The sequence below is a fragment of the Castor canadensis genome, chromosome 1 (genome assembly GCF_047511655.1).
Source record: "Castor canadensis chromosome 1, mCasCan1.hap1v2, whole genome shotgun sequence".
NCBI classification, from domain to species: Eukaryota; Metazoa; Chordata; class Mammalia; order Rodentia; family Castoridae; genus Castor; species Castor canadensis.
In genome coordinates, this window is record NC_133386.1 from 105,705,173 (window position 1) to 105,777,261 (window position 72,089).

Genomic DNA, 72,089 nt, shown 5'->3' on the forward strand with positions numbered 1-72,089 from the left:
TGACAATATTCAATGCTTAATTTTTGTTGTTGCTAATTGCAAGTCTATTTTAATTGGCCTGGTGAATCTTTCAATCTGCATAATATAGGAACATGCAAATTAATTTTCAAATATTTGATATTTGTCTTGCTATTGTTTTCTGTTTCTTTCTGGTTTATTCCCCTGTGACCAGGGGACTTGTTTTATTGAATTTCAAAACATTTAAGTTTATTAAAACTTTTTTCATGGCCAGGCATACAGTCTATACCAGTGAGTATGGTGCTTGCACCTAAGAAGAACACATGTATCAGAGTTCTTTATCATCAGTTCCCTAACTATCATTAGGTCATAGAACTTCACCTTGACCATAGTTGATTATCTGTTTTGTTTGGTGATTTGGGGGGAGGGTCCTAGTTAACATGATTCACCAGGAGGGATTATTCCTCCCTGATCTGCTTAAGTCAAAGCTGAGCACTAGACACTCTCTGGCACTCAAGCAAATTAAACTGACAGCTGTTCAACCAGGGCAGCACAATGAACTAGGAAGCCAGGACTCAGATGACAGCCTGACCAGGAAAGACCTCCCTCAGTTTTTAGTAGATCTACCTGAATTCAGGCCAACTCAGTTTCCAGGTTTTTCTTTCATTAAAAGAGTTTTAGATGTTCTTGTAAGGTACAATTTTATGTTTTGGGGGGTTCTTGCTGTTTTGGTGGTACTGGGATTTGAACTCTGTGCCTCACACTTGCTGACTAGGCACCTTACCATTTGAGGTACACCCTTTTTGCTTTAGGTTATTTTTCAAATGGGGTCTCCAATTTTTACCTGGGGCAGTCTCAGACTTCCTTGGTCCTCCTGCCTAGCAGGAATTATAATGTGAACCACCACAACTGGTTTGTTGACATGGGGTCTCAATAACTTTTTGCCTAGACTGGCTGCAAACTTTGATGCCCACTTTCTACACCTCTCAAATAGCTGACATTATAGGTGTGATCTACCATGCCCAGTCTAGCTTTGTTTGGAAATTTGTGAATGTTCTCTGTGAGGTGGCCTTGTCTCTAGGATATTCAAGGTTTTTGGAAACCTTTGTCATAGAGAACCAGTAATAACAAAGCCATGACTGGATATCCTAGAGCAGACCGTCTCATCTATGTCTATTTATATTTTCTAGTTTATGTCAACTGACAAATAGTAATTCTTAAAATTTTTATCACAATTTTCCTTTTAAATATTTTTGTTTTGTTTTCATTATGTCAAAGTTTGAGGCTCATTTAGTTGGCACACATTTCTGCTTATTTCTCCTTGATGAATTTGACATTTTATTATTTTTCAGTGTTCATTTTTACCTTTATGAATACATTTTATTTGAAATCCACTTTATATCATATTAATATCATCACTTGGGCCAGCTTAAAATTCTGTCTGTCTGGTACACTAGTACATTCCCCTTGTGTTTTAGGGTTACATTTCAAGACACACAGGTAGATTACTGAACATGGAACAGCATCAAACCCTATGTTCACTATAGGTTATTAATACCTATAAGAAAGATTACTTTACAACAATTTTTTCTAATTTAAAGCAAATTAGATGCAGTGAAACTGTTGTGACCAATTCAGGATGGAGCCCTTTTTTGCCTGTCCTTGCTGCTTTACTGCAGCCATATTGGTCTCCTTCCAGTAATCAACAACCCACAACTGCTTTGCCTCAGATCCTTTGCCTTTGTGGTTTCTAGGCATTCATGAAAGTCATGTCCTCACACAGTCAGGTCTTTAACATAGCTTTGCACAGGCTTCCTTGACCACTGTTACAATGCAGACACCACCAACCCCAGTATTGTCTTTCTCCAATTATTTTATAAAATTCATTTTTTCAGATCCTCTTCTTTACATGAAATTTTACTACACGTAATTAATTCCTTTCTGTCTCCAAATCTGTACTCAAAAAGACTTTGTTAATTCTACTTCCAAGTCTAGAACTCTGGTTGACATGTTGTCAGTATTGAAAAGGAAAAGTTTTTTTTATAATAACCGACATTCAGTATGTGTACAAGGGAACAAGCTGGATTAGAAAGTCCTCAGTATAAACCCATTTCCTATCTCTTCACAATACTGCAATTGTGCCTTGAGGTAGAGCAGATTCAGAACCAAGATGATAGTCTTAGTTACTTATTTTTATGGAACTGAATTGCAATATCTGAACTTTGCCTGATATATTCACTATATTCTCAGAATCCAGCTAACATTGATGGAATAGAAAGGCCAAACAGTTGTGGAGTGCTCACTTGGGAAAAACATCCTACATCCATCCCACCAGTCAGTCTTTTCTCAGGAATCCACTTTCAATCAGGAGAGCATTTAAAAATCTGTTTATAATTACATATCCCATGCAATAAAGCATAACTTATCCATAAGGAATCAATGGAACTTTCCAAATTAATATTTTAAATAGCTCTGTAAGGGTGAATGCATATGCAAGAGCTTTCCTTGCTTGTCTATAATGAATGGGTGGTCTAGATGAGGAAATAGAAGTGTTGGAAAACATGCTTGCTTATTTCCACTCGGAGTGGGAGTGCACTCAACTCCAGGTGTCTTTGAATTGTCAACAATTTAGCCCAAGTGAATAAAATTAAAGACACAGGGATATTTGTGGGACAAATTTCATGGGGGAAAAGTTACCAGGAAGCAAAAAATGTTAAGGTGTTTGTGATCACAGCTTGGCTATAATCTCAGGAAGGTAGGATCTGAACATGACTATAACTAAGAAAGTCAAGATTTACCAATCCTATGACATCCTGCCTTTCTGTCAGAGTTTAGCAAGGGCCTGCAGCAGATGGAAGGAAGGAAAGAAGGAAGGAAGGTGGGAAAGAAGGAAGAGAAGAAGGAAGACAGGGAAGAAGGAAAGAAGGGAAGGAGGGAGGGAAAGAGGGAAGGAAAGAGGGAACGAGGGAAGGAGGCAGGAATTATAAACAAATTAGAAAAATGACTTAGCATTTGGAGGGAAACAATGTGACTTCAAATAACTCATTTTCCTAATTCCTTTAAACTAGTAAGTAATTATTTAGATGAAGTCAGCACTGGGTGTGCAATACTACCATGGGGAGTTATGCAAATACCTTATTCAAAGGGTAAAGTTTCAGTTCTCAACTTATTTTCCAAGGATGCCTCTTCTCTGTACAGGGAAAAATGACAAGAAACTTGGACCTGAGGAATGCCTTGTCCAAGATTTCCTCTTTGTAATACACAGCAGGTCTCTTAGTGGCTTGGGCTTCCTGTACATTATTACTTCAATATCCTGTACTATCTATTTGTCCACAGGTAAGCAACTGCAATTTCTGTTCATTAATGGTCTATTTGAGATGCAGTCATTACACTGGCTAATACTCTGGGTCACAGGATTGAAGTGGTTTAAGAAGCATAAAGGAAAAAATATTTTCATACCGGAAGCTCATCAATGTGTCTAGTGTTTTAGAAACACAGAAAAACCTGGTCTCAAATATTATGGAGGCAAAAAGAACTCCCCATATATACCTCAGTCCAGCATTTCAGACTGTTTCTTCTTCAAAAATAAGCATACTGAAATCTGTAATTTTACTCTAAGAGGTTTTCAGAACTGTAAGTCAAAATGCCAAGTATCTAGGAAATTATTGTGTGAAGTTCCGTTCTTTAACTGTGAGTTATTTTCTGATTTCTCCCCGTACTTCCCTCAGTTTTCAAAATAAGGAAAAGGAAACCTGCAAAGCTAAAGTGTGAATTCACACTTGTATTGTACTTGGAAATACAATACAAATATTTGTCCTGGTTGACAACTTTTGTCATTGAAGGGGTGGGAATGACAGACTTTTATGAGTACGAGGAAGTATAAATAGTGTAGTGCAATCATTGGTTGGAGTAGAGAGAGCCTGATGGTATTTAGAGTTTAACAAAAGGCATGAACTGGAAGAAATAATTTTATCCAAAACATTTAGGAAAATACTGTAGAAAAGAGTCACATATTCCCCAGTCATCTCATTTTTTAGCCTTTATATGATATGCTGCATTCTTACTGACTTATCGTTGGCCAAGAAGTGCTAATCTGGCCAGGTCATATTGGATATCTGACATGTGTGTGATGAGGACACACTTTGAAGAGCATGGTGTGAGCAAGTTTCATTGTTGGGACTTCCCAGCATGCATGTTAAGGCCAAACCTTGATAGTGTAGGCCACCCACTTGGTATGCCTCTTATTGCAATCAAGACAGGCCATAATATGAGCTGTTTTTTAGGATATCCAGCAGATTGTTTTACAATAACCTCTTTTCCAAAAAGTAGAATGAGTGAACTATCAAATTGCAATAAAAATACAACATAAGGAAAAAACACACCAGTAGCATAATCGCTTATTATTGCTTACACCAGCACCATCAACAACGCATAAGTAATGTGTTATGCTGTGACATAACTATGGATACGTCAGTGGACAGCAGGAAATTTTCAGTTCCATTATAATCTAATGGGACCTCTGTCACATAAGTGGACAGTCATCAACTGAAATTTCACTAAGTGGTTCATGGACCTAATTTGCTTCTTCTTGCAACTCTATCCAGATACTGAAAAACTGGCTGCCTTTGCTTTTGCATTCAATCTGCCACCCATGATCTGTGCTTTGCTATATATTCGAATGATTGATTCTCAATCTACAGTTCTGAGATTCTAACTCCCAATCTTGAGACAAAACTTCATAAAGACCTTTGAACCAGAAACTTCAAAGCATTCCTTACCTGCAAGATGCTGACAATGTAACTGGTTAAAGAGAAATCTGTGTCAGATCTCCCAATCCTTGCCCAGGAGACTTCTCTCAATTGATGAAACATGCTTTTCTTGACTCAATATCCATGAAACAACAGTGGAGCTGAATCTCCAAAGAAAATTATTTTTTATTACAAGAGTTAAAGTTTCTGCCTACATAGTGAGGCAAACAGTCTAACAAACAATAGACCTAATTACAGCTTTCCTAGGCACGACAAAATGTAGCTGCAGTATGACCACATCTATAATGGTTGCCAAGTTGCTTTAAATAAACTAACAGTAAGTACACTAAGATGTTTTATTGTTAAGCATGTCTTAGATAACTTTAAGAGATAAAAACAATCTAACATGTGTTCTGCTGTCACTTATTTAAAAGGCTTAAATATTTGGTAACAAAATGTACACAGGATAGAGACATAAACAGTGAGATGCCACAAAGAGTCAGCAAGTGTGGAAACTGAGCCTCAAGACACGAACTGCAGGGGCCACCTTCACTCAGTGCTTGAAGTCCTGAAATATCTGCATGTCTCAATTTCCTATTCTGGAAATCATAAGAGTAATATCTAACTTTCCTCAAACCAGAGGTTTTGTTTGAATTACTGGTTAAAATGATGCATGAAAAAGCAATTTATAAAATGCTAATTCAGTATAAACATGCATGTTATTTTTCAAAACTGCGAACTGCCTAAAAATGGTTTTAAAGCTAACTTGAAGCAATGTACTTTTCTGATCACATTATATAGTTATTTAAAGGCATATTTTTCGGATTGGGCTTGGAAATGGAAACTTCTGATTCTTTTCTTTGTCAGAGAAAAAAATGTGGGGCTGACCGTATCCCGATGTTCCCTGCAGACACTCACAGGCATAGTTAGTACACTGCAGTCTCCATCTCCATGACCGCCTGACTTTGATACTCCTGTTTCTGCTTCTTAAATTCCTCTCCCAGTGAGAGAAGGGTAAATTCTTCCAGAAGCTGCAGCAATGGAAGCTGAGAGGGAATGCACCAGGAGTCTAAGGGGCATCCATGGACACCCAAGGAAAGGGGTCACCTTTCAGTTTGTCATGCAGGAGTCCTGAGACCCTAGTTTCCTAGTCTCCCTCATCACTGACTTCTTGGGGAGATGTGGTCATTTTGTTACTTAGATAGAATTCACCTGCTTAACTCTGTCTCCATTGCCTGCATTTTGGCCCTTATCTCCTCTCCTGGATTACTCACTCCATGCTTTGTCTCTCAAACCATTCTTCCCATGCTCCCAGCTTGATCTAAAACATCAAGCTAGTAAACTCACTCTCTCATTTAAAATCTGTGAATTTTATTCATTCAGTTTTTCTCAGAAGAATATCTACAGCAATTACTACAGAGTAGGAGTCCTGTGCTGGTCTGTCCCCTGCTTCCTGTGTCCCCAAATGTGCTTCCTCCACAGCTCAGTGACTCCACTGCTAAGCAGTCCTCCCCTCATTTACAGGAAGGTCTCTCCTCATCATTTTATTAACATATACATAGTAATTCACAGAAATATGATTCCTATGCCAGAAAAACTATTTAAATTATGTAAGTCAATGGGTCTTGATATTTTATCCAAGTGGTGCAGCTGGCAGCCCAGTCAATTATTGAATGTCTCCATCATAACAAAAGAATCCCTGCATCCTCAACTTCCATCCTTCTCTCATCTCACCATCCCCCCAAGCCTTAACCAACCATTCATTTATTTGCTATCCCTATAGATTTTCTTGTTTTGGAAACTTCATGTAAATAGAATCATATGGACATTTTATTACTTGACTTATTTAATATTGTCTTACTATCAGTGATAGAGTAATAGAGTAAAAACAGTATTATCTTCCTTTATAAGGCTGAATAATGTTCAATTGTACAAACAGGTCACGTTTTGTTCATCAGCCATTTATCAGGAGGCAGAAATCAGGTTGTCTCCACCTTTTGGCTATATAGGTAATGCTGCCATGAGCATTCATGCTCAAGAATTTGGGTAAACATATTTTTTCCTTGCTCTTATTTATATACCAAGGAGTGGAATTTCTGGATTCTATGGTAACTCCATGTGCAGTCACTTGAGAAATTGTAAAGCTGTTCTGCAAAATGGAGTTCTAATTTCTCCATATCCTGCCCAGTTATTATTAATATCTTATTTGAGGTTGGCCATCCTTGTTGGCTTGATGTAGAACCTAATTATAATTTTGATTTTATTTAGCTAATTACTAGTGATGTTAAGTATATTTTCATACAATTATCAGCATTTTAAAAATTTTTTCATTTTTGATTTATTATTTATTTATTCCTTTTTGTGTTTTGTCATAAGGTCTCACTATGCAGCCCAGGCTGGCTTTGAACTTTCTATCCTCCTGCCTTTGTCTTCCAAGGTACTGGAATTACAGCCTTGCACCAACAATGGAAAATATCTTTCTTGAAGAAAGGTTTGTTTGCTATCTTTGCCATTTTTCATTTGTATTATGTGTCCTGTCATTTAGCTGTGAGAAATACTGATTGATTTTCTACATAGAAATCCTTCACCAGATATATGATTTGAAAGTATTTTTACCTTACTTATTAATTGTAACTTTTGAAGCATAAAAATGCTTAATTTTGATGAACCTCAGGGTACTTATTTTTTCTTTTATTTCTCTTGCATTTGATGTTCAATTGAACATTTCAACAAACTTATCACAAAAATTTAATCCTTTGTTTTTTCTAAGAGTTATAATTTTAAATTCATTTTCAGTTATTTTTGTATATCGTGTAAAGTAAGAAGACAATTTCTTTCATTCAAATGTTTACATCCAATTGTCCCAGTACTATTTGTTTAAAAACTATTCCTTTCCAGATGAATAGTCTTGGCATCCTTGCAATCAATCAGTTGACCTCATAATTTTATTTTTGGAATCTCCATTGTAACCCAGTGAATTATAAGCCTATCCTTATGTTAATGTCTTAATTATGGTTGTTCCATAGTAAGATATACCAAATACGGGACTGTAAAATAGGTACAGTGTGTGTGAGGTACTTGTGGGAGGAAGGAACTCACTTAATCTCACCAAAGGAGAGTTAGGTGAGGGAATATGATCGATGCACTTCATATACTTATATAAAATAGAACAAAGAAATATCTTGCAGTTGCTTTAAGTGGGGCAGGAAGAGGATCATTGGGGAGAGATGTTGGGGGGTGATCTAACCAATGTATAATACAAGCATATTTTGGAATTCTCATAATGAAACTAGGCACTATGTACAATGAATGTAATAAAAATTTATAAAAGAGAAAATGTTGAACTAGGATTAAAAATTATTCACAGTCATATATGGATTCTTAGGCTGAAGAGGGCCTCTAAGGCACAATGCAATGGCTTCTTAAAAATTAGAGATTCAAAAGCAAAATCACTGTCCCCTTGTTCTCAAAAAAAAAAAAAGAGAATTGTACATCTTCTTACTTTGTTATTATTTTTCAAGGTTCTAAGAAATTTGATTAGTTTATTTCACTAACATGTAGTAACTGGATATATTAATGGGATTCACTGTGATATTTCCATACATGAATCAGTATGAACTGATCATACCCATTCATACTTCTCCCACTCCTTTTTCCAGGCACTCTTCCCATTCCCCAGTAATCACTCCTCAAGATTGTTTTCAATCAAAATTATTGAGTAATCTTATTGCATATTTTTTCATTTCATATAACTTTAAAAAAGAATTTTCAATTTCTACAAAAGTCAGCTAGAATTCTGACAAGGAGTAAATCAAATCTGAATATCATTTTAAGAGGTACTTGGGGTTGGCAGAGTGGCTCAAGTGATACAACTACCTGCTTAGAAAGCAAGAGGAATTCAGTTCAAACCTCAATGCCACCACCAAAATAAAAAAAAAGAAGTACTGATATCTTCACACTATGCAATCTTCTCCCATCCAGGTACTAACTAGGCCTGACCCTGCTTAGCTTATATGATCAGATGAGATTGGGCGTGTTCAAAGTGGTATGGCCGTAGACCCATGCAATCTTCTGATCCATGAGTATGTGATGGCTTTCACTTATGCATGTCTTTCATATTTTTCTCCAGTGATTTATAGTTTTGAATATGAAGGTTTGAATCTCCTGGGTTACATTTGTTTCTAAATATTTTATTCATTTTCAAGCTGCTGTAAGTGAATCTGTGTTTTTAATTTTATTTTAAGGTTTATTATTGCAGTATACAGAAGTATAGATGGTGTTTAGGTTGATGTTATGTAGACTTACAACACTTGTTTCTTCATTGTAATTATATTTTTCTGGACACTATGTATAAAGCCATGTCATCTGCAAATATAGTTAGTTTTACTCCTTTCCAATACAAGAAATTTTTAATTCTTTTCCTTGCCCAATGTTTTAGATAAAAACTATGACAAAATGCTGAATAGATTTGGCTAGAGTGGACATCTGTGTCTTTGTCTTGAACTTGAAAGAAACTATCCAGTTTTTAACAGTAAGTATTTAGGTATTAAGTATTTTTCACAGATAACCTCTACAAAGTTGAAAAGTTTTCTTTCTTTCTACTTTGTTCATTTTTTAAAAATTCATGAAATTGTGTTGGATTTTGTCAGATGATTTTCCTGCACTTATGGAGATCATGTTGTTTCTGTTTTTGTTCTACTGATGTGGTATATGATCTTGATTGATTTTCAGATGCCAAACTAACTTTTCATTCCTTTGATGGATAGTACTTGGTCATTGTGTATAGTTCTTTTCATGTTTCTGAATTGAATTTGATAGTGCTCCATTGTGGTTTTTTTGCATCTATATTCATAAAAGTTATAAAAGGATAAAGTGTATTATCCTTTTTTTCTTGATTTTTGTTTTGTGATACTGGGGATCAAGCCCAGGCTTCACTCATGCTAAGCAATCACTCTAAAGTTAACATAAAATGTTTGGACGCAGGTATAGGCCAAATTTCCCAGAAATATTGATTTCTCTCTAAGCACAGCCAAGAAAGAATCCTAAAGTTTTTGATATGTTTTGACATATTGTCTCTTCATTTTCATTTATCTCAAAATATTTTCTAATTTCCTTGAACACATTGGTTGTTTAGAGTATTTGCTTAAGTTATACATATTTAATTGACTTTTCCAATTTCTTTCTGAGATTTACTTTTGAAATTTATTTTCTTGGTGACAATATGATTTATTCTGAAGTATTTTCCATGTGCACAGGAGGAATGTTTATTGTGAGATTATTTGATTAAGTGTTCTATAGATGGCTATTAGGTTTAGAATGTTTATACAATACAAATCTTCAATTTCCTTATTGATTATCTTTCTAGTCATTCAATGAATTATTTAAAGTGAGATATTGAATTCCCCAGCTTTTATTGTTTGTGTATTTCTCTAATTTCTGTCAGTTTTGCTTCCTGCATTTTGGTCTTCTGTTATAAGGAACATGTATCATCACAGTTGTATTTCCTGATGGATTGTCACTTTCCTGGCTGATACAGTACAGGGTAAACCAATTCAATACATTCTTGTGGTACAGACATGACTAAAACGAGGTGAAGTGTGTGTGTTTACACAACTCTGAATACACATTCAGCACTAACATCTTTATAGGTATTCAGCCTACTAGAAAATGCGCTCTTTGAAAATAGGGGCACGTGTGTCTTCTTTATTTGTCTACTAAGTGCCTTAGATCATGGCATTTTAGATTAAGTGAATGCTAACTGAATAAATAGTTGGGTTTTGAAAATGTCAATTTCAACTTACAGAATGTGACAAATATATGGCAATTGTAATTCAGTCTTTGGTAGTTAACCGTGTGCCAGGAATACACTGACCTTCCTGTTCAGGCAAACAACTATTTCAGTAGGATGCTGATATTAACCCAGAACTAGTTAGCATACCACTTCTCTGGCATGGCTTACATGAGGAAATCCCTGAACTTTGTGGAACCTCAATTTATTAATTAATTAATGTTCTTATGTCCTAAGGTGTATTTGTAAAATAAGGGAGATAAGGAATAGTAAAATATCATAGGACATGTAAGTGTAAGGTGAAAGGTCTATTAAAAGACAGAATAAAATGAACTTTTGTCTTTGCAACTTGCAAGCTCCAAGGCATCGATCAAGTTACCTTGTGTTCAGCTTCTCCCTCTGTAAAACAGGACATTTATGTTAAACTTTACAAATTGTTTTATATAGAGTGTACAATGCATTTTGCACAGTACCTGACTTATAAAGGGAAACTCTTAATTGGGAGGTATTGTTATTATGAAAGTTACTATGAATATATGATATTTCTTAGAGGTCCTGAAATTCTAAGACAGTGAAGGACATAATTGTCACAAAGAGAAAAATCCAACAAAGGATTAAGCTTTAAAAAAGTGACATAAAATATCATTTTTACAAAAAGCAAAACACGAGAACTGTCATTACATCCTTTTTCCCAAATGAAAATGCTATGCTCATAAGTACAAGAAAACATTACAAATAAGGAGTATAGAATAATTTTTAGCTGGGCTCCAATGGCTCATACCTGTAATCCTAGATAATTGACAGGCTGACATCAAGAGGATTGTGGCTCCAGGACAACCTTGGTAAGTAGTTCAAGAAACTCCATCTCCAAAATAACCAGAGAAATACTGGCAGTAGGTGTGGCTCAAGTGGGAGAGTGCCTGTGTTGCCAGCACAAAACCCTGAGTTCAAAACCTAGTCTCACAAAAAAAAATTAAAGACATTACAAATATATGTTTGGAAAAGCAGTGAAGTATATTCAAAGAAATGTCAGCAATTCTAACATTAGCTAAAAATAGAGTACTTCTCTTATCAAGTAAGCACAGGCAAACTAACAGTCATTACTTTGGACAATCCAGGAAGGTATTGTAAAGATGAAATAACTAGCATTTTGCTAATCCAGTAGCATGAAAATATTAAGAATATGTAGGCCCCTGAAAGTTTCTGCACAAATGCTTCAGAATAGCCATTGTTCCCTCCACTTTGACCCCCAAGTCTTCTTATACGAGAACTGGACTGAGTCTTATAGTTCAAATGAAGAGAAGGATGGCCTGCCCTCTGGAATTGAATAGTATACAGATGTATTTGGTGTGACACAGATTTAAACAGAGAAATATTCAGTTTCATCCCAAGTACCTCACAATAAGGAATTATGTGACTAATAAGAACCAATGCTCCTGAAATTATTTTAGGTTAGAATGTACTTTTTCAGGAATGTTGTTGCCATTTCAAAATTGGGTGTTTTCATATGTCATCACAAGGTGGTGTCAGGGGCACAGAGACAAACACTGAACTTGGTGTGAATGCCAGCAGTTATGGTGAGAACAAAAGAATTTTTGTTCTTTTGTAGGATCCTAGAGTTCTTTTGCCTAGTAGTTTAATAACAATTCCTGCTTCACAAAGTTGTGAACATTTAACAAGCCAATGCATGGGAAGTGCATAGATTATTGCCAGATACCATAAGTGTTATATAATTGTTCAATAATGTAAGTAAAAAAACGTACAGGTAGTTATTATGAAACAAAGAATATTATTTTCAAAATAAATGCAACACAGCTATAAGTTTAATGACTTTTTAAATAACTCAACCACTATGAATTGAATATCATCAATCATATTAACATAAATAGTATTAACCTTAAATATATTTGTGATCACTTTTAAAAAGGATACATGGAATCCATCTGCAGGGAATTTAGAACCAAAGTTTGACTGTACCCTATGGAAGTGTCATAATTAAAACTGTAAAGTTGCATGTGACTGATCTACCAATGATGACCTGTAAAGATCACTCTATAATTGTCCTTTAGTCAAAGAGGGAAAGAATTTGTATTCCTTTGAGCCACATATTTTCATTTCCATAGAAAATGTGATTTTGATAATGTACTTCAGTACTTTACTTGCATTTGTCACTTAATGTATTTTTCCTATATGAATTTTTCCTGCCAATGTGGAAAAGAGAGCATATATATGTCACTATATCATACATATATATATATATATATACATATATATCATATATCATACATATATATACATATATATCATATATCATGCATATGTATATACATATATGTATATCATATATCATACACACATATATGTGACATTACTAAATATGACTAAATAATATGACTCATATATTATATGTAGCCTTGTATTTTCATGTGTCCATATGAAAAATCCATACTCTGAAAGTTATTTTCTACCAGCAGAATATTCATCATACTGGCTTAAGCTCCAGTGATAGCCCACCAAGCATGCACATGTCTGTTTTCTGTCATCTATGAAGAACTCTTAAGTGTCTTCACTTCCTGAGCAAATACAAGAAATACACCATTACTAGGACTGCTTAATATGTAAAAGAGCCTTGGGTAGTGCACATCTAGGGACTTATGTACATAAATGCAGCCATGCTTGTAAATGTATTCCTCTTTTCCAATACTGCAGTTCACATCCATTGATTCCTTTTATTTGTTATCGTTATGATGGGGGTAAATTGTAACATTTACAAAATTTCTTACAATATATCATAGTTGAATTCATCCCCTCCATCTTTCTCATTTATACCCCACCCCCAATCCTGGAACACATTCAACAAGTTCTCCTTTACATAAATGTGTACACAATATTGGTACCATATTCACCCTCCTACACCCTCTCTCACATCTTTCCCTCCCACTGGTACCAATCTCCCAGGCAGACCTATTCTGCAAAATAAAAGTCAAAGATCTTGTAGAAGTCTGAGGGTACACCAGACTTCATGGTCAGCATAGGCAGTTGTTTGTCTTATATACACAGGTGGCATAAACATGTAAGCAGAACTTAAATCACAGTCAGTAGCACACCCACACCCCTACACACAATTTGCAAGTGACAACTTATTCCAGCAGTAAGGACAGATGTAAGACAATAATAACTCATAGTTACTAATCAACTATGAGTCAGACACTGAGCTAAGTGACCCATTGTGTGTATATCAGTCACTAACACAACCATATAAACATTTTTTTCTATTATTCATACAGACGTTAAGATTCTGAGGGCTTAAAAACACTTCAAAGTCTGTTGGTAAACAAGCAGGTTATTGACAAACTCTGGTCCTGTTGAAACCATGGCTTGCTCTGAAATAATATTAACTCCTCAGCATAAAGTGGACCATAAATCCACAGGAGGTATCTGCTCCCACCATGGTCTTTAATTTTGCATATGCTTTGTGAAGCATGACCTGTATTTCGAATGTCTTGTCATTCATCAGCTATATGTTCTCATGCCTATTCTAATGCACTGCATACTTCTGAGTTTATATAATGCTCATACACACAAATCAAATTAGTGACTGCAGGGATATTAGAAATGAAATCTACAAAACTCAGACCTAAAAGGCCATGAGAAATAGGAAAGGGAAGGAATAAGGAATAATGTTGCTAAATAGGAAACAATTGTATTTATGACAGGCGCAACACATCAAAAGTTGCTTTTGTTAAACATAGCATTTTGTAGGCAATAAATCAATAGGAAATGCTCTAAAACACATATTTTGAGAAAATATTTATGTGCTCAATCTCTAACCAATCCTGACAGAATTATTCTTTTGCTTCCTGTTTTATGAGACTTCACTGTCCTCAGATAGTGATGGGGAGAAATGAAAGCAGTGTATTCTCATGCTTTTCCAATTGGAATGCTTTTTGAGTGACACTGAAAATTCAGATTTTCATCTTTTCTCTCTAAATCTTCATTTTACTCCCTTTTGACAGTGCCCTTTACTAAGTTATACTTCAAAATTTTCCTTTCCTAGGATTCCTCTTGTGGGTTGTGAGAACACTCACCGTTTTTCAGGTGAGAGAAGTCTATGAAACCACCACAATGGTCACCAAATCATCAGGATGAAATTAGCAAGGGGAGCTGCAAGATGACATGTCAGCAAGTGCAGCTGATGTTCTGCAGTCCCTCTGCCAACCCACTTCATCCTCTAAAAGACATCAAAAAATAACTATTGCCTATTCAAAAATATCTCTTGTTCCAACTCCTACTTATTCTGACAAGGGTGACCACTCTCCCCGCTCCTATTCAACACAGTCCTGGAATTCTTAGCCAGAGCAAAAAGACAAGAAGAAGGCATACAAATAGATAAACTGTCAAAATATCCCTATTTACAGATGACAGGATCCTATACCTCAAAGTCCCAAAAATCTTTACCCCAAAACTCCTAGACACCATAAATGCTTCAACAATATGGCAGGATACAAAATCAACTTACAAAAACGATTAACTTTTCTACACACAAACAAGGAAAAAATTGAGAAAGATTATATGGAAACAATTCCATTTACAGTAGCCTGAATACCTAGGAGTAAACTTAGCAAATGATGTGAATGACCTCGTCAAGGAGAATTACAAAACCCAGAAGAAAGAGATCTAGGAAAACTAGAGAAGGAAGAAAGATCTCCCATGGTCATGGATTGGTAGAATCAACACAGCAAAAATGGCTACACTACCAAAGGCAATGCAATGCAATTTCCATCAAAATCCCAATGACATTCATCACAGAGATTGAAAAATCTACTCTTAAATTTATATGGAAACAAAAGAGGCCATGAATAGCCAAGGCAATACTCAGTAAAAAGAGTAATGCTGGAGGTATCACAATACCCGACTTCACTATATTACAAAGCAATAGCAATTAAAACAGTTATGTCACTGTCACAAAAACAGGTATGAAGACCAGTGGAAAGGAATAGAGTATGCAGATATGAATCATCACTGCTACGCCCACCTTGTTTTTGACAAGGCACCAAAAACATACGCTAGAGAAAAGACAGTCTCTTCAACAAATGTTGCTGGGACAAGTGGTTATCTGCCTACAGAAAACTGAAGCTAGATCCATGTCTATCACCCCGTGCTAGTATCAACTCAAAGTGGATCAAGGACCTTAACATCAGACCTGAAACTTTGAAATTTGTACAGAAAACAGCAGGGAAGACTCTGGAAGCAATAGGTATAGGCAAGGGCTTCCTCAATAGAACTCCAGCAGCTCAGCAACTAAGAGAAAGGATGGACAAATGGGACTTCATAAAATTGAAAAGCTTCTGCACAACAAAAGAAATGGTCTGTAAACTGAAGAGACCACCCACAGAGTGGGAGAAAATATTTGCTAGCTATACATCAGACAAAGGACTGATAACTAGAATATACAGGGAGCTCAAAAAACTAAAGTGCAACCAATATCAATGAACCAATAAAGAAATGAGTAACTGAACTAACCAGAACTTTTTCAATAGAAGAAATTCAAATGGCCAAAAAACACATGAAAAAATGCTCACCATCTCTGGCCATAAACGAAATGCAAATCAAAACCACACTAAGATTCCATCTCATCCCTGTTAGAATAGCTATCATCAAAAACACTACCAATATCAAATGTTGGCAGGGATATGGGGAAAAAGGAACACTCATACACTGCTGGTGGGAATGCAAGGTAGTGCAACCACTCTGGAAATCAATATAGAGGCTTTTTAAAAATCTAAGCATAGAACTGCCATATGATCCAGCAATCCCACTCCTGGGGATATACCCAAAGGAATGAGACTTAGGTTACTCCAGAGGCACCTGCACACCCATGTTTATTGCAGCACTATTCACAATAGCCAAGTTATGGAAACAGCCATGATGCCCCACTACTGACAAATGGATTAAGAAAATGTGGTATGTATACATAATGGAATTTTACTTAGTCATGAAGAAGAATGAAATCTTATCTTTTGGAAGTAAATGGATGAAACTGGAGAACATCACCTTAAGCCAAGTTAGCCAGGCTCTGAAAGCCAAAAATCATATGGACTTCCTCATATGTGGACTTTAGATCTGAAACAAATGCAGCAATATTATTAGACATGGGTCACACGCTAAGGGGAGAACACATCCAGGAGGAATAAGGAAAAGTAGGAATCCCAAAACTTGAAAATGTTTGATGTGCTCACTTCTGAGGAACTAATACAGTAACCTTAAAAAGACAGAAGTCAATATGGGAAGGTGAATGGGAAGTAATGAAGAGATCAGGTGGAGATGAATCAGTTTGGGTTGTAATACACTTGTACATGGAGCAATGCTAGGAATTTCTCAGTATAGCTTCCTTATGCCAACTAGTAAAAATGCTTTGTCATTCATATTATTGCTTATGTTTACTCTTCAACAAAATTGGAGCAAAGGGCAGAACAGGTTCTGCCTGGAAGCCAAGGGGTTGGGGAGAGAAGGAGGGGGTGGGGAGCAGGGGGGGAGTAACAGCCAAAATAATGTATACATATATTAATAAATGAATAAAGAAGAAAAAGAAATTTCAAAGAAAGTATTTTACATGCTTAGAACATAACTCTAGAATAAAATAATGAATTTTATAAATTAATGACAGAGAATATGTATAAATGTAAATGTTGACTTAGAAATCAATAATTGCAATATTTATGAGATTTAAGATTATATGAAATTATCTTTTCTCTTTTATTCTCATTAACTGTAAATAACTGTATTCATGGTGTACAATTTGATGTTTTAAAATATGTGTACATATGAAATGTTTGAAGGGAGCTAAACCAAACTATGGATTACTTCACAGATTTAACATCTTTTATTACTCAAAATCTAGATTCTTAGCAATTTTCAAGTTTACAACATATTGGTATTAACTATAGTCACCTTGTTGTGTAGAATATCTTTTGAAATTATTCCTCATGTCTAGATAACATTTTATTACCTTAACTAGCATCTCCCCAATTATCCCTCCTCATCCCACCTTTATACTCCCTTCCTCTGTGAATTCAAATTTTTTTGCACTCCATACATAAGTGAGATGGGTATGTTATTTGGGTATTTTTGTGCCTGTCTCATTTCACTTAACAGAAAGCCCTCTAGGTTCATCTAGGTTGTTAAGAATGACAGATTTCCTTATTTTTTGAAGGCTAACTAATATTCTATTTTTTATATGTTTGTTTTTATATGTATGTTTTCTTTAACCACAGATTTTTTTGTTGGAGACCTAGATTGCCTCCATAGCTTCACTTTTGTGAATAATGCTGCAGTGACCACAGGAGTGCAGTTCTCTCTCTGTCATACCCATCCCTCTCTGTTTGCATATATATCCAGAAGTGAGGTTGTTGATTATACACTTGTCCTTTTTTAATTTTGTGAGGAACCTCCATACTCTTTTACATAATGGTTGGACTGATTTTATTCAATGGCTCCTTTTGCCTCTGCATCCTTCTCAACACTTGTCATCTCTGAAATTTTTAATAGTAGCCATTTCAACAGCTATAAGGTGACAATGACTCATTATGGTTTAATCTGCATTTTCGTTATGTGGAATAGTGTTAACTATTTTTCCTATATCTGTTGCCTATTTGTATTTCCTCTATTAAGATCTCTATATTCTTTTCTGTATTTTTTTAAAATGAGACTATTTGTTTTCTTGCTATTGAGTTGCTTCTTAAATATTTTGGAAAATACCTCTAAGTGGAAATATGGCTTGCAAATATTTTCTCCTCTTGTGTAGGCTCCTCTTTGGAGCTTATTTCCTTTGCCATGCCAATGGTTCTGAGCTTAAATCTATTTGGTGTTTTTGCTTTTGTTTTCTGTGTTTTGGGGGTCAAAATGATAAGAAATCACTCCCTAGACAAATGGAAAGTTTTTCTACTATGTTTACTTCTAATAGTTCAGAGTTTCTGGTGTTCCATTTAAGTCCTTAATCCATTTAGAGTTGATTTTTGTATATGGTGTGAAAAAAAACTAGGTAAAATCATTCATGATATCAATTAAATAAAAGTTGGAAGAAAATGAGTGACATGCCATATTACAAAGTACTGGAATTATTCCAGAAGAAATTAAATAAATTTCTTTATATATTAATATATTAGGATTATATGTTATAGTCTTACTTCCAATAGTAACTACAAATAGATGAGGCAAAGAAAATATGGCAAGGGAATACAAAGAGAAAATGAAATAAAATATCTGATTTATCCAAAACAGAAGTTCCTCTAATATTTAATTAGATGTTCCTCTAACATTGTTCTAATTAGATGTTCCTCTAATGGCCAAATCTCTAATCTTCTACCCTTGCATGTGTTTGCCAAGAGGCATCCTTTGGAACAGCATCTCACATTGTCTGTGTGCCCTCAAGAATGATCTTGCAAACACTTCACTCTCTGGAGAGAGAAAATTATATCAGATGTGTGTGTTCCTTGAGGTCTTCCAGATTAAACTAAAGTTACCAAGAGTGGTAACTCTCAGTTCAGTACCTAATTGCCTAGCAGTGGTGCATGGATCATCTCTGAAAAAAAACATGTGTATCAAATCTTGCCTCATGGTCTGCTGAGGAAGCCCAACTATGCCATAGCATAAAAGCATAAAATATAAATCTAACTCCATGAATCATGTGAAATAGAATTTAAATAAAAGGAAAAAGATGAAAATGAAATAATGGAAAGTAGAATAACTATCCTAGTACAATATAAAGTGTACTGTAAAGTCATAAGGAGTTATGGAGATATATTAGGACCTTTCTCAATCATAAGGGTTTCAATTCACTAAAAAAATCTATATTATTCTAAATATGTATAACACAGATCTTTTGAAAGATAGGAATGCTAAATCTAAATTTGTATAAAATAATTTCAAAATAAGTAAGAGAGAAGTTTAGAGATGTCACAGGACCAGAGATATTTCTACAATCATTGTGTGAGAATTTATTCTGTTTCAAAATAATTGAGACAATCAATGAACAGGAAATTTGTCTTTACTGATAAAGAAAATTATCACAATTATGAAACTGAGTGACACATTAAGAGATTGTATAAGCTAGCTATGAGCACATAGTTCAGAGACTTCATATCATTTATATACATAGGGTACAGCATTTAATAATGAAAAAATTTATAGTCATTTGAAGCACACATTAAATTTTTTAAATGACCATATGTTGCATCATAAGGAGAGTCTCAATAATTCCAAAGGATTTATTATATTAAAATATGTCCTCTGCCTAAAGGAAAATAAGCCAGAAATTAATAACAAAAATAAAACTGTGAAAATTCTAAACTTGTTAAATATTAAATACCATGTTTCTAAATCATTTATAAATTTCCACAATAATTTATAAAACAAAATGAAAATTTGAAATATTTTAAACCAAATTAAAGTAAGAACACAGCATACCAAAACTTATTGAATGCAATGAAATAATACTTTAGGGAGAAATTTGTACTGCTAAATGTACATAGAAACAGAAAAGCCTAAAAACAGATAAAATAAGTCTCCAAATTAAAAAGTTAGAAAAAAGAAAAGTATATCTAATGCACAGTACAAAGTTAACAGTAAAGGTAAGAAGTTTATGAAATAGAAAACAAATATGCCTCAGAGAAAAATATCAATAAGCCAACAATTGATTATATGAAATAATAACATTTATGGGATTGATAAAAATGAGACAGGAAGCTATTTAGAAATGTAAGCACTGAGAAAGCAGAAATCACTGCAGACTTACAGAGAGTGAGAGAGGTAACAAGATGATATCGTGAGAATCTCCAGGCCAATAACTGGAAAGTGAGATGCAATGACAAAACCATAATTTACCAAAACTGACAGAAAGGAGAAAAGTGAAATCTGAATACCCCTGCTGCAAATCATCTTAAAAACCCTTCTTCACAAAGAACAGTAGGCCTGAGTGTTTTTACCAGTGAATTCTTTCTAAAATTAAAGTAACAGCATTCATCTTTCACAACCACCATTTAGTAGCAGTAAAAAGGAAACATCTGAACACTCCTTTTGAGGTCAACATATCAATGGAAAGGACAGAAAAAGAAAAATTACAAATCAATCTCTGTTAAAAAGCAAATCTCCCAAATATTAGCAAATTCTAGGTTATATAATGAAATAAAACAATAAAACTCATCACATGAACAGAAAAAGGGGAAATGTCACATTCTTTTTTTTTTTTTTCATTTTTCTTTTATTATTCATATGTGCATACAAGGCTTGGTTTATTTCTCCCCCCTGCCCCCACCCCCTCCCTTACCACCCACTCCATTCTTATGATAAAATTTAATATCCAATCATAAAAAACATTAAAATCTAGAAATAGAGAGGATCATTTTAAATTCATGAAGGCTATAACAACATGAGGATGTATTTTACTCTTAGATTAAAATATAAGATTTTTTATTACATAGAAATCTGTGTTGCTTTGAGGTTTATGTACAACTTATGTTGAGATGTACTTTATTTTTATTTTTTTCCAATTTTGTCATTTGCCTATAATAGCTGTACAGAGAGGATACATTGTGACATTTTATATATGTGCTTATAACTTATTTAATTAGATTCACTCAATCCATCATTCTTCCTCTTCCTACACTCCAGCCTTTTTAGAGCAATTTCAACGGGTTTCATTTTAAAACTTTCATACATGATACAAAGTATATCAGCCATATTCGCCCTTCTTTACCTTCTCTGTTTACCTCCCCCCTTCCCATGATATCCATCCCCTCACAAGACAAGATTTAGCTCCTTTACCTTCATTTCTATAAGGAGGTTTTACCACAATATTTCATACATGTATAATTCCTGCTTAAATCAGAATAACTTCCCTCTGTTACTTTCTTTTCCTCTATCGTCCTGCTCCCCTATTATTCATTAGTGTTACATTATATTGTCTTCATACACAGATGCATTGTGTTTTAATATTATTCCTTCTCTCTCATTCTTTTCCTCTCCTGCCTCCCTATAGTACCCAGAGACAGACCCAGACCCACTAATACAGCCATGTTCTCTCTATGTGCAGGTAAGATTATATGTGTATTTCTGTGTATATTTATCTTATAGGTCTAGTTTCCACATTTAAGAGAAAATGTATGACCTTTGCTCTTCTGATCCTGGCTCATTTCACTTAACATAATGATCTTCAGTTCCATCTATTTACCTATGAATAACATCATTTAATTCTTCTTTTTTGTGGAATAATACTCCATGATGTATATATACCATATTTTCTTAATCCACTTATCACTTGTTGGGTATGTGGGCTATTTCCTAACTTGGCTATTGTGAATAGTGCTGCAATAACCATGAGTGTGCAAGTGGCGCTCTTGCATCCTGGATTACATTCCTTCAGTTGTATGTCCAGGAGTGGTATTACTGGATCATATATTAGGTCTATTTTTTTGTTTTCTGAGAAACCGCTACTCTGCTTTCCATAGTGGTTTCACTAATTTATATTCCTACCAACAGGGTGTAAGAGTTCCTCCCCCAAGTACCCACATCCTTGTAAGCATTTGTTGTTGACTGTGTTTTTGATGACACTCATTCTAACTGTAGTGTGGTGAAATCATAATGTAATTTTGATTTGCATTTCCTTTATGGCCAAGGATGTTGAACATTTCTTCATGTATTTATTGGCCATTTGTAATTCTTCTTTTGAGAATTGTCTGTTCAGTTCATTTGCCCATTTATTGGATGAGTTGTCAATTCTTTGTAGGGTTCGTTTTTTGAGTTCCCTGTAGAGTCTGGCTAAAAAATGCTTTGTCAGATGTTTGGCTAGCAAAGATTTTCTCCCATTCTGTAGGCTGTTTCTTAAGTCTTGTGATTGTTTCCTTTACTGTGAAGAAGCTTCTTAGTTACATGCTCTCTTAATTGCTGAGCTATTGGAGATGTATTCATGAATGTTATAACCTAAACCTATATGTTCCAGTGCATTTCTTATCCTTTCCTATGGTAGATTCACCATTTCCAATCTTACATTAAGACCCTTTACCAACTTTGAATTGATACTAGCATAGGGTGAGAGACAAGGATCTAGTTTCAATCTAGAGTTTAATATCTTTGTGAAGAATCTCATTGGAATTTTGATGGGGACTACATTGAACATATGAATTGTTTTTAGTAGTACAACCATTTTCATAAAATTGATTCTTCAATCTGTTAGCATGTCTTTCCACCTTCTAGTGTTTTCATTGAATTCTTTCTTCGGTGATTTATAGTTTTATTGTATAGGTTTTTCATTTACTTCAGCAAATTTATTTCTAGGCATTTGAATGTTTGGGTGCTATTGTGAGTGGTATTGTTTTCCTAATTTATTTCAGGATCTGTTTTTCAGAACTATTCATTGTTTGTGTATACAAATGTTAAGTGATTTTTGTACATTGAATTTGTACTCTGCTACTTTGTGGAAAGTGTTTATAAGATCAGAAGGTTTTTAGTGGAGTTTTTAGGGCTTTTTACTTATGAGATCATAACATCTGCATGTAACGATAATTTGACTTCTTCTTTCCCTATTTGATTCCCTTTGATTTCTTTTTCTTGTCTTATCACTCTGGCTAGGATCTGTTACTATATTGAATAAGAGTGGCAAGAGAGGAAACCTTTGCCTAATTCTTGATTTAAGAGGAAATGACTTCAGTTTTTCTACATTTAGTATTGTGCTGGCTATAGATTTGTTACATATAGCCTTTATAATGTTGTGGAATGTGCTTTGTTTTCTTAAGTTTTTTCAGAGCTCTTATCATGAAAGGATGTGGAATTTAGTCAGAGTTTGTCTGAATTTGTGGAACTGATGATGTGGTTTTTGTCTTTGATTCTGCTTATGTGTTGTATTACATTTACTGATTTGAGTATGTTGTACCATCCTTGTATCCCTGGGATGACACCTACTTAATCACAATATGTGATCTTTTTAATGTGTTGTTGGATTTTGTTGTAAAGTATTTTATTGAGGATTTTTGCATTTATATTCACCAGGGACATTGGCCTATAATTTTTCTTTTTGATGCATCTTTACCTGTTTATGGTAATAAGGTAATACTGATTTGTAGAATGAGCTTGGTAATATTCCTTTTTGTATTTCATGGAATAATTTGAAGCATTGGTGGTGTTAGTTTTTCTTTAAAGTTCTGATAGAACATTAGCAATGAATCTACAAAGACCTGGGCTTTTCTTTTTGGGGGAGTTTCTTTATAACTGTCCTAATCTCATTACTTGTTATAGTTTTGTTCAAATTTTCAATGTCCTCTGGGTTCAATGTTGATGGGTCATATGTGTCTAGAAATATATCTATTTTTTCTTAATTTCCCAGTTTGCTGGAGTATGTGTTTTCAAAATATTACTATATGAACTTCTGAATTTAATTGGGGTCTGTTTTAATATCCCCTTTTTTCACCTCCCATTTTATTAATTTGGGTAATTTCCTTTCTTCTTTCGATTAACTTGGGTAAAGATTTGTTGATCTTGTTTTCTTTTTCAAGTAACCAACTTTTTGCTTCATTGTATTGTTCTGTGGGTCTTCAGTTCATTGACTTTTGCCCTACTTTTTATAATTTCTTTACTTCTAGTACATTTGGGATTAGTTTGTTCTTACTTTTCTAAGATTTTGAAGTGAATTACCATATTATTTCAGATCTAATTTTCCAGTGTGATTGTTCATGGCTATAAACTTCCCTCCTAAGACTGCCTTTACTGTGTTCCACAGGTTCTGCTAAGTTGTGTCCTAATTTTCATTTGAATCTAGGAATTTTTAAATTTCTTCTTGAATTTCTTCAATGATCTATTGATTATTCAAAGTATGTTTCTCAATCTCCTTGATTTGAATGGTTTTTATTCTTTTTCCTTGGCATTGATTTCTAAATTTATTCCACTACAGTTTGTTAGGATTCAGATGATTATTTTAAGTTTTTTCTTATTTCTTGTGATTTATCTTATGACTTAGGAACTGATCTATTTTAGAGAAAGTACAATGGACTGCTGAGAAAAATGTGTAATTTGTTGCTGTAGGATGAAACACTCTATATGCCTATTAAGTCCATTTTTCCCATTGTATCATTTAGTTCTAGTGTATCTTTATTAATTTTTCTCTGCATGTTCTGTCTGTTGATGAGAGTGGGGTGTTGAATTCCCCACTATCATTGTATCTGGATCTATCTGTTCCTTCATGCTTACAAGTATTTCTATTATGAATTTTTGGAAGCACTGGTGTTCAGTTGCCTCGAAATAGGATTATATCTTCTTGGTGGATTGTTCCCTTTATTATATGTAGTGACCTTTTTTATCTCTTCTTACTGCTTTTTGCATATAAAACCTGTTTTGTCTGATATGACATTAAGTACAACTGCTTGCCATTGATCTCCACATGACTTGTATATCTTTTCCCAACTTTTCATATTTACTTTATGTGTGTATTTGGTTGTGACATATTTTTCTTGTAGAAAACAATTTTTTGGAACTTCTTTTGACACCTTCAGACAATCGGTGTCTTTTGATTGAAGAGTTAATTCTGTTTACATTTAGGGTTATGATTGTGAGGTATTTACTGATTCCTGTGTTTCTTTTACTTTTTTTTCAGGTTGAATCTCATGTTGATTGTTCTTTACTTTTGTCACTGTTCATCTTTTTTGCTGGTTTACTGAGTTGATCATGCTTGACATTTTCCCCACACTCCTGGGTTCACCAATTTACCTTTTGAGTTTTATTATTTCTTGACCTCTCATGTTTGTGACTCTTTCTTCCTCTTCTATGTGCATGAGTCCCTTGAGTGATTTTTATAATGTAGGATTTGTAGACATGAACCTTTTAAGCTAATCCTTGACTTGGAAGGTGAAGAAAGAAAGAAAGAAAGAAAGAAAGAAAGAAAGAAAGAAAGAAAGAAAGAAAGAAAGAAAGAAAGAAAGAAAGAAAGAAAGGAAGGAAGGAAGGAAGGAAGGAAGGAAGGAAGGAAGGAAGGAAGGAAGGAAGGAAGGAAGAAAGAAAAAGAGAGGAAGATACAGCCAAAGGAAAATGAATTGGATGAAGAGAAAAGAGAAAAAATGGAAAAGGAAAAAATATTTCATATCTTGCAAGTGAATATGTTGATCTTCTCTGTTTTTGTCCAAGTTAGTCCCTCTTGTCTTAATTGTTGTGGGATCAGCTTCAGAAGAGAGGAGCTGCACCTCTAGCTTAGAGTGCAAGTAGCGACCTCAAGGGGTGGGCAGTGCAGACTGTGTGGTGACAAACTCCAAGGCTATTCTCCAAACAATGTGCTTTGCTGGCTGAGTTGTTTTGTGTCTGCATGGGCTCGGCAGATAGGGAGATTGAGACTTCCTATCGAAATTTTGAAGTGTAAGTGATATGAGCAGGTGGAAACACTCCTTCTATGAGTAGGGCACAGAAAGCTGGAAGGGGCAGAGCAGCCAACCTTTGAGGCTTTTGCTGACTTTCATATTGCCCCAGCCAAAGACACTCCCTCTCTCCATCTGGCTTTAATGGCAGTCTCCCATGCAGAGTAATGTTGAGACATGGAACGCCACAAGCTGCCCTTGTTTAAATCTCCAGAGTTGCCTGACTGTAGTTTGCAGGCATTCAGCTTCTCTAACTTGAGTGTTCAGTTTCTTTAGTGAGAAATTGTGAAAACTAGCAATATTGATTTTTAAAAATCAGATTACTTTATTTATGAAAACATTATCAAAATATATAGGGCAAAATTCTTTTCACAAATTTTTCCTGAGACACTTACAAATGCTTAGTTTTCAATATATCTGTTTCCCTATAAATTATTGTCATATAACTACATAATTAAATTACTGGTGTCTAATAGTTTGTTTCTTTTTTCATTCAAACTGGTGTTATTATCCTGACTTTTAAAATATATCATTTATTATAAAATAATTATTTAGAAATACTCAGACTATGCAGGGTGAATTCCAAGCTCTGACCTCACTCTTTGCTACATTGGATAAATCATTCAGCCTTTCATAACCTCCACTTTCCTATATGCAAAATAAAAACTAACGTAATTTCTTGCAAAACTAATAAAAGTGCTAGAAATAAAAAAATTTAAATACTTGCACATAGCATGGAATATGGAGTAAGTTTGCAGATTATGGGTGTCCTTAGTAGAAGCAGTTGCATCAATAACTAATTCTTTTTATCCCATAATGAAGCTGATGTGATTGTTTCTTTGCAATTTTAGCCACACTTTCCTAAGGAAGATTCTTGCTCTATCACCAATATAAATTGCACAGCACGTTCTAATTTTGAAATAATAATCCCATGTAAGTTATGTTCCTCATTAATTTTACTTTGCAAAATGAGCAAATCTGAAGCTTGTTGGAGAAAAACTGTTATAAAACTTATCAATAACATACCCTTCCATGAACTTTGTTTTGGAGAAAATTCATCAAATGTTATATATTTATTGTATTGTAAAAATCTGCACGTGTAAAACAATGAAATCTATATCTCTTTATATTTAAATTTTAAAGTTTCAAACAACTTGGGAATACATCACAATGTCCTTCTTACATTTCCTACCCCTATATGTGAGCCAGTGACACTATATTCTCTAGGACCACAATGTTGTTACTTGCACAAATTTTAGATAGCTCCTTTCAGCTTTATTTCTTGTGACTGAAAGAAATTACTGCTGGTTGGTAATTCAGTTCCCACTCATGTAGCCTATTCATACTTTAGAGGGGAACTGATAAAACAAATATTACCTTGAGACAAAGAGTTGAGGGATCACCACCTTCTGGGAGCATCAGTATGGCCCCAGTTAACCTCCTGCAGGATCTTACTTTGACACAAAGACCCAAAACTCAAAGGGAAGAACATCAGTCATGCTTTATACCAGGGCAATACAAAAAAGTTCTCAGTCATATTTTATCTCACCGCATCTCCAAAATTAAACAGGACCAGCTACTTTTTTCAGCATTATGCTTATATCTTTGCAACACATCTACATGATCAACTATTTCAAGGGTGGTATATATGTTTATTTACTAACTGATATTATTAAACACTTTGTAAATTTAATTTATTTGCTATTCTAATTTTTATTGTTCAGGTGTCTATTTGCTGGAAACCAGGTAAAGACAGAGAAACAGTGATTACAGGGATGATGATGAGTAACAATGACACAAATATCTATGCCACTGGTATCACTGACAACATAAAACCATCTAATTTTCTTATTATTTTTTAGTTAATGCCTCTGAGTGTCTTTCCAGTCCAGTGTTTGCATTCCAGAGTAGAAGAAACTTATTTTGGGTAGAATATCATAGTATTGCAAAGAATACCAGCTCATGAAGAAAATAAAGGATCTTCAGTTTGGGGAATTCCTCTAGAAAGTGTTTAGTATGGCTTGCCAGTCCTTGCACCATTAACTGTCTCTTCTTCAGCCCATAAGAAAGTTATGCTTGTAATCACCGCACCTGGCCCTATTGGGTAAACTATAGTCCTTTCCCTGAGAATTTGAAGCTATAACTAACAGAGTCACAATTCACTTTCATCTGGCATCTTGACTTTCTTATTTCAAACTGGGTTTTCTTATTTGCATTTAGAAGTATAAGTATTGTAAGAGTAATAATGGGGCATAAAAAAGCAGAGGAAGGAAAAAGTATGGGTGATTACTGTGATAGGTAAATCACGTGAGCTGGGGACAGAATGAGAGAAGAGAAGAAGGCAGGGGGGAAGAGAGGAATGTCCCTTTTAAAACCTTGCACAAATTACACATAAATTTCACATTAATACCTTGCTTTTCCCTCAATACTTATAATTGAAATCTATCTCTATAACTTAGCTCTAGGCAAATTGAACATATTTAAGAATTATTTTGGAAATGCACATTGAGAGATTGATTTTAAAAAACATAAATCTAACATTATGTTTCCAAGCAATAATAAGGTCTCCACTTTTTTTCTTTTTGCTTTCATTATACTTAATATGCTCTTTTTCTTCTCATTTCCTAAGAAAGAAATTATGGTCACGTACTTTAAATCTATGAAAAAATATTTCCAAATTTATCTCTAAGCACTGGCTTTGTTATCTCTAAGCACTGGCTTTGTTTGAAAATTGTAAGTCTTGTTTTAATTTTTGTTAAGTTCCTAACATATTTCAAATATTTCTTTAGACTTTTATTTGATCTGTGAAGGCTTTTTTCTTAGAAGATTTATGTTTATTTCCAAATACTTGATGATTTTCCCAGTTATCTTTTCTTATTATTTTCTAATTGAATACTTTATGGTCTTAAAATGTAACTTGTGGAGTTCTTTTCTTTTTATTTTTTGGTGACACTTATGTTTGAACTCAGGGCTTTACACTTATAGGTGCTGTATCACTCAAGCCATGACCAAGTCCTATGGATTTCCATTCTTTTAGAGTGAAAGAAATTTTTTAATTTAATATGTAATTTTTATATTGAATCCTAAAAGTTTATGCATAATATATGGCTAAAAAGGCAGCAGGGGAAAAGAATAATTGTATGAACAGCAGTAAAAATAAATATTTTATTAATCCAATGTAAATCAAGAAGAAAGAAAAGTAAAAGAAAGATAGCATTAATGGAACACCAACCAGACTTTAAATATAAACAAAATTTATTGAATTTTATGAACTCAATACTAAATTTAAATATGTCAAAATAAATAAAAATAAAATCAAAATGAAAACAACATCAAAGGTAGCCCTATATTTGCTTTCTAAAAATATACTATAAATATTAGAATAAATAGAAATAATAGACTAAAATAAGAAGTACTTTGAAAAATTAATTGTAACTATGCTAATATCAGACAAAATATACTTTAAAGGCAAACATATTTCAACATGATAAAATCCATATAAGAAAATCTATATTATTCTAAATTTCAACATCTATTATAATGTCACCTCAAAAATCTAAAGCAAAACCTAACAGTGTAAATAGAGAGATATATAAATCTTCAGCATGCTGTCCTCAAAAGTTAAAAGAAATAGAAAAAATCAAAATAAGTATAGAGGATTTTAACAATATGATTGATGTAATTGAAAGAATGTGTTAATTTGTGAAGATCTATTATATGTGCACTGATCTGTAATTTGAACATGCAGTTAAACATTAGTTATTCATTGCATGGATGAGAATCAGTGATCTTGGTAGAGATGGAGCATGATGGCATCTGTAGTGAGACATGGTCAGGTGTTATTTGGCCACAGATGGTGACAGGAGGCAAGTTAAGCAATGAGAACAAAATGAAAAGATTAAGTGAGATTCCAAGGGCTTCACAGTGATTGATAACGTATTTGTCATGAGAAGGTGAAAGGAAGACCATTAGTGTAATTTCATAGGAGTTTGGGTGTAGAGGTGAGAGTTAGAAAGGACTCATCCACAACTCTCCTGTTATTGGCTGGGGTAGGTGGATAAATACAGAACAGAAGAGGAACCTTATTTGTTTGTATGTCTCTCCTCTTACTTGACATGGAATTCTGCTACCACAAGATAGATGTTTCCTGTCTGTCTTCCTGGTTTGATTGTCAGACTCTGAATCAGAGTATGTGGTAAATGTAGAGTTGTTCAATGATTTTTGATTTGCACACCTTCCTGGATTTTTGGCCTCCGTGGAATAAAGGCAACTAAACCTCAGCAGCTCATCTTATGGGTCTTCTCTCCTCAGAATCTTGAGCTAGAATGAAAGTGCCAAGTGGGCTCATTTTTTAAGAGACCTCAGTTGAGTCTCATGCTTAAGCTAGTCAAAGCTTATGGGTGCTCCCCTTACACAATTCTGTTAATGACAACTGTGTCACAAAAGTGGAAAATCTAAATTTATTATACAGGAGGTCTCATAATTTAATGTCCCAGTATGCAATCACTGCCAAATTTAAAAGAAGAAAACATATCCATGAATCACTTCATATTCAAAATCCTGTAGGTCCCAGCACTTGCGATTAAAAACTTAAGGTAACCATCACATCAGATTTTACCTTTGGAATTATTTAAATAACATTTTTTCTTGTAATTAAGTTCCATACTCAAAGGATGCTTAGCTTTCATTTCTTATTTCAATTTCTCACTAAGCTTGCCTAATCACTGTCTCATTCTTCATGTCACTTCAACTTGATTGTACTAAAAATCAACATCTAGTTTTAAAATTGGTAATATGCCATTTTGAAAACTGTCCTGTAATGTAACATTTGTTATGCCATATTAATATTGCATCAAAATATACACCATACTAAGAAACTAAAACATGAAATAGACATTGTCTAGGTCTTGACAAATTGAAATTATTGTGTAGTAATTGTTTTTTGTAGAACTACTCTTACACAATGTTTGTAATAGAAATGTATCTGAAAAATTGCTAGAAATATGGCAAATTTTTCTGTTTACTTTTTTTTAAGAAATTGATTTAAGGGCCCAGATCATATATGCATACATATGCATGTATATATATGTGGTTTTGAATATATATATATATATATATTTATTTATAATGGGTGATTTTGGTATGTCTTAACATTAAGAACCGTGTTTATAATTACAAAGCCAAAAATTAAGTAATGCAATTTATATAGATGAAGTATCTTTAACAAAAGCAACATAAGGAGATCCATAATAATCAAATTTTCAATAATTGATACTTAACAAATTATGAATTGGTGCTCCATGAAATATATAAATTAATATTATTATGTCCCTAGAATGAGAAGCAGAGGGGCTTGTTCACCTTGTGTGTTGGGCCTCATTATGGCTGGCTGAGTCTGTGGCACATCTGTAAGTCATTCAATGTGTGACTGAGATGGGTGTTCTTTCCAAGCCCTCCCATGCTCCCTTCTGCTTGATGAATTTAGATGCACAGCAAGCTGCACAGTGAAGGCTTCATGAAGGTGAGGCAGTGGAACTGTCTTTTATGAAGTCTGCCTTGTATACATGTATGAAAATAAAATTATGAAACCTATTAAAGTAATAGAGGGGGTGAATTTGATCAAAGTACCTTATAATCATGCATGTAAATATCTCAATAAAATCCTTTTGTACAATTAATATAAACTAAGAATTGGTTTTCAAAAAAATTGAGTTTAATTCTTTTTGTTCCCTCCAAAGTACAACACAGCAGATATTTATTTGACAGAGAATATGTTTTCAGAAGTGTGAGGCCAGTTTGGGAGGGAGGAAGAGTTTAATTTGAATTACTAATAAATTCACTTTAAGCAGAATCAATGATTGCTGGAAAAGTATAGTGATGTGCTGCTTAAGGATGGCGATACACCTAGAGAGCCATCCTTGTGTGGCTGAACACATTTGTTGTTATGGGAACATTGTAGAGTACAATGATAAACATCCAGTGTATAAGTCTATCACGTGACATGGCCTCTTTTGGTTTTATGGTGGTACTGGGCTTTGAACTCAGGGTCTAATGCTTGGACACTCTGTCACTTGAGCCACTCCATCATCTCTATTTTGTGCTGGGCATTTTTGAGATAAGGTCTTGATTTTTGCCCAGGCTGGCATTGAACCTTTATGCTCCTGATCTCTGCCTCATGAGTACATAGGATTACAGGCATAAGCCATTGGTGCCCAGCAACATAATTTCCTAATACAATCAAGAGATCAGGTAAAGGAGGTATCTGAGGCATAACATGGCATTTTCTTTTATGGTAAACAATTTTAACTCTTTAAGCACATTATAAAATACAATAAATTGCACATATATTCAGTTTACATACCTGCAACATAATTGTTATCATTTTGGTGTATGAAGAATTATGCGTAATTGTGTTCACTGTCTTTTTTATTTGACTGGCAGTGCAATTGACTTGCTTATAATTGTGTCATCACGTATGAGTAAGGCACTGTACTGTGACATTAATATGCTTCTGATGTCACTAGTTCCATTGCAGTCTTGTGTGCTCAATCTGCTCTCAGCCAAACGTCATTAGGCAGTGCATGACTGCACTCCATGTTGAACTGGGGAACGTGACTAAGGAGATTAACTGCTGAAAATTGTTTGGTTTATAAAAGAAATTGATTCAGTTCAGCAATAGAAGATAACTTTATCCTTTGTTACTTTACTGTGTTTTCATAAGTTTCCTTTTTCTGACCTCTCCTTAACCATACATACCCTTCAGGACCCAGCCTAAAGGCTGTCTCACAACAAAACCATCAATGAAGTGGAGAAGGACTTTTTTTCTATACCTGCTGTGAGATGTTGTGGTTTTAACACCTTCATGTGTTCTAGATATTGAAATAAATCAGTGTGTTTTATAGGACAGCAGCATCTCTTCCTGCCTAGTTTTTTAGAATTCCTCCCAGAATCCAACCAACATGTCCTCAATCATAAGTGATTGCGAGTCAGATAAAAGTGTACCCTGATGGTCTGTCATCAGAAGATGCAGCTTAATTTAACATCTGTAGGAAGACACATGTTATTTGGAGAATCTACTTGACTGCAAGTGGCCAAGTATGAGTACCAGGAGAAGGGGGAGAGAGAGGGAAAGAAGAGGGAAAAAGAAACTACCTGAGCACTGACTAAGTTTCAAGGGTTGCACAGGCTAAGCATTTAGTTTTGTTCTCTTCATGCCCTTACCTGACAAAAACTAGTCATTCCATTTTACAAAGCTGGAAGTCTCAGTTAGAACTGCAAAGGAGCTTAGTTGTAGTCACCTAGAGGGTAAACCAGAGTCCAGGGAAATTATTTAAAATGTGCACTGTTTCCACTAAACCCTTCTCCTTATTAGGATCCAAATAACCTAAAATTCTGTCATTTAACCACCACTAGCAGTAGGTTTTCTCAAGAAGAAACATTAGTTTGCATTTATATTAACATTGTACCTGTATAATGCCTATGGTTCTGGGAAGGATGCTGAACAGTATGAAAACAGTAATTTCAAATCAAACTTCCCTTCTCAGAGTGTGTTATTTCTGTACACTGGAAAGAAGAATGTGCCTAAAACTGTATGGCTAGGAGTTCCAGGATCCTATCACTCAGAAACCTATCTCTGTGAAAATGTTACTTTTAGGTTCCTCAGATGTTCATGTTGCACAGTATTTAAATTTGCAATATTCTGAGTTTCAGAACCAGGACTTAATTACCACTGTGGCATCATGCACAGTTCGAATTCTTCAAGTCTCAGTTTGTTTCCCAGCAAAATTAGCACCCTTGTGTTAGTCTGAAATGCACAGAGAGATAGACAAAGAGATGGCTTAATACCAGCACAGATTTATGCAGAAGAAACCTTCAGAAGGGGTCTCCAGCAAGAGAGCTAGAGACCCTTAGCTCTACATTCTACATTCTACAGTCTGTATGTACCACTACATACAGACTGGGGTTTTTGTAGAAGAGGAAGGGCCTGGTAAAGGGAAAAGGGAATTTTTCCATTGTGGTTTGTCCACTGACCATTGCTGGAGGTAGTCAAGAAACTGGGTCTTGTGCCCTGGTACAGGTGTAAGGAAAAGGGTCACTTCAGTCATGGACCAGTAAAATGGCAAGAACAGGATGCTGCTGGGGGTAGTGAAGGAGCTAGGTCTTGTGTTCCCCCGTACAGGTGCTGGAAAACAAGGTATTCCCCTTGAAGAGACCATTATTACTGGAGACAAATAATTCTACAGTCAAGCAGAGTTTAAGATGTTATAAGTTATGTCAAGTTGAGACCTAACAGTAAGCTTTCCTGAGTTCATATAGGCATTTGTAAAATGCTAAAGGGAAAAACTAGCACATGGTAAATGGCTGACACACAGCCATGTGACAGAATATTTACTAACTCAGTAGTGCACTGTTTCCTGCTGACATGGACATATGAGGAACTGTGAAAGCTCTGTGACCCTTATCCTCTTCTCTGTTAAATACCTTTACATGCCCTGGATCCTTAAGATATCAGGCCTTTAAGATGTAGACCTGGGAGCTTTCCTTCTTTGTTGCCCATCACAGTTAAACACTTTATTTGCTTGTTTGTTTTATCTTTCTATTTAGCCATGTCTGGCCTCAAAGCAATAATCCTCCTGCCTCAGCTTTCTGAATGCTGAGATTACAGCCTAGTTAAACACTTTTATTTTCAGAAATATCTGAATTATATAGGCAAAAATATTAGAATTAGAGTATTGAAGAGAGAGAAGGGAAATATACCTAATTTGAGGAAATTTCTCCTCCTACTGGGATGGTAACAGAAGCCAATTTTTTTAAACATACAGTTGACCTGCCCACATTTTTGAATTCACTAGGAGTTGTGAGGACTCATATGGGAATTGCTGTTGAATAATTTAGGATTGCCCATCTCTAGGGTCTGGGCACTGACCTGGGATAAAGTCATTTTTCTCAAAGTTGGCCCAAGAGCACAAAAGCTAAGAACTGCATGAGTCTTACATCAGTGATGACCAACCTTTGATGAAGCTCTTGGCATTGTAATACACACAGGTCTTAGGGTTCTTCAGATAAACACTGGGAATGGAGCAAGGAGAAGACAGTCAGATGAGTTAATTTGTAATGTAGAATTTCCTACCAGATCAGTAAGATGGAAGTCACTGAGTACATAGCGTGTGGAAATAAAAAATGAAAGACATTGTTCATTCTTATAACATGAAACAAAACTCATGCAATCATGAATATTTTTTTTGAATATTTTATTTTATTTATTTTTATTATTTTATTATTCATATGTGCATACAAGGCTTGGGTCATTTCTCCCTCCTGCCCCTACCCCCTCCCTTACCACCCACACCACCCCTTCCCTCTCCTCCCCACCCCCTCAATACCCAACAGAAACTATTTTGCCCTTGTGTCTAATTTTGTTGAAGAGAGAGTATAAGCAATAATAGGAAGGAACAAGTATTTTTGCTGGCTGAGAAAATGGGACCTCATAAAACTAAAAAGCTTCTGTTCATCAAAAGAAATGGTCTCTAAACTGAAGAGAACACCCACAGAGTGGGAGAAAATATTTGCCAGCTACACATCAGACAAAGGACTGATAACCAGAATATATAGGGAACTTAAAAAACTAAATTCTCCCAAAACTAATGAACCAATAAAGAAATGGGCAAGTGAACTAAACAGAACTTTCTCAAAAGAAGAAATTCAAATGGCCAAAAATCACATGAAAAAATGCTCACCATCTCTAGCAATAAAGGAAATGAATATTTCTTTAATTACTTCCTACTCCTCACCTTAATGCACTCTGGAATTTCAGAAAAAAATGCATTCCTGTTAAGAGATATGCAACTTTTCAAGAAACTATTCTGTTTCTTTTGTGAGTTGTGTTTTCTTTCCTTTAAAAATAGAACTTTATTATGTGTCAGCTGTAAAGGAATCACATGCAACTCAAACCTGCTCTCTATTGTTAATGAAGTATGTAGCAGTCCAGGTGAGGGCATGTCCCCATGTAACACAACCTTTGGGATACTGGATACAAGGTGCCTTGCCCTGGCCTGTGGGTAGTGACCTGGTGCTTGCTTTGAAACTAGGGTTTTCCATCTCTTCCTCATCCTGGTGAATTCCACACCTGTCACTTCTAACTTAGGTTTGAGAGACAGACTTATATTTCTGCCAGGCACTCAAAGTCATTTTAGGTCAGGTCTTAGGGTTCTGTGCTTGTGTCCTCAAAATCAGCTTGCATAACTGTTTTTAAGTTAGGGAAAGTTCCTGTTGCAAGGCCTGATTTCACCATCTTTTAGTTCAATTGGCAGTGGAGCCAGTTTTTTTTTTTTTTAAAGATGAAAACGATACGCACCACAAGCTTCAACTCTGGGTAGCTACACTCAGGCAAAAATTTTTAGTATATTCATCATTTCTACCTGTGAAATGTTGCTTTAATACATTTCCACATTGGTTTTCAGGCATGTATGCTCTCTCCTTCTGCAATTCTCCCCACCAAAAAGAAATTTTTACCTTTCTTAGAGTAATTTTAGTGAGAGAAAAAACAATATTAAATTGTCTGAAGTACTTTGCTTTTCTGAAGAATTTTATTATTATTTCCATAATTCTCTTGGTTTTCTCCCATCCTTTACCCAGATCACTAAGTACATGGCTGTCTCCAAGACTATATCAGACAAACTCCATGGGAACTCACACAGCCTAACACAAGCTCATAGGCCTCTGACCAGTTTTTTTTTAACCCTGATTTTCTCTAAGTGATCCTATCTTATGTGAAAGTTTCACAATGTTTCTACCCCTGGTGAAAGAAAATGATTTTACTTAGGACTTCAAGAATATATGAATGACATTGTTTTAACTTTCTCTACCATCCAGAAACATTTCAATTTTATTTTCAGCCCTATCATTTTTCTGTTCAATTTCTCTTTCCAATTTGGGCCACACCCATCTTCTATATATACCAATTGTCCCTTCCAATAAGCAAAGACCTGCCAGACCTATACCTGCTGTTTACCAAGAAAGTCCACTTATGTGTTCCTTGTGTCTCTCATAACATCCTGATTACAGTAAATGACTATAGAATTGTAGAATCCTTGAAATAAAATTAGCTATTTCTTAGTGCCATTCTTTGAAATCCCTGTTTATTACTGTGTATTGAAATGAAGTACTGAATACTGCTCTAACTGAACTAAAATCCTCTGCACCAAAGTATTTCCCTTTTCCCCTCCATCCACATCTCCCATGAAGACCTGGTGCCCTCTGAAGAAACTACTAAAACCCTAGACGCAAAAAACAGATAGAAACTCATAAGCTCAGGAGCTTACTTCCCATTGCAACACCCCTGTCTCTGAGGCGGCAATGGCCTTGTGTGTACACTTTTAAAGCTTTATGTTGACTTAACGTAGTCTGCCATATGGCTCTATAGCTATTTTTGCGTACACTGATAACTTTCTAATAATGCTTAGCAAATGAAGATGTGTTTTTATATTCATCCTTAGGCATGAACTGCAGAACATATCTCTTTGTAATGATGTGTAGGACACCTACTGCATTGTTGAGAATCTTATAAACATTTCACAGATATCAACAGATAATATTCAAATCAAGGTAACATATTTTATTATCCTCTCACCTCAGCACACTGATTAAATATACTATGTTCTGATAAAATATATTAACATACATAATAGAAATAAATTTCCATTTTGTTTTCCCAGTTTGGTACAGCATAAATTATTGGTTTTATTCAATTAAGTATAAAACACTGTTTATAAGTTTGTAGTTAACAATCAGAGTGAGTATAAAATCCTAAAACAGAACTTCCACGGATATACTCAACCTCACTTGTCCTTCTATTTTATTTAAACTGCAGTAAGCATGATGTCTGCTTTCTGGGAACTCTCCAAGTGATACTTCAACCAATTTCCTACTTCTTAATTTCTTACTATATGAAATGGCAATTATGAAAAATACACATTTCCATCTTTACTAAAAATGGACTTTTCCCGTAAGTATTTAGTTAGTACCTACAATGTAAAATAAGGAGAAGATACAGTCATTTTATAGTTGAGTATAATTTTAAGTATTTATTGTTAATGTTTACCTTAAGTGACAGGGGATATTTTAAGGTCATTTTAATTTGACAGTGCATATGTTTTGAAACCTACTTCATGGTTGCAATTCTGTATGATGTTTTATGTTTAGGATGTTGTGTTGATATAAATGAGGCTACTTTTAAAGTATTTAACTTATTTTAATTAGTTTTGTCTATTAAGATATATTAATATTTTAAGTGTACATATTTATATTAGCTATAGATTATTAAAATTTGTATGTGTTATGTTGGGCCTTTGACTCCTACATATAGCTTGTCATTCTGTGGCATAATATATTCCAAAGATGTGAATGGTTTTTATATCATCGAGACAAAAGACTTTTAGTATACTTGGTTGTTTTTAATTTGTCTGGATATGTTTATTTCAAATAAGTACAAGTTGAAATCAGAACTAGAGGAGCATGGAAGTATATATCCTTTACTAGGCTTGACTCTTTTCTTCAACAAAACTAGTGATAAAGGTAGAACAGGACCTGCCTGGAACTGAGGGCGAAGAGGGCAGAAGTTGAGGGAGGGGAGCAGGGGGGGAAAATGACCCAACAATGTATGCACATGTGAATAAATGAATAATAATAAAAAACATTTCAAGAAAATAAGAATGGAAGGGATGACTTCATGTATGATACATTTGATACACTGTAAGAACCTTTGCAAATGCCACAATATACAACCACCTAGTACACCAATAAAGGGAAAAAATTGAAAAGTTAAAATAAGAACACTAAACAAAGAACTGCCTGTAAGCATTTGAGCCAAAATATTTATATGGATTAGGGAATAGATGTTTCAGGGTTTTATAAGTTTTGTGTAAGGTTTTATGTCTTAATTGGGACAATAGGTGAATTATACAAGGATTTATGAGGCAATAATAACTTTCTTGAACTTAATCATTAAAGATTGTGGATCTGACTGAGATCGACTCAATATGGCATTGGATTTCATGAGGGCAATAAGAAGAGTTTTGTAAATAAATGACCATAGTCTCCGTTTCTATTGTATGTAAGGGTTTTTTGAATTTTAGATGTGAGAAATGGTTTCATTTACTTTTTCTGGTACCTGTGAGGATTTTTTTTTGTCATAAGATTTTTGGGGAATGTTATGATATTTTATATAATGTAGACTCACTAGAGTCAAAGGAATGACATAGGATAGTTGATAGTTAAATGGATTGTGACTCTTAAATTACTGAAAATATTTGTGTCTTTTAATGGAGTTAGCTATTCTTTTAAGTGAGAAATTATTGTGGTAATAAGTTAAAATGTTTATACCTGTGTGTGAGAAATGAATTGAAACATTTGAACTTTGAGATTTTATCATTACACCATTTTTTTCAGAAAGAGGTCTAGGGATTAATTGCAGCACAATATTAAACCACAACACAAATGAAATTTATAATAATGTTTTTACACAAAAAATTATCTAAAGTTTTTAATAAGACATTAAAAGATGACTGCTTAGAGCTATATCACTGGAAGCCATGGGCATCATTAGATTTAAGATCTGCCATGTCAGAGGTAGATGACCCACCATCTCTCCAGAGAGGGGGACATTTGTTTTTGCTTACTTTTTACTTGGCAGAAATAATATGACCTCAGATGACATGAATTTTTGGTGAAATTAGATTTTCAATTTTCCAGGTTTCTATGTTTATACTTTAGGGTTTATTTTTCTACTTTTTTTGGAGTTTTAGGGGGTTATTTGTATAGGGTGCTTATGTTTGTAAGTAGTTTACTTCTTGGTTCATATTCTTACTTTGATTATCAATGGGTTTTAACTGTGGACTTTTTGTTACTTCCCATTAATACTATAAATGGGATTCATTCTGACAATCCTATGGTTGTGTATCGTATGCTTTGAACAAGTTCTCCCCCTGCATTATATACTATGAAAGCCACCTGTCTTCTATAACATATCCCCCTTTAAAAAGAGTTTCATTTTGCTATCTTCATGGAGGTGTTCTATGCCCACCCATCCCTTCTCCCCCACCCATCCTCCTACTGATTTCCCCTACAAATTCTGCCTTTTAACTTCTCTTACCTTATTATCATTATCATATCCATTGTAAGCCCAGAATCAACAACTGACCACATAAGAGATAGGCTTGTGGTGATCACCACAATGACTCCAAATTCCATCCATTTATCCATATATAACATAACTGATTCATTCATTTCACGTGAAGAATACTCCACTGATGTACACATAGCATATTTTCTTTATCCATTTACTGGTGGCATGATTGCTGATCCCACAGCTTGGCAATAGTGAATAGTGCTGTGGTAAATGTGGGTTGCAGCCGTTGCTCCTGGACGTTGATATGCAATCCTTTGGATCCATGCCAAGAATAGTATAGCAGGGTCATTATGTAGGGCTCTTTTTAGAGTCTTTTCTTTTTTTAATTTGATGAGCTTCCATATGATTTCCATAGCAGTGACACTCACTTACATTCTGGATAGCAGTGTATGATTGATTCTTGTTGACATTCCCAATAACAGTGGCACTTGTTGAAATCCCCAGGAAAATTGTATGCATGACACTTATCAACATTCCCAATAACATAATACTTGGGCTCCTTTCCCCCACATCCTAAGAAGTATTTGTTTTTCTTTGTTTTCTGCATAATTGACATTGTGACTGGGGTGTGAAAGATTTCAGTGTAGTATTGAGATGCCTCTCCTGCATGGTTAAGCATGTTCAAAATTTTTCTCATATTTATTAGCTATTTGTACTTCTGAGAACTTAGTGTTCAATTCATTTGCCAATTTCTTCATTGGGGTGTTTGTTCACTTGATGTTTAATTTTTTGAGCTCTTTGTTGATTCTTATTATTAATCTCTTATTCATTGAATAGCTGCTCAAATGTTTTCTCCCAATCTGTATGCTTCTCTTGACTCTGGTAATTGTTTCCTTTGATGTGCAGAAGTTTTAAGTTTTCATTTGGTGCAATCACTTTTGTCAACTCTTGTTATTATTTATTAGGCAACTGGATCTTGTTCAGAAAATAATCTGATTATTTTCTATACCTATGACTTCCAGTGTATTCCCTGTTTTCCTCTTGTAGTTTTAGGGCTAGTGGTGAGCAAGTGCTAGAGTGCCTGCCTACCAAATCTGAGGCCCTGTGTTCAATCCTTAATACTATGACTCACTAAAAAAAAGATGTTTCAGTCTTTCAGAACTTACCTTAAGATATTTTGTGCACTTCAAATTCATTGTTGTTAGAGGGTAGGAGTTATAGGACTTGTTTCATTTTTCTATGTATATACAACCAGTTTTGCAGGAAGTTAGTTTTTGTCTTTATTTAAGATTAAGACAGTTTATTTCTAAATAATGGGTTTTCTTTTTAGTGAAATTTTCCTGTTTTAACCTTTTCTTTTTCAAAATTATCTTCATTTGTTCAAACCTCAAAAAGACAAATTATTAATTTTGAATATGTGTTTTGGTTCTCATTGCCTCATTTTGTAATTTGAGATCAATATTTGGTACTGAGTAACTTATGAAGGCCATTTTCAAAGGTGTTCATCTTTTTAAGTGTTGACATTGATGTTTATGATTAAGAACTTTTTCAGTTGTCCTAAAATCTGAATAAGATTTTAGTTTTTCAGTATGCATTTTTATCTGGTACTTTGGAAATAATTAATGGTCTTATGTATTATTTGTTTTATGTTTTTATGGGGAGAGGTGATTATAACTTTTTAAGTTACAATTAACACTTTTGAATTGATAATTTAATTTGGGTTGGTCTTGGGATACACTACTATTTTACTGATTTCAATGATTCATTTTTAGGAGCAATTCTTTTAATTCCTTTTTTTATTGTTGTGTATAGTTGGGGTACATTGTGGCAATTACAACAGTTCTTACAATGTATCAAATATCTTTGACCCTAAAGTCATAAGCATAGTCCCAATCAATGTCTATAATTTGTGTTCATATTTAGAAGTCTAGTCCACTGAAATGTGATTTGTAATCTTTCCAGTTTAAGTTAAAAGTAGTAGTTACAGCTTTGAACTTATTAATTAATAGTCTTTTAGGTCTTTGGAGAATCATTTGAACCTAGGCTTGTATTGAGATATGTGGTTTAATAAAGAAGTAACTTATGGTTCTGTTGTTATTTACTTATATGTGCTATTTTTTAAGAGACATATTTATTTCTTTTTGGATTGTATGAGGTTTTACTGTGGGTTGTTTACTATGCAGTAAATTTATTAAGGAATGTTAATGAAACTGAGACAGATAGTTGGAAGTTTGTTTATGGATGATGTGAGCATTGGAGGGTAGGGGAAATATGCCCAGTAATAGAAGAAGGGTAAAGAGACCATGAAGTATTGGGGTGTGTGTAGTTTGTGTTTTAGGGATCTTGTTTATATTGTTTTTTATATTTCAGGGAGTACTAGCAGTACTAGATGTCTTGTGTGATCATAAGTGTACTTTGATTTTAAAAAGAACTATATATATACACATATATGTATATAAATATACATATGTATATATGTTTCATATGAATGTATGAGACAGTGAATGGGATATTTTAGGTAAGGCTGACTAAACTAAAATTGTACAGTTACGACAAACAGAATAACTCTTAGCATACAATAAAAAAGCAGAAGGGAGGGTGAATATACTAAGAGCCATAATAAATATACACACCAAAAATCAGTGCCCCCAAGGTCATACAATAAGTTTTACAGAGCTTAAAGGAATAGACAGTTCCATTTAATATAATATTGGGAGATTGAAACATCCCACCCTCATCTCTACAGAGAATCCATACATCATTTAACAAAGAGATCCTAGATCTAAACAATATCATGGACAAAATGGTCTTAGCATACATTGATAAAGTATTCAATCCTACAGCAATATATTGCACATTTTACTCTGTAGCCTAAAGAACTTTTTTGAAAAGAGATTATATCCTAGGTCATAAAAAAACCTTAGCAAAAATATCAAAATATTTCCTTGTACCTGACTAAACCATAATAGAATAAAATTAGAAATCAGAGAGAAGGAAAACTGGAAGAGCCATTCAAATTGATGGAGAATGAACAATACATTTTTGAACTATCAAGTGGTTATTGAAAAATTAGTAAACAAATTATATAATTGCAGTACATGATATAACTGCAGGTACTTAAAAATTTTGCCTAAGTTAAGCAAATCTAAAGCAAAAATATTAACTAAAATTCCTAATAAAAGAACCTAGTTAGGCAATTTATAATTATTTTAAATAACAAGTTCCAAAAAATAAATGAAGTTAAACTCAAGATTTCTGTCTTGATGAAGATGAAGAAAGGCACTAGAGGCTGGAGTTTTGACAGATATATAGGCTTTGTGTTAGTTGAAGTAATTGAAAAAATTAAGGAGACTGAGATACAGGTAAAGAAGCCCTTAATATTTTAGTTTCTTTCTGTCAATAAAGGTGCAAGCTTTCTGCTATGAGAGTTAGATATCTGGACTGTGTAAACTTGCTGTTGGGTGATTTTTTTCAGATGTGCATAAGTTCTTTTGTCCTGTGTCTCAGATTTTCTTTGACCTGTGGGGAGTTATGTAGTCCTGGTATTGGGAGATCTACCATTCATACACTCATTTCAGGAGAGATGGGGATGTTCCTTGAAGCATAAGGAATGAGGCATGTGACAAAATGTGACTTGACTGAAAGTTTGCTGCTTATGTAGTCTGACTTCTCATGTACATTACAGCAGGAGCAACATGGCCTCCATTAGAAAGCAGAAGGAATATGGAAACACCTTGTGAGTCACCTCCTGCTCACCTATCAGGACATTGATTAGCAGATTGCATCCACTTTCATTTGTAGCTCACTAGTTACTTACTTATAACCAAGGTTTTGTCTACAATCCTTTGATATTTGCTGTGCTCTCATGACTGGAATGGAAAAAATCAAAAACTGTGTTTTAGAGTTCAGTTTTCTCTAACAAGACAAGTTTCCCTTCCTTTGCCCATGACCACCCATTTTGAAGTATCATTTAAACTGTACCTAGAATAATATACTACTTCAGAGTTGACAGAATTTCAGGAGCATCCATCATTTCTAGATTGGAAATTTGAAGATACCTTAAGTTTCCTCCTGTGTGGGCAAATCAGCAACCATGACAATGAACCAGGATATTAAAACTCTCTCAGTATCACAAGTTTTAACATAATTTGCTGGCAAGAGTAAAACCACATGTTCTTTAAATTTTTCAAGGTTCAAGGGTTCATATCAAAGCAAGTGCCTCCACAGCATGTTAAAGGAGGGTTGTGAGCACCCTCATTCATCAGCTCAATAGATAATCATAAGACAGCCTATCCTGTGATTTATGGGAATATCAGTGCTTAACATTTTAGAAGACATTTTACTTTTTTTGATCCCTGTGAATAAGTTTGGATTCTTTATCTGTCTCTCAGAAAATCATCATGGAAAACTAAATTATTACATGTGTCATTCAACACATATTCAGAATTTGCAAAATCACTCATCAACTTATGATGCATTCACAGTCTCTGCATACTTACAGAGTTTCACTCACACAGCCATGTAGAGTAACTCTTACAAGAGGAAATGTACACAAATTCCAGCCTCAATACACTAGATTAGACTCAATCAAAATTATATTGAACCTTTCTTATACCTCTACCTATGTGAGCATTAATTTCCTATTTTCCCACAGGAAACTACAATAATATATGATGCTTCCTGCAAGTATTAGGGAGTCATTAGGAGGTGAAGGTTTGTAGGATAAAAAGTTTGGGGAAATGGAAGTGTCTCTTAATGATTTACTAAACATATCTGAGAACAGGAAGTTATATAATGATTGAATACATCATCACATCATACCTGTAACACAGGTGAAATGGGAATAGGCAACCTGCAAAAGATATCGTGAAAGAAGGTCCAGCCTCCTCAGCTACCTGCATGTTGAACATGAGATGATTTTCACTGTGCTATCAACCTGTTATCACTCAACTGGATATTAGCATGGTTTAATCTTGTATCTTTCCTGCATATTTGGGTTGTCTTCTATGAAACTTGAAGAACAAAATATATGTTCATGTTTCATGATTCAATTTTTCTTCAAGGACACTTGCCTAGTGATGTGAAGAAAATCATTGTTAATGTATATGTGGGCTCTAATTGTATTCTTGAATTATTTGAGATTCATTGTATCAACATGAGGGACATTGTTTCTTTTCCAAATATATTCAACCTAACTACTCACCTCCAAAGGAAAAAATGCCACATTTTGGCCTGACAGGACTATGTCAATGACAGAGCTGCTCAAGATAATCATTCCCACAAAATTCATGGTGTCAACATAAAATTTTATGCCTCTTAAAATGTTGGATCCTTAGTCACTAAAATTAGTATTGACACTGTCAGTTTGATTTGAGCAGGACAAAGCCAAATGTGTGTTATATGGTTTTGGAGCCACAAACTTCCCTTACCTTTATTTTTGATGTGCAGATGTTCTGTGCTGACACATAGGCCCATGACAGTTTGTACATGCATATTAGTAGTGTTCCATGAAAGGATTTTATTGATTCACTGAAAGGTTTGGCCTCTCTCTATAAAAGACATCATTGCAAAATAATTTGGCAAAAACCTGATGCTACCTGTGGTCTTCATAATATACTAGCTCTTGTATCGTCTTAGGATACAGTTATACCACCTTAGTCCTCATAAACAAAGATATTACTCTCCAGAGAAGTCTGAAGATATTCCTTGGTCAAGATTGCAGGGATGAACATTGAGAACATTATGTGGGTCCCTGTTTCAAATGAATATCTGAAAATAAAGAGTTTTCAGGTGAGTGAATGTGACATCTACTGATTCATATACACTAGTCAAGACCTAGAGAGGATTAGTGCAAAACGCATGACAATAACCATACACAAAAACTCAATCACAGAGATATTGAAAATCAGATGATCTGCTTTTCACTTGGTTCTCTTTGTCACCTAACCTTGTTATTAGTAATGTTTGGTCTCCAGGAAATGCTCTATTGTTTTTCATAGAACCCATGAGAAAACCTGCACAGTTGTGTTTAAGGATACAAGTTGCTCTTATAAGATACCTATCTAGCAGTTCGAACAGCAGCATTTTTCACATACCTTTCAACTTTGATTATATAGATACATGCATTAATTCCTGTTGAACGCAGTGATCTGGAGATGCCTTCCATTTGATTGGTGCCTGAAAAATATCCTGTACTTTCAGTTAGACTCAAGGTCAACCAAAATGCTGTGTCTATGATTCAGGACACAAATGTCATAATACCCACAGGAAAAATGCAAGTTTTCTCCAACATGAACTTGAAGTCACTATCAATGGTAAGGAATACAGTCATTTCTTTCATGCACACCTGTAACAAATGTGAGTGACAAGAAGGGTTTGGGGCAACCACATGTTTATCCTAACATAAGAGGGTCAGATATTCCATGGTAAGATTGTTGACGCAGAGCATCGCTAACCTGTTTACCAGAAATTCTCAACTTGATGACTTTTTGGTCTCCCAGGGTTATCTTGACCTCAGACATATAGATAAAAAATAGTTTCCCACAAAAGTGGTATGTAGTCAGAGAAGGAAGAAACTAGTCCCATCAGTCCCACCCTCTACAAAAATGAATTCAAATTATTAGTTGTTGTTCACCTAGAGTGATTCCAAAGCTTGGTTATTGTGAATAAAACTGCAATAAAAGTGAGTGTGCACGTGTCATCTTGTATGTCAATTTACACTACTTTGGAGCTATGCCCCAAAATTGTATAGCAGGGTCATTATGTGGAGCTATTTTTAGTTTTTTTTTCTTTGTTCTTGATGAGTTTCTTTATTGATTTCCAAAGTGGTGACATTTGTTTCCCTTCCCAATAACTGTATATAATATGCCTTTCTCTGCACATCCTAACAAGAATCTATTGTTTGCTTTCTTGATAATTGCTATTCTGACAGGGGTGGGTGAGATAGAATCTCAGTTTGATGGTAAGTGTTCCTTTGTGTTGAAATAATTGGAATCTATTATAGTTGAGGTGGACAAGAGTGAGTAAATATATAATGTTTAAAAGGATAGTGTTAAAGGGTGAGGTTTTTTCTTCCAGGATATTTACAATTTCTTAAGTGAAATTTAGGCCAAAATAGCTTTAGAGATTGGTTTTCTTTTATCAATGAAATAAAAAACAGTGTTTGTGCATCAAACAATGGCTGCCAACTGTGGCTTTCCTGTACAGGCAATCTTGGTCATCTTATCAGAGGAGAGTTATAGGAGAGACTATGTCCTATAAGACCCTCTGTATGTGGTAAATATCTTTGGAATTTTCCAAAAATTTTTATAAAATTTTGTTGATTTCATATGAGTTTAATAGCAATACAGTGTTACATTTCAGCTAAGACTGACAAAGATAAAAACCTTTAAAATGAACCTGAGGTGCACATCTATCCGAGTACAACTAAAAATATAAGAGGAAGAGAGGGGATGTGGTTTACTTGGTATAGTGTCTGCTTTTTTAGAGCAAGGCCTAGAGTTTAAATCCCAGTCCCAACAAAAACAAAACAGAAAGGAGAGAGAATATACTAGTAGCCAACAATCTTCATAGGTTAACCCTGTAACTATAGTTTATGATATGAAAGTTATGTGTTCAAATGGCTTTTGCTAAGTTAAACAAATCTAATCTAAAATATGATCTGAAGTCCCAAATTAAGAGAACATACACAGGAAATCTCTAATTTTGTTTCCAAATTAAGCTTTAAAAATAAATGAAGGAAACTCAAAAATCCTCATATTTTCTTTTTAAAAAGATGAAATGCATTAGTAGCCTGAGACTTGACAGACTGAGAGGTTTAGTGTTACTTGGACTGATGGCAAAATTATAAGGAAAGAGAGAAGGAGATGAAGAAACTGTTAACATTTTAGCTTCTTGCTATGAATAATGGCAAGAGCAAAAGGGAACCTGGGGGTAGGTTTTAGTCATGATATTTAGATTCTGAGTCCTGTCAATTTGCAGTTTAGGATTTTTTATCATAGTTATATTACATATTGTGTCATTTGTTTCAGATTATCTTCAGCTTCTACGAAGCTGAATGGCCTGATCATGGGAAGACAAACCCTTTATAAGTACTAGTGTACTAGTCAGAAATGTTCCTCACAGCCTACATGTGTGCCTAAAAGGTGTTTTGAATAAAATGTGTGCTGCTTATGAATACCAAAGTCTCCTGAGCATTACCCAGGTGTCCCATGGCTTCCACTGTGTCTCAGAAGGAAATTTTAGCTTTTGGCTTAAAAAAATGCATCTATAACTACTTTGTCAAACTTGTAGATTCCATCCAGATTCTTTGTCTTGACTCATCACAACTACTGACAAAATATTTAGTCAAATAGGGGCTCATCTTTGGAACTCTCAGATGAAACTCATTTTCTAAAAGGCAGATTTACACAAACAGGTAAAGAGTGGGTGAGTCATAAAATATATCTACAATTCTTCATAAAGCAGAGAAGAAGGAGACATATAGACAAACAGGGAAAAGAGGAAAAGCAAAGGAAACTTAAGAAAGAAAGCAATGCCCTGCCTCCTGATACTCTTTCCTGATAATGCAAGAGCACTGCTCCTTCCTGGCTGGTTCACCTAAACTTCTGTCACTGGAGATATGTTGAAAATGTCTTTTGACACAGGAACAATCCTCAATTTTTGAGAATGTCTTTGACACAGGAAAAATCCTCAATTCATTACTTTTGGCCTTTGTAGTTCTTGAATGGGTCTTGGAAAAGAATTTTAAGGTAATTTAAAAGGGAAAAGACTGGCAATGAACTCATTGATTTAGGCAAAGCAGGAAAATGAATGCAAAGAAGGATGGAGAAAAGGTGTTGGAGACACAAGAATCAAGTTCTTCCATCAGGACTATTTATATTAGATAAATGTGTATATGGAATGAGGGTTAAAACATTTTCCAGAAAGTGATTTCTTTTTTGTGTTAGATACCTTGTAACTTTTAATCATTTTGAATTTGTAATGTTTTAATGTTATTATCCAACCATGGAGATATTGGGTTTGTGGTGATCTTACCAAAAATAGTGTCTTGTGACACATGTGCCTATTCATTCTATTATTGTCATGGTTTCTTTTTATCATCAAAAGAATTGGTGTGAATGACATTCATAGTTGGTAGGGAACAGGAATCATCTGGGACAAGTCAGAGGCACTGTAGAAACATTGGGTTATTTTGACTACATATTGTAAATTGGAAGAGGGGTGTTCTGAAAAGGAATACATATGTATGATTTCACACATACCATTTAACATGAAGTTTACTCTTATAGTTGTAGCCTCTGATTATGTGTTCATTTGGTGCTGTGCTACCTATGCATATATTAACCTGCCTTCATATATAATCACTTTATCACACACCTAGTTATTATGAAATCTCTGTGAAGAATCTTTCTAAGGCTTTTGGTTTCTCTCATGGGGAACCTGAAAAAAAGAATAGAATAATGCCATTCAGAATACACATGTGCTTCAAGATATTTACCAAATTAACATTCTCAATTCAGGGACCTTTGAACTTAACCTGGATATGTGGATTAATTTGAGTCCAACAGTGTCATCATGTCTGGTCATCTTCTTTTCTCCAAACACCTACAAAAAATATTCTGGGTTTATTTCAGTGCTACTATGACCACAGATTAAAAATGAAAAATTATATTATTATCCCTGAACATTTTCAGGTTCAACAAAATTATGTCTTCTCTATTAAATGTCTAAAACAATGGTCACTGAAATTGCTAAGGGTTTTATGCTTTTCTTTACCTGAGCCACTGAATCCAAACCACACTGACAAGAAATGATATAAATATTGTCATCACTTAACTTATTTTCTATGAAGCTCAGATATTCTATGCTATTATTTAGGCCCATACCAACTTGTATCTCAATACCAGTTGAGATACATGTTCTTTGGTGATGTTTTGGTATGTCTCCCCACAAAAAACAATTTGGTACATATCTAGAACTAACTATTTTTGTGGTATTTACCTATTTGTATTCACATACCTAGTTTTTCACTATACTTAGTAAATAATATTTTGTGTTCACCCACCTCTCTTTCTGAGAAACTGTAAGAAAATATGTACAAATGAGTTTCAGGATATGTGTTGTTCTGCCAGGAAAACATGTCTTTTTCCTTGACCACTGCCATTGTTGAAGTGTGCTTTAACTTTACCGAAATAGTAAGATTAATTCTAGGTGCACTCTATTCTTAGAATACTAAGATCCTTTCTTGACTAAGCAACTGTAAAATATCCTATGCTTACAAATAACCTCAAGGTCAACAAAAATGACAGTAAAACATGAAAAAACAAATGCCTCAGCAAACACATGTTTAACACAAAATTTTCAATCATAAAATAATTAAAATTCATGTGCAATATAATTGCTAAGGAAACTGTCATTTCTTACTGAGGACCAGGAACAAAAGTATAGTGACAAAAATATTAGGGATGAACTTCTCAGTGGTATATATCTATATATTATATATTATGTATAATGTATATATTATATTATGTGTATAATTATATATATTGTATATAGTATATACTATATAATACTATATATATACTATTATATAGTATATATTATAGTATATAACCTATATATAGTATATATAGTATTATATATTTATACTATGTATGATATATATTATAATATATAATGTAATATATATAATATTTATATATATTATATACAATATAATACAATAATATTATAATATTATATACAAATTCAACATAAATTTTCTTGTCATAGAAAAACTACACATGAATAACCACTGACAGTGCTAAGGGCTTCATGGGTTCTTGTTGTAGCTCCAGTATGAAAATCTTGTTGATATCAGTGTTTAGGAATGCCCCAGTCCCTTAATTTGTAGATAAAGGCTTGAGGCTCTCAGGATGTGATTCAGGGTTATAGAAGAACTTATCTACATAGGGGAAATTATACTCTTGAGTGTATCTGTGACTAATTGTGGGGAAAGTATCCTTCTCTTAAAAACACATTATGTGAAATCAGTTTGTTCTTTTTATAATACTACTTGTACATTTGAAAAGTCCTGAGGCCACCACACCAATTCAGAATCTATTGACACTTGCACCCACACAGACTTGTAAAAGAAGTCTTAGTTTCTTAAAAGGAAACCTGTAGTAAATCCACCATTCATAATTACCAAGCAATCGACACAACGAATAGCAGAGGAACAGTTCTTACTGCCCTACGAGTGCAGGCAATAAACTCACATTGTCTATCAGCAAGCAACACAAATATTTTCTAGAAATATTAGGGATTCATTAGCATATGAATGACTTGCATGACAGAGATGTTAGAAAAATCAAAGAGTCTCCTATGAGTTTATTAAATATATCTAAAAGTAGATAAACCCATTCTTCATCTAACAATATTTTGCATATCATTTGCTCTGCACTTTCATATGGCCATTTTATCACCTACTTCATTCTTAGCAATGACTCGTGAAAAATCTTTTAGATTCCACTCTGTTCTTTTTCAGAGAAGCTGATTGAAGTTAGAAAACAGGCACAAATATCCTGGTAGGAATATAATTTCCTCTACCAGGATGGCCACCTTGATGTACCCTTCAACTCTTCCTGAATACATGGATTAATACAAGATGAACTACACTGTCTCAAGACTTCATGCTTTTTTTCAATATTTATTTTTATTAGCTTCAATAAAGAGCATTCATTGTGATATTTACATACATGTAAAAAGTTCAGTTTAGTGAAATTCACCCTGTCTGCACTATATTTTTCTTCCTTATCTCTGTTCCTTCTATCTTTAAAGTTTTGTAGTATCATGATATATATATGTATATATATATACATATATATATACATCTATGTATATATACCAACTATGTATTTATCTGATCAATCTAACATCTAGTCACAATTCCATTCTACTTTCCCATCTTCCAAACCTTCCCATTCCCTCAAATGTTCCCCTTTATTCAATTATGTTACATTGTTTTTTAAGGTCTAAGCTCCCTATATGAGGAAATTAGCATTTGGCGTTTGGATTTTAGCAGGACCTTTAAATAAAGAAGGCCATATAATGATGAAAATAGAGAAAATAGTCATACTGCCACAAGACATGGAATACTACAAGCTAGAACAAGAAAAGTTTCTCCCTTAGAGCCTTTTGAGGATTGCCCTGACTTTATCTTCCATCCTTGAAGAAGGAACTGTTCCTTCATGAACTGCTCCTCAGAATTAGATGTCCCTGCTCTAAATAGCTCATGTCCCCTAGAGTATGTATTTTACCCTCAAATGTTTGCTGGTAATTAATGGGCTCAGAGTTGGTTTCATTAATTTGGTAAGGAAAGTGTTTTGGAACTATCTCTGCCAGACAGATTATCCCCATGCTAGTGACATGGGAAATTTCAAATTCCATAATTATGAACACACTTTCAACCAGAATAGAAGCAAGCAGCTGATTTATTCAACAAGGTTAAATTTTCTGAATTACTACCATGAATCTCTTAGGAGTAGGAATTTTACCTCTCTCAGATGGTTGGTCATGATTTCTATAGCCCATCAGCAGCAGAGATGCTGCCTCCACTACTGAACCCACTCTTTCTCACCTTAAGAGTAGTTTTGCCAGTGGAGGACTCCAGATGAAGCTATGCTTGATGCTTAATGGGGGAGCAGGAGGTTGCTATGGCTATAACTGAAAAACTGGATATGTGATGTCACAACCACCTTCAGGCTACCTGTAGAGCCAATCAGCTACCAGAATGCAGCTGCCCACAGCCAATCAGGACCTGCCACATTCTTGTCTGTACCCATAACTCTTTGACTATGTGCTATTTTTTGCTATGCAACAGTATTAAAGCCATATGTGTAATTTCAAGTATTTCCTCTTTATAAAATTTACTTTTGTTAGTGAAATTTTGTTCCAGTCTGTCTCCTTAGTTACCAAATGCCTCAACTTATAGCAATTTTTTAAAAAACAGTACATTGCTATATAACCTGAGCAGTCACTTTTCTTATCTGTGGCTTGCTTCAATCTCATTCTTCTTTATTCTGGTCTTGAACTCATGATTCTTCTATCTTTAGAGGTTCATTGACTCAAAATTAAGCTATTTGACCAATTTTTTTAAATTTGAAAGTGCATATGTTTTGAATCCAAGCAAATCTTTGTGAGCTGAATGGTTTGTTTTGTTTAGAGTGTTGTACAGTGATATTAATAGACCATTTTGTAAATTATATCTAACTTTACGTTGACCTCCTGCGTCTTTTAGGATATTATGATTTTTTTTACATTTTTCATTTGTGAGGTTATAATTCAATATAACTTTTATACATTGTGCTATAGCTTTTTGGCTAAGATTTATCACTTGTTATTTTTTATTCATAGTATCTTTTAATAGATGTACACTGTGAGACATTGAGGCAATATACTTTAAGTTTATTGGACTGCTTTTAAAGTATCTCTATATGTTAATTTAAATATAAACAAAAATCAAGAGTTTGAATTTAGAGGAATGTAGAATAATGTATTTTTAAGATGAATGAAACTGAGGCAAGACTTTAAATAAGTATTTGAGCCAAATTATTATAGAGCAGAGAGTATGTGCTGAATATGTCCTATGACTTTAAAGTATATATAAGTTTTCATTTGTTATGTCATTTCAATACAGAGAAAATAGGAGAGTAATATGCAGATTGGTAAGGTACCAATAATCTAATTCTCGTAAACTTACTAACTGAAGTTAGTGGTTCATTTCAGATTTGGGATTAATATGATGTTTCCCTTGTGTTGATATGAGGAACTTTGAAAGTAAATGGTAATAAGCTGAATTATTATTGAGCTGTTAGGTGCTTTTGTATTTTAGAGCTGAGGATTTATTTCACTCTTGAAATTTTTTTCTATTGTTTTGCTAGTTAGGGGTACATTGTGGAATTTACAATTTTTATTACAAAATTTCAAATAAATCATCCTTAAATTATTTTAGAGAAAGACTTGTTGGGCACATTATATTTCTTTTTGATGGGACTGAGATTTGAGCTTCAGGCTTCATGTTCTTAAAGTAGGTAGTCTAATGCTTAAGCCATGCTTCCAGTCCATTTTACTCTGGTTATTTTGTAGATGGGGTCTAGTGAATTATGTGCTTGAACAGGCCTCAAACAACAATCCTGATCTTTGCCTCCTCAGTAGGTAGGATTGCAGACATGAGCCACCAACTCCTAGCAATATTTCATGTTGGGGGCTCACTAGGGCTCCAAGGAATAACATAGAATGACTAATATTTACATGTATTGTGGTCCTTATTGTACTCAAATTACTTTTGCCTAGTAATGGACTTGGCCACTTTTGTCAAACAAGAACTTTTAGACAGCAATTATGAGGGGGGTTACAATATCTCAGTAGCATGCAGAGTACATTGAATAAATATCATATTCCCTAAAATCCTACAATGTCCAGCCCTCCTTTTTCACACAACATTTTATGGGGTTCATTATACTATTTTCATACATACATATGTTTTATATATATATTTATATATTTATACATATGTATATATGTATATATTTATATATATGTGTGTATATATATAATTTGCATTTCTTCTCTTCAGACAGTACAGTCTTCTATCCCCAAGTCCCGTACTGCTCATGCCCACAGAGAAACCCCCTTCTGTACTTATTTCCCATTATTGCTTCTTCCTCACCATAGTAGGCCTAAATTGCTCATGTGACCAAAGACCTGTGATATTCAGCACTCTATGGTGTATATATCCCACATTTCATCTATTCATCAGTTGTTCGGCACCTAGGCTGAATCCACAGCTTGGCTAGTGTGACTTGTTCTATAATTAACATGGGCATGCAGGTGTCTCTCTTGTATGTTTATTTTTCACTCCTTCAGATCTTTGCAAATAGAGGTTTGGCAGGGTCATAAGGTAGATCTACTTTTAGTTTTAGGATGAACTGCCATACTGATTTCCACAGTGGTTCTACAAGTTTGCATCCCACTGACAGTATATGATGCTTACATTTACCCTACATCCTGAAAAGCATTTGCAATTGATTTTTTTCTTAAAGTTTGCCATCTGACAGAGTGGAGATAGAATCTCAGTATACTTGTGATCTGTAGTTCTTTTATGGATAAGGATGTTGAATATTTCTTCACATTTTAGTCATTTGTCTTTCTCCTTCTAACCATTTATTAGTTGGACTGTTTATCCTTTTGGTGTTTGGTTTTGGAACCCTAAGTACATTTTGGATATTAATCCTTTACTCACTGAAAACCTGCCAAAGTCTTTCTCCCAGTCTGTGAGCTGTCTCTTGCATCTGTTCGTTTTGGTATGCAGAAGCTTTTTCATTCAATTCTATTCTCTTTGTCATTTCTTGTTCTTATTTCTTAGGTAATTGGTGTCCCATTCAAAATATAATTGCATATATCTATATCTTTTGGTGCTTCCCTGTAGTAGTTTCAATTCTGAGACCTTACATTAAGAGTTTTGATCCACTTTGACTTGATTTTTGCAAAGCTGAGAGTTAAAAAGGACTAGTTTGATGCTAGTACATAGAGATAACCATTGTTTTGGGAAGTTATTTTTCATGGACATATTTAAAATTGTGATTTTTCATTTAATATATTTGGGGGTCTTTTTGCTATAATTTTTCTACTTTAATGTTTAATTTTTCACATAATATTTGAAATGTTAAATTCCTGAGATAAATTATTAATTTTTAAGTAGCATACAAAATTTCATTACCTCTTTTTGTGATTAGTGATCAATATTTGGAATTGACGGGTTAAAGATACCATTTTTATAAATGTTTGTTCTTTTGTTGAATTGGAGTTACTCTTTGTATATTTTTTAAGGTCTTTGTCAGTTGGCATAGGATCAGAGTTTATTTTATATTCCAAATGAATGTAATTTTTATATTTAAAAAAAGGATTAGAATTAGTAGTCCTATTTATTGATTATGTTTTTAGTTTTACAGGTGATTATGTATCTTTTTAGGTCTAAAACTCATATGTCAAGTTAATAATTTTAATTTGTATCAGTCTTTTGATCTGTAACTATATCAACTGGTTTGTTTGGTTTTTTGACACAAATACTGCTTGCATAGTTCCAAATTATTGTTCATATTTTGTGTTTCTTTTTAGAAATATAGTCAACTGCAAATACAATTTGTAATCTGTTTAGGTTAGAGTAAAAGTAGTTTTTAAAGATTTGAATTTGCCTATCACACTTTAGTAGCTTTGGCGAATCCATTGAGGCCTGCTTCATATTCAGATAATTGTGTTAAAGAAAAAATAGCATGCAATTGCTTTGTTATTTAGTTATAGGCATCACTTTTCAGGGGACACACTTAATTTGGTTTGGAATGGTTGATGCTTTAGCATGGGCTGTTTAGTAAGGAATGACTTTACTTAGGAAGGATAACTGAACTGAGGCTGATAAAGTGGTGCTGAGATAGGAGATGATATTGGAGATGGGAAGAGTCCTATGACCAAGATTGAAGGTAGACATAGGAGACCTTGGAGTAGTGGGAGTGGCTGAGATACTGGGAGCAGTTGGTGTAGTAGGATTTTGTTTTTTTAAGTTGTATGTGCTGTAGGGGAAAATGGATGTTTTTTTCAGGGTTCTTGCTTGTGCTTAACATGTATAACAGCACTGAAGCCATGGCACCAACACATTTTGTAAAAATTTTTCTTAATTTTGCAGTAAGTTATCTGTAACTTGCCTGGTTTGAACTCAAATTTGTTTCTCTTGCCTCCACTTCCAGAGTAGTTGTGATTACAGTTCTGCATCACCAGACTAGGTTTTGTAAGGACTCTCAAAAAATTAAGTTTATTGGATTTCAAAATATAGATGCTGTAGTATTATGATTTTTGATTTTATGGTCTGGGAATTATGTCTTAAAAGTGTGTACAGATGTGATTTTTCAAAATTTTAGATGAGTAATAAGGAGATTTGATGGCACCAATGATAAAATTTTCAAAAACTCAGTAATTATACTTCTAATTCCTATTTGTTTTACCCTTATATGATACTAATTTTTCATGAAGAAAATGAGAGGAACTTTCTAAATGAATGGCAACAGGCTGAGTTGTTATTGTTCTGTTAGGTATTTTTATGTTTTAGACTTGAGGATTTAGTTTTAGTAAGAGCATTTGGGAGAATTACTTACACAGTATCAGTCTGTAAGGATATACGCAATTCATACTCTTAGCCTTGATTTTTTTTGGTGTGAATGGGGTTTGAACTCAAGGCCTCAAGCTTGCAAAGCTGTCACTCTACTGCTTGAGCCACAACTCCAGTCTGAGACTCTTACTCTTGATTAGGAACATGATGCATATGTTCATATTTTCACCACATATAGGCCAAAAAGGGCAAGTATATGAATTTAAAAATGTTCTTCAAACATATACCTGAAAGTAAAGACACTTTTCACAAATGAGTGTGATTCCTCCTCATACCCGGGTGTTAGTTAATACCCACATGGGATTCATGCAGAAAGCATGGCAACACCCACCATGCACATTCTGCTGAACCTTACCTACATTTAATATCAGAAGGTCTGCTCTACATGTGGACCTCATTACCTACCTGATTATTAGCAATGCTTGGGTGACATTCTTTCAGGAAATGCTCTTTCATCTGTGAGAAACACATATTAGAAAATGTATTCATACTTGTCTCATTTATCTGTGAATATGAAAATTCCTGAAGACTTTGCATCATTTTGGAATCATGTATACTACCTGCATACTTACAGAGGTCCATGTATATAGCCTAGAATGGGAACTCTTACTGCTTTGAGAAGTTAACTGTAAGATTCCACTATCAATGTCAAATTGATGGACACAAGGAATATTACTTGGATGTGGGTTTTTGCATTTACCCTGTGAAAGTAAAGACATATTATTTATCTATATGGACACAGCAAAAATTCAAACTCTAGACAGAAATACTCATGTTTTCATTGCTTATATGCCAAATAGGTGGAAATGTCGGAGTGCACAAAGCATTCTTCAAATTAGAAGCAATGAAAATGACATAGATTTCTACTCATGTCTCTACCACTACAAGTTGAATGTCACACTGTCAGCAAGTATAGAATAGAATTTGGCTTTTGCCAGTACTATTAGGAAATAATTAGGTCTGGATAGGCATGCATGAGAAAAATTTTGAAAAATATGTGTCTCCTAATGTTTTATTAGGTATCTAAAATTATGAAGACATCTAATGAGAGAATATGGCATTATCCTAAATTAGCCAAGTCAGGAAGAGGACAGCTGTATGAAAAATTAGCAATTCAAGTACAGGCACTGCTCTCTCTACCTTGATACTGAACATCTGATGAGCTGTACTGAACTATCGTCATCAGAAAGGGGTTAAACTTACTACCCATGTGTTTTCTTATTCTTCAGTGTTTCCAACAAAACAATTTTAACAGTATTCATGAAGTAAAATGGTGGCATTACCATTTGGTAATGAAGTAAAGAAGCGACATATAAGGAAATAAGCAAGCACAGACGAAAAGGAGTAGAATTGGGGCATTAAGGCACAAGTATTTGTTCTTACACAAAGCTTCTTTACATGTTTTAATGTACGTTAAAGAGCTTAATGTAAACATATTTTTGGAGTTGTGTTTTTGTATTAAGTTACTGGTAGCTTTGTAATTCTGCTTTTTTAAAATATTATTTCGATGTCATTTATTATCTAAGAATGAAGACAATGTGATTGGGAAGATCTTACCAATGAAAGGGTTTTGACATTCTTGTCCATACTTTCTAACTTTTATATACATATTTCAGATTAAAATTTTTGGTGTGCCTGGCATCCTCAGAGCATATTATTTACGAGGAACACAGGCAGAGGAAGTTTTATTGCTTAATGTGTATTGTTAGTTGATGGGAAGTGTATTTTGAAGAGAATGCATCCAATGCCTTACTTAAATACCCTTTTTTATTTTATTTATTTATTTATTTATTTATTTATGTTACTGTTTTATTATTCATATGTGCATACAAGGCTTGGGTCATTTCTCCCCCCTGCCCCAACCCCCTCCCTTACCATCCACTCTGCCCTCTTCCTCTCCCCCTCACTCCCTCAATACCAGGCAGAAACTATTTTGCCCTTATCTCTAATTTTGTTGAAGAGAGAATATAAGCAATAATAGGAAAGAACAAGTGTTTTTGCTGGTGAGATAAGGATAGCTCTACAGGGAGTTAACTCACATTAGTTTCCTGTGCATGTGTGTTACCTTCTAGGGTAATTCTTTTTGATCTAACCTTTTCTCTAGTTCCTGGTCCCCTTTTTCCATTGGCCTCAATTGCTTTTAAGGTATATGTTTTAGTTTCTCTGCATTAAGGGCAACAAATGTTAGCTAATTTTTTAGGTGTCTTACCTATCCTCACCCCTCCATTGTGTGTTCTTGCTTTTATTGTGTGCTCAAAGTCCAATCCCCTTGTTGTGTTTTCCGTTGATCTAATGTCCACATATGAGGGAGAACATATGACTTTTGGTCTTTTGGGCCCGGCTAATCTCACTCAGAATGATGTTATCGAATTTCATCCATTTACCAGTGAATGATAACATTTCACTCTTCTTCATGGGTACATAAAATTCCCTTGTGTATAGATACCACATTTTGTTAATCCACTCCTTAGTGGTGGGTCATCTTGACTGTTTCCATAACTTGGCTATTGTGAATAGTGCTGCAATAAATATGGGTGTGCAGGTGCCTCTGCAGTAACCTGTGTCACAGTCTTTTGGGTATATCTCCAAGAGTGCTATTGCTGGATCAAATGGTACATCAATGTTTACCTTTTTAAATAGCCTCTAAATTTTTTTCCAGAGTGGTTGTACTAGTTTACATTCCCACCAACAGTGTAAGAGGGTTCCTTTTTCCCCGCATCCTCGCCCACACCTGTTGTTCATGGTGTTGCTAATAATGGCTGTTCTAACAGGGGTGAAGTGGAATCTTAGTGTGGTTTTAATTTGCATTTCCTTTATTGCTAGAGATGGTGAGCATTTTTTCATGTGATTTTTGGCCATTTGAATTCTTCTTTTGAGAAAGTTCTGTTTAGTTCACTTGCCCATTTCTTATTGGTTCATTAGTTTTGGGAGAATTTAGTTTTTTAAGTTCCCTACATATTCTGGTTATCAGTCCTTTGTCTGATGTGTAGCTGGCAAATATTTTCTCCCACTCTGTGGGTGCTCTCTTCAGTTTAGAGACCATTTCTTTTGATGAACAGAAGCTTTTTAGTTTTATGAGGTCCCATTTATCTATGCTATCTCTTAGTTGCTGTGCTGCTGGGGTTTCGTTGAGAATATTCTTACCTATACCTACTAACTCCAGAGTATTTCTTACTCTTTCCTGTATCAATTTTAGAGTTTGTGGTCTGATATTAAGATCCTTGATCCATTTTGAGTTAATATTGATATAGGATGATATACGTGGATCTAGTTTCAGTTTTTTGCAGACTGCTAACCAGTTTTCCCAGCAGTTTTTGTTGAAGAGGCTGCTATTTCTCCATCACATATTTTTAGCTCCTTTGTCAAAGACAAGTTGGTTATAGTTGTGTGGCCTGATATCTAGGTCCTCTTTTCTGTTCCACTGGTCTTCATGTCCTTTTTGTGCCAGTACCATGCTGTTTTTATTGTTATTGCTTTTTAATATAGTTTGAAGTCAGGTATTGTGATACCCCCCAGCATTGTTCTTTTGACTGAGTATTGCCTTGAATCTATTATGCATTCCTTCGTTTGCACCTCTTCTCCTTCTTGGATGCCCATGATTCTCAAGTTAGGTCTTTTGATAGAGTCAGTGAATTCTTGTATTTTCTTTTCACATGTCTTGAGTTGTTTAATTAATAGTTCTCAGTTCTTCCTTTAATTACCATTTTATCTTCAAGTTCTGACATTCTGTCTTCTGTTTGTTCTAGTCTGTTGGATTGGCCTTCCGTTTTGTTTTGCAGTTTTGTATCATTCTTTTTTCTGAGGTTTTCCATATCCTGTGTGGTTTCCTCTTTAATGTTGTCTATTTTTGTCCTGAGTTCATTTATCTGTTTATTAATCATGTTCTCTGTTTCACTTTGGTGTGTATACAGTGCTTCTATGGTTTCCTTTATTTCTTCTTTTGCTTTTTCAAATTCTCTATTTTTGTTGTCTTGGAATTTCTTGAGTGTCTCCTGTACATTTTGGTTGACCTTATCCAGTATCATCTCTATGAAATTCTCATTGAGTATCTGTAGTATGTCTTCTTTTAAATCATTCTTGTGGGCTTCATTGGGTTCCTTGGCATAGTTTATCTTCATTTTGTTGGAGTCTGGATCTGAGTATCTGTTTTCTTCATTTCTCCCTGGTTCCTGTACTCATTTTTTGATGTGGGGAAACTGGTTTCCCTGTTTTTTCTGTCTTCCAGTCACTGTCCTTGGTATTATTACTTTCCCTGTACTGTGTGCAATTAAGTATTTTCTAGCTTGTGATAATAACAATGGTAATATTTAGAAAGGAAGGGCAGGAGGAGATGGAAAACAGGAAGTTAAAGAAAAAGTGAAAAACAAATAAACAGACAAGTAGGAAAAAACAAAACATTGAACAAAACAAAAAAACTTCAAAGGTATAAACAGGGAGCGTTGGTGTACTAATCAACTGTAAGCTGAATAGGCATTAGAGACACAGAGAGAGGATTGAAAAAATAAAAAATAAAAAGAATAAAGATAAGAATAAAAATAAAAAATAAGTAAATGAAAGAAATATATAGAGAGATTCCAAGATGGCAGCTAGATGGAGGAAGCAGAAAGCGAGCCTCCTAGAGTGAAATCTTGGGGAGACACTGGATACAGACTTCCAGGCAAAATCACCAAGAAGAGACATAACTTTGACCCCTCCACACCTCCAGCCAGCACAGAGAATCTCCACTTCACATTAAACGGAGAAACAAGGAGGGCCCCTGGGCCACAAGTCACCTGTGCCCAGACAGCTTGGGAAATGCAGACAAGGTGAGCTTCACGGTACTCCCACAGACAACCCTGGGCCGGAGCAGCATAGCCCCCTGCACAGACCGACGTCCACCCTGGGAAAAAAAAGAGAAACTGAGTAATAAGCAATAAGAACAACAAAGACATACAGGAAAGAGGGTGGGGCACACTGAGTGCTGAAGATTGGGGGAAGGGAATCCTTCCCAGAACTGTAAATAAACAAGCCAGGCAGGCTGGAGAGGCTCCGGCAGGAGTGGGGGTTGTGTGCCCAGCAACCAGGAGTGGGAAAGCTTGTGAGAGTGGCAGAGGGAGGAAAACTTCACAGGAGAGGAGGGAAGACCCACTTCCCACGTGAGCTGTAAACAAACATGGCTGGCAGGAGCAGCAGCACTGGCCAGTAATCAGGAGCAGGAAACCTTGTAAAAGTGGCAATGGGAGGAAACCTGCACAGGAGACGGGGGAAGACCCACTTCCCACATGAACTGTAAATAAACATGCAGGCCTGAGAAAGTGGGTGCATTGTCACCCTTCCCAGCGTGCTTGGAAAAGGGAAAGCATGTAGCAGAGGCTCACGCACAGAACTCTCAGTAAACAAAGCCTGCAGGTCCAGATGAGTGCTAAGCTCACCCCAGAGATGTGCATAAATAATGCATCCAGCAACAGCAAGCTGACAGCAGTGGGCAGGAAAGCCACAGCTGCAGATACCATTCTCAGAACTGTCTCCAGACTCTTTTTTTTTCACTTTTTCTCCTACCTTTGATGAGAGAACAACTAAATTAAACCTGCATGCCAAAAAATTTACTGAAACTATTGCATTTGAACTTGGGACACTTGGTGGGTTTTTTTGTGTGTGTATGTGTGCATTTTGTTCTACTTTATGCATCCCCTTTGATGAGACAACTACAGAACAACATCTGAGGCATCATCTCCAGGAATGGAGACTGAGACGGACACCCAAATTATTAAGACTGAAACTTCTTGCATTTGAACTTGGAGGTTTTTTGGTTTTTTGGGTTTTTTTTAAATTTTCTATTTTTCATTTCATTTCATTTTATTTTTATATATAGATATTTCTTTCATTTACTTATTTTTTATTTTTATTCTTATCTTTTTTTTTATTTTTTATTTTCAATCCTCTCTCTGTCTCTCTAATGCCTGTTCAGCTTACTGTTGATTAGTACACTAATGCTCCCTGTTTATACCTTTGCAACTGTCTTGTCTGATTCCTTGTTCTGTATTCTACTTCTTGTCTGTTTGTTTTTCCCTTTTCTTTAACTTCTTGTTCTATATCTCTGCTCACCCTTCCATTCTAAATATTACCATTGTTGTTATTACAAGCTAGAAAATACTTAGTTGCACACAGTACAGAGACAGTAACAACACCAAAGACAATGATGGGAAGACAGAAAAAACAGGGAAACCAGTTTCCCCACAGCAAAAATTAGTACAGGAACCAGAGGGGAATGAAGAAAACAGATACTTAGATCCAGAATCTAACAAAATGAAGACAAACTATGCCAAAGGACTCAATGAATCCCACAAGAATAATTTAAAAGAAGACATACTATAGGTATTAATGAGAATCTTATAAAGATGATACTGAATAGGGTCAACCAAAATGTAGAGGAGACACTCAAGAAATTCCAAGACAACAAAAATAGAGAATTTGAAAAAGCAAAAGAAGAAATAAAGGAAACCATAGAAGCACTGTATAAACACCAAAGTAAAGCAGAGAACACGATGAATAAACAGATAAATGAACTCAGGACAAAAATAGACAACATTAATGAGGAAAATACCCAGGATATGGAAAACCTCAGAAAAAAGAAGGAAATAAAACTGCAAAACAAAACGGAAGGCCAATCCAACAGACTAGAACAAACAGAAGACAGAATCTCAGAACTTGAAGATGAAATGGTAGTTAAAGGAAAAACCAAAGATATATTAATTAAACAACTCAAGACCTGTAAAAGAAAATGCAAGAATTAACCTACTCCATCAAAAGACTTGAGAATCATGGGCATGGAAGAAGAGGTACAAGCAAAGGAAATACGTAATATATTCAACAAAATAATAACGGAAAATTTCCCAAATCTGGAGAAAGATATTCCCATAGAGATGCAAGAGTCCTCCAGAACACTAAACAGACCAGGTCAAAATAGAACTACCCCATGACATATCATCATTAAAAAAACAAGTTCAGAAACTAGGTAAAGAATATTGAAGGCTGTAAGAGAGAAAAAACAAGTAACATGTAAAGGTAAACCCATCAAAATCACAGCAGACTTTTCAAAAGAAACATTAAAAGCAAGAAGAGCATGGGGTGAGATAGTCTAGGCACTGAATGAAAATAACTTCAACCTCAGGATACTCTACCCAGCAAAACTATAATTCAAAATAGATGGAACAATAAAAGTCTTCCATGATAAGCAGAAACAAAAACAATATGTGTCCACAAAGTCACCACTACAAAAGATTCTTCAAGGGATTCTGCACACAGAAAGTGAAACCCAACTTAACCATGAAAAGGCAGGCAGCACCAAACAATAGGAAAAGAAAAAGCCAGACAGTAGAGAGTAACCTCAACTTAGGTTCACACAATCAAATCTTCAAACAACTAAGACAATTCAATGAAAGGAATCACCACATACCTATCAGTACTAACACTTAATGTTAATGGACTTAATTCACCCATCAAAAGGCACCATTTGATAAAATGCATTAAAAAGGAAGATACAACAATTTGTTGCTTACAGAAGACCCATCTCACCGACAGAAATAAACATAGGCTTAGGAAAAAAGACTGGAAGAAGATTTACCAAGCCAATGGCTCCTGAAAACAGGCAGGAGTAGCAATACTTATCTCTGACAAAGTAGACTTCAAACCTACATTGATCAAATGATATAAAGAAGGACATTCCATACTAAAAATAGGGGAAATAGACCAAAAGGAAATAATAATCATCAACCTGTATGCACCCAATGTCAACGCACCCAATTTCATCAAACATACCCTGAAATACATGAAAGCATATATTAACTACAACACAGTGGTTGTGGGAGATTTTAACACCCCATTATCATCAATAGATTGGTCATCCAAACAAAAAATCAATAAAGAAATCCAAGATCTAAAATATACAATAGAACAAATGGACCTACTTGAGGACTACAGAACATTTCATCCAACTTCTACACAATATACATTCTTCTCAGCAGCCCATGGAACCTCTCCAAAATAGATCATATCCTAGGGCAGAAAGCAAGCCTCAGCAAATATAAGAAAATAGAAATTATACTGTGCATACTATCTGATCACAATGCAGTAAAAGTAGAACTCAACAACAACAGTAAAGACAAAAAACATGCAAAAACTGGGAACTAAATAACTCATTACTTAATGAACAATGGATCATTGATGAAATAAATGAGGAAGTTAAAAAATTCCTGGAAGTCAATTAAAATGAAAACACAACCTACCAGAACCTATGGGACACAGCTAAGGCAGTCCTGAGAGGAAAGTTTATAGCCATGAGTGCATATACTAAAAAGACTGAAAGATCTTAAATCAATGACCTAATGATACATCTCAAACTCCTAGAAAAACAACAACAAGGAAATCCCAAAACAAATACAAGGAAAGAAATAATAAAAATAAGAGCTGAAATCAACGAAATAGAAAACAAAAAAACCCATGCAAAGAATTAATGAAACAAAAAGTTGGTTCTTTGAAAAAATAAACAAGATCGATAGACCCCTGACAAACCTTACTAAAATGAGGATAGAAAAAACCCAAATTAGTAGAATCAGGAATGCAAAAGGGAAGATAACAACAAACACCATGGAAGTCCAGGAAATCATCAGAGATGACTTCAAGAACCTATATTCAAATAAATTTGAAAATCCTAAAGAAATGGACAGATTTCTAGATACATATGATCATCCAAAACCAAACCAAGAGGAAATTAATCACCTGAATAAATCTATAACACAAAATGAAATTGAAGCAGCAATCAAGAGTCTCCCCAAAAAGAAAAGTCCAGGACCTGATGGATTCTCTGATGAATTCTATCAGACCTTTAAAGAAGAACTGATACCAACCCTCCTTAAACTGTTCCACAAAATAGAAAGGGAAGGAAAACTGCCAAACACATTTTATGAAGCCAGTATTACACTTGTCCCAAAACCAGGCAAAGACACCTCCAAAAAGGAAAACTATAGGCCAATCTCCTTAATGAACATTGATGCAGAAATCCTCAACAAAATAATGGCAAACCAAATTCAACAACACATCAAAAGGATTATTCACCATGACCAAGTAGGCTTCATCCCAGGGATGCAAGGGTGGTTCAACATATGAAAATCAATAAACGTAATAAACCACATTAACAGAAGCAAAGACAAAAACCACTTGATCATCTCAATAGATGCAGAAAAAGCCTTTAATAAGATCCAACACCATTTCATGATAAAACCTCTAAGAAAACTAGGAATAGAAGGAAAGTACCTCAACATTATAAAAGCTATATATGACAAACCTACAGTCAGCATTATACTTAACAGAGAAAAACTGAAACCATTCCCTCTAAAATTAGGAACCAGACAAGGATGCCCACTATCTCCACTCCTACTCAACATAGTACTGGAATTCCCAGCCAAAGCAATTAGGCAAGAAGAAGGAATAAAAGGAATACAAATAGGTAAAAAAACTGTCAAAATATTCCTATTTGCAGATGACAGGATCCAAAACCTTAAAGACCCAAAAAACTATACTCAGAAGCTTCTAGACATCATCAATAGCTACATCAAGGTAGCAGCATATAAAATCAACATAGAAAAATCATTAGCATTTCTATACACTAGCAATGAGCAAACTGAAAAAGAATGTATGAAAACAATTCCATTTACTATAGCCTCAAAAAAAAAATCAAATACCTGGGTGTAAACCTAACAAAAGATGTGAATGACCTCTACAGGGAAAACTATAATCTTCTGAAGAAAGAGATTGAGGAAGACTATAGAAAGTGGAGAGATCTCCCATGCTCATGGATTGGTAGAATCAACATAGTAAAAATGTCGATACTCCTAAAAGTAATCTACATGTTTAATGCAATTCCCATCAACATTCCAATGACAATCCTTAAAGACATTGAAAACTCTACCGTGAAATTTATATGGAAACACAAGAGGCCCCAAATAGCCAAGGCAATACTCAGTCAAAAGAACAATGCAGGAGGTATCATGACACCTGACTTCGAACTATATTACAAAGCAATAACAATAAAAACAGCATGGTACTGGCACAAAAACAGACATGAAGACCACTGGAACAGAATAGAGGACCCAGATATGAAGCCACACAACTATAACCAACTTGTCTTTTACAAAGGAGCTAAAAATATGCGATGGAGAAATAGCAGCCTCTTCAACAAAAACTGCTGGGAAAACTGGTTAGCAGTCTGCAAAAATCTGAAACTAGATCCACGTATATCATCCTATACCAATATTAACTCAAAATGGATCAAGGATCTTAATATCAGACCACAAACTCTAAAACTGATACAGGAAAGAGTAAGAAATACTCTGGAGTTAGTAGGTATAGGTAAGAATATTCTCAACGAAACCCCAGCAGCACAGCAACTAAGAGATAGCATAGATAAATGGGACCTCATAAAACTAAAAAGCTTCTGTTCATCAAAAGAAATGGTCTCTAAACTGAAGAGAGCTCCCACAGAGTGGGAGAAAATATTTGCAGCTACACATCAGACAAAGGACTGATAACAAGAATATGTAGGGAACTTAAAAAACTAAATTCTCCCAAAACTAATGAACCAATAAAGAAATGGGTAAGTGAACTAAACAGAACTTTCTCAAAAGAAGAAATACAAATGGCCAAAAAACACATGAAAAAATGCTCACCATCTCTAGCAATCAAGGAAATGCAAATTAAAACCACACTAAGATTCCACCTCACCCTTATTAGAATAGCCATCATTAGCAACACCATGAACAACAGGTGTTGGTGAGGATGCAGGGAAAAAGGAACCCTCTTACACTGTTGGTGGACATGTAAACAAGTACAACCACTCTGGAAAAAATTTAGAGGATACTTAAAAAGATAAATATTGACCTACCATTTGATCCAGCAATAGCACTCTTGGAGATATACCCAAAAGACTGTGACACAGGTTACTGCAGAGGCACCTACACAGCATGTTTATTGCAGCACTATTCACAATAGCCAAGTTATGGAAACAGCCAAGATGCCCCACCACTGATGAATGGATTAAGAAAATGTGTTATCTATACACAATGGAATTTTATGCAGCCATGAAGAAGAACGAAATGTTATCATTCGCTGGTAAATGGATGGAATTGAAGAACATCATTCTGAGTGAGGTTAGCCTGCCTCAAAGATCAAAAACCGTATGTTCTCCCTCATATGTGGACTTTAGATCAAGGGCAAACACAATAAGGGGATTGGACTTTGAGCACATGATAAAAGTGAGAGCACACAAGGGAGGAGTGAGGATAGGTAAGACACCTAAAAAATTAGCTAACATTTGTTGCCCTTAATGCAGAGAAACTAAAGCTGATACCTTAAAAGCAACAGAGGCCAATAGGAAAAGGGGACTAGGAACTAGAGAAAAGGTTAGATCAAAAAGAATTACTCTAGAAGGTAACACACATGCACAGGAAATTAACGTGAGTCAACTCCCTGTATAGCTATCCTTATCTCAACCAGCAAAAACACTTTTTCCTTTCTATTATTGCTTATACTCTCTCTACAACAAAATTAGAAATAAGGGCAAAATAGTTTCTGCTGGGTATTGAGGAGGTGGGGGCGAGAGTGTGGGGGCAGAGTGGGTAGTAAGGGAGGGGGTGGGGGCAGGGGGGAGAAATGACACAAGCCTTGTATGCACGCATGAATAATAAAATAAAAAAAAGAAAAAAACAAAAAACAAAAAAACAACAGAAAAAGAGAATATTTATATATAAATAAAATAAAACAAAATGAAAAATAAAAAATAAAAAAATAAAAACCTCCAAGTTCAAATGTAATGAAGTTTCAGTCTTAATAATTTTGGTGTCTTTTTCAGTCCCCAATCCTGAAGATGGTGCCTCAGATGTTGTTCTGTAGTTGTGTCATCAAAGGGTATGCATAAAGTAGAACAAAACTTGTCCGCATCTTCTAAGCCATCTGGGTGCAGGCAACTGGCGGCCCAGGGGCCCTCCTGAATTCTCCATTTAACATGAAGTGGAGATTCTCTGCACCAACAGGATGTGTGGAGAGGTCAAAGTTTTGCCTCTTCTCAGTGGTTTTACCTGCAAGGTGTGTCTCCAGTGTCTCTCTAAGATTTCACTATAGAAGGCATGCTTTCTGCTTCCTCTCTCTCGCTCCCATCTTGGAGTCTCCCCCTTTACTATCAGTCAGCTGGCTGAGGTCCTTCTGTTCTTCCTGCGTAGTAAAAGTGGGTAGGAGACGCTTTCCCAATGCTGGTAATCCTGGATCCTTGGTGGTTTGTTATCCTCAGTGGAAGACTGCAGCAGATAGCAACAAGTAGCAGCAGGTAGCTCCCTCTACTGTTACAGCTCTCATTTGGGCAGTGGGTGCTGGAACCCTTAGCCCCACAGCCACAAGTATTACAGGTCCTCAGCCTCAGATATCAGGATCCTCTGAGTTAAATGTTGCAGCTCCTTGGAACTCTTCCAAACCAAGGCCCACAGTTTCTTTTCTCTGGCTCTTTACAAATTTCTGTCTTCCTTCAGCTTCTGCTCTCCACCCTCTCTCCCTTTCTATTTCTTCTATCCTTTATTGTCTCTACCTCTGCTTCCCCTTATTTCTACTCTGGCAGCTGTCATCACTGATGCAACCACTAAAGCTGCCTCTGCTGCTTCCTTAAATATTCTTTAGTACAGTGTTCTATGTTGTACTCCCAACTCTTTATTCTAGCTTTTATTGGTTCAATGTTCCCTATCACTTTTAAGCCTGCCTTATTATTTCCCTGTAATCAATTTGGTTCCTTAGTCTTAAGGAGATGTTGAGGGTTGATTTTTCTGTCTTTAATGAGTCTTTTCAGTTGAAAAGGATCATCAGACCTGCCTGAAGTGGTATTGACAATTGAACACTATTAGGTGGAGAGTTGACATAGACAAGTTAGTCACTGAAATCTCATGATACCATTAATATGGTGTGTTTTTGTATTGCAAAAGAGTTTATGTGATATGTTAGAGAGGACAATACAACATAAAGAGCAGCAAAATTTTAGGGATATAAACATAATTATAGCAATTATTTCCACCAAAAGTCCCCAGTAAACCATGAACTTATAGGTCATCAATGCTGCATATAAAATTATACATAACATTGATTCTGGTTGGGAAGGTCTTTCAAGACTTAGCTGACATTGACATATTTGTAATATAAACATATTAGTTAAGTTCTATGAGCATATTAGTGCTTCCCCCGAGGCACCATTAAGAAGGTTTAGGGACATTTTAGTTTGAGGAATGTTCAATTTTGTTATTTTTATTTTCTAAGAAAAATGTGTCTTCAACCAAGTCATAGAAAACTTTCAAGTAATGTTGCTGAATGTTTTTTACTAGTTATTTTTAATTTTACGTGTTACTGGAGGGATGAAAATAGAGGCTACCTGATTCTATCTGCTGTTTTTTGTGATTCAATACTGGTAAGTTATTAGGATTTCTGAAGTCTTTATCATTTTTCTGCATAGGGTAATGTGATAGTACATTTTCCTTTTGAATCTAGGGTTAGGCAGGGCCATGGAGACTAAAGTGTGATTTAATGAAAGATAATAGTCATTGTAAACCTGCCATATTTTTAAGGTGTTATGGTTGTTATTTTTCATCTTATGTGATTATAAAGATTTTAAGGTCTTTTGTTTTTGAGAACACACATTTTGAAGCCTGGTTAATGGTTATTTTGATTTTGAATGATTTTTCATGCTTAGGATGCTGTGTAGTGTTAATGGGTCATTTAAAAAGTTTCATTAGCTGTAGTTTGACTACTTGTGTATGTTTAGGTATTATTAATATTTTGTATAGCTATACATTATAAAATTAGTCACCTAATGAGTCAGAATTTTGACATAGCGTCATAATTTTAGTTTTTATATATAGTATATTTTTAATATGTGGACAGTTTTTTTCTAAATGAGGCAAAATTGTTTAAGTATATACTTTGCAAAGTGTCTGGATTTGTTTATTTAAAATAAGGGAAAATTTTGACTTTGGATTAGAGGAATGTAGAAATCTGTGCTTTTTAAAAAAGTGATAATGCTAAAACAAGAACCTTCTGTAAGTATTTTAGACAAAATATTATAGTGCTTAAGGAAGGTGGGATGAATTGGCACTGTAGTTTTTAAAAGATTTGCATAAACTTTCTTTGTTGAATTAGAAGGGTATTGGTAAGGCACCAATAATTTATGTTCTTTAAACTTAGTAATTGAAGATTGTAGTTCTGATTTAGATTTCAACTTAATAGAATATTGATTTTCAGGAAGATAATGAAAGGAGCTGTAAAAGTAAGTGAGAATAGGCTGAAATGCTACTCTTCTGGAGTGCAACTTGGTATCTTAGACACAATGATTTTATTTCATTTACTTATTTTTTGTGGTGCTGTTGACTTTATGGGAAGGAAGGAATTTTTGGAAATGTCATGGTATTTTTTAAGTTGAGGGCTCAAAAGACTCTCAGGAATATTATTATGGTGTTCAATAGTTAAATGCACATTGCCACTTAAAATATTTAAAATATTTGTGGCTAACACTGGGATTGGCCATTTTGTTAGATTTTAGTGAGAAATTAACATTTTTTACACCAGTAGGTAAAGAAAAGAATGAATCTTCTCTTTGTTTTGCTAAAAAGTAACTTAGGGACTTTGCTAAGGGAAAATATTAAGCCCAAATCCTTAAATGAATTTTATCATGGTATTTGTTACATTTAGAAAGACATGAGATTTTAAGATGTATTTGAAAGATGATTATTTAGAGAGGCCTTGGGCATCTCCATCTTTTATGGTCTTTTATCTCTGAGGTAGGACGATGACCAATCATCTCTCCAAACAGAAGGACACT